Raw genomic sequence first — 71332 nt, forward strand, 5'->3', positions numbered from 1 at the left:
CCTTGGACATTAGACAAGTTCTGTAAATAGCATCCCAGAGCACCCCAGTGCGGCACTTGAACGATGACGGCAGCTCCCGAAATAAACCCTGATTGTGTACGAGGGACACGCCAACCATGACAGGGAGAAAGATAATCCATCCACCCCCCTTTCCACAGTCTGCCAAGGGTTAGGGGCTTGGGGCAGAAGGCCGAGATCGTTGACGGTGATGGATGGACGGATCAATCAGTCATTCAGTCGTATTTATTGAGCACTTACTACGATGGAGCACTGCACTAAGCTTTTGTGAGAGTACAACAAAATTAGCAGACATGCTCCCTGCCCATAATGAGCTTACTATCTCGAGGGGGAATGGATGATTCATTCATTCATTCTATTTATTGAGTGCTAACTGTGTGCAGAGCACTGTATTAAGCACTTGGGAGAGTACAATGCAACAATAAACAGACACATTCCCTGCCCACAATGAGCTTACAGTCTAGAGTGGGGGAGGCAGACATTAATATAAATAAATTACAGATATATACTAAGTGCTCTGGGGCTGGGACAGGGGATGAACAAAGGGAGTAAGGGTGACGCAGAAGGGAGTGGGAGAAGAGGAAAGAGGGGTTTAGTTAGGGAAGGCCTCTTGGAAGAGATATGCCTTCAATAGGCTTCAAAGGGGGGAAGAGTAATTCTCTAATGGATTTGAGGAGAGACTGCGTTCCAGGCCGGAGGCAGAAGTGGGTGGCGAGATAGATGAAATCAAGGCACAGTGAAAAGATTAGCATTAGAGGAGTGAAGCGTGTGGGCTGGGTTGTAGTAGGAGAGTAGTGAGGTGAGGTAGGAGAGGGCAAGGTGATCCAGTGCTTTAAAGCCAATGGTGAGGAGTTTTTTGTTTGAGGAGGAGATAGATGGACAACCACTGAAGTTTGTTGAGGTATAAGGAAACATGTCCTGAACATTTTTGTAGAAAAATGATCCGGGCAACAGAATGAAGTATGGACTGGAGTGGGGAGAGACAGGAGGCTGGGAGGTCAGCAAGAAGGCTGATGCAGTAATCCAGGAGGAAGAGGATGAGTGGATGGATGGATGCCCCTTGGCTACTGGCCCGTACAGAAGGGACTCGAGGAGGACCTGGACGTTCTGCAGCCCCTTGGGCCTGGGAGTCAGAAGGTCATGAGTTCTAATCCTGGCTCCACCACTTGTCTGCTATGTGACCTTGGGCAAGTCACTTCACTTCTCTGTGCCTCAGTTACCTCTTCTGTAAAATGGAGGTTGAGACTGTAAGCCCACATGGGAGAGGGACTGTGTCCAACCCTATTTGCCTGTATCCACCTCAATGTAAAGTACTGTGGTGTTAAGCACCACAATTATTATTATTTGTAGATTTTCCATTCCCAGTTTCCGTGGCTCAGTGAAAAGAGCCTGGGCTTCGGAGTCAGAGGTCATGAGTTTGACTCCCGGCTCTGCCACTTGTCAGCTGTGTGACTGTGGGCAAGTCACTTAACTTCTCTGTCCCTCAGTTACCTCATCTGTAAAATGGGGATTAACTGTGAGCCTCACGTGGGACAACCTGATTACCCTGTATCTCCCCCAGCGCTTAGAACAGTGCTCTGCACATAGTAAGCGTTTAACAAATACCAACATTATTATATTTGCAGTTGGCTGGACCCCACGTTCACAGCAGACCCTCCCCCAGCCCCTGCTGAGCGCTGGCTATTGGGTGAGCCACAGCTATGGCCAAGGGCCAGTGCTTGGCACAGAGTAGGTGCTCAGTGAGTACTGATGAGAAGAATGTTCGAATGAGCAGTGCATTTCCAATAGGTTCACTCAGACACCTAAGATGCTGTCAATAGACATGTCCTACTGCCCCTTCAGTCACCAAGAGATCAAACCAGGCTGCCTGCCTAAGGTCAACTTCAAGGGTTGGGAAGGGGAGAGGGGGAAGGATTATTATTATTATTCATAATAATAATAACTATAATGTTTGTTAAGTACTTTGTGCCAAGCAATGTACTAAGCGGCATGACCTAGTGGAAAGAGCATGGGTCTGGGAGTCAGGGGACCTGGGTTCTAATCCCAGATCTGCCACTTGTCTGCTATGTGACCTGCCGGTTTCACCTTTACAATATCGCCAAGATCCGCCCTTTCCTCTCCACCCAAACGGCTACCTTACTGCTACGGGCTCTCGTTATATCCCGGCTAGACTACTGTGTCAGCCTTCTCTCCGATCTCCCTTCCTCCTCTCTCGCCCCGCTCCGGTCTATTCTTCACTCCGCTGCCCGGCTCATCTTCCCGCAGAAACGATCTGGGCCTGTCACTCCCCTTCTTAAACAACTCCAGTGGTTGCCTATCAACCTCCGCTTCAAACAAAAACTCCTCACTCTAGGCTTCAAGGCTCTCCATCACCTTGCCCCTTCCTTCCTCTCCTCCCTTCTCTCTTTCTACCGCCCACCCCGCACGCTCCGCTCCTCCGCCGCCCACCTCCTCGCCGTCCCTCGGTCTCGCCTATCCCGCCGTCGACCCCTGGGCCACGTCCTCCCTTGGTCCCGGAACGCCCTCCCTCCTCACCTCCGCCAAACTGATTCTCTTCCCCTCTTCAAAACCCTACTTAAAACTCACCTAATAATAATAATAATAATAATGTTGGTATTTGTTAAGCGCTTACTATGTGCCGAGCACTGTTCTAAGCGCTGGGGTAGACACAGGGGAATCAGGTTGTCCCACGTGGGGCTCACAGTCTTAATCCCCATTTTACAGATGAGGGGACTGAGGCACAGAGAAGTTAAGTGACTTGCCCACAGTCACACAGCCGACAAGTGGCAGAGCTGGGATTCGAACTCATGAGCCCTGACTCCAAAGCCCATGCTCTTTCCACTGAGCCACGCTGCTTCTCCACGCTGCTTCACCTCCTCCAAGAGGCCTTCCCAGACTGAGCTCCTCTTCTCCCTCTACTCCCTCTACCGCCCCCCTTCACCTCTCCGCAGCTTAACCCTCTTTTCCCCCCATCTCCCTCTGCTCCTCCCCCTCTCCCTTCCCATCCCCTCAGCACTGTACTCGTCCGCTCAACCGTATATATTTCCATTACCCTATTTATTTTGTTACTGAAATGTACATCGCCTCGAATCTATTTAGTTGCCATTGTTTTTATGAGATGTTCTTCCCCTTGACTCTATTTATTGCCATCGTTCTTGTCTGTCCGTCTCCCCCGATTAGACCGTAAGCCCGTCAAACGGCAGGGACCGTCTCTATCTGTTGCCGACTTGTTCATTCCAAGCGCTTAGTACAGTGCTCTGCACATAGTAAGCGCTCAATAAATACTATTGAATGAATGAATGAACAAGTCACAACTTCTCTGTGCCTCAGTTACCTCATCTATAAAATTGGGTTTAAGACTGTGAGCCCCACATGGAACATGGTCTATGTCCAACCTGATTATCTTATATCTAACCTAGTGCTTAGTTCAGTGCCTGGCACATAGCAAGCGCTTAACAAATACCATTAAAAAAAAGTGCTGGTGTAGGATGTGAGATAGTCAAACCAGACACAGATCCTGTCCCACGTGGGACTCATAGTCTAAGGGGGAGGGAGAACAGGAATTGAATTCCCATTTTACAGATGAAGGAAATTGAGGCCCAGAAAAGTGAAGTGACTTCTCCAGCAGGCAAGTGGCAGAACCAGAATTAGAATCCAGGTCCTCTGACTCCAAGGTCAGTGTTCATTCCACTAAGCCACAAGTCTCTCATCAGCAGGGTGTGAACAAGATTTGTTTTCTCAGTAATGGTTTTGGATGGCTCTGAGCCACTCCCTCCCCCTCATCCATGTCTCAGACCCACCAACAAACAGTGTGAAACAGTTGGCAAGGGTAGGGTGAGGTCTCTGGGTCACTGAACAGAAAATCTCTGCAAGACTCTTCCAGAGTGGACACTGCTGAGGTCCTCACCCTGTTCGTAAGCCATAGTTTTTGTTGGGGACTTTATAGTATTTGTTAAAGGCTTTCTATGTGCCAGGCACTAATGTCAGCACTGGGGTAGACGTAAAGTAATCAGGTAGGACACAGTCCATGTCCCACACCATGAGGGGAGAGTGGGGAGGGTCACAGTCTTAATCCCCATTTTACAGATGAGGTAACTGAGGCACAGAGAAGCGAAGTCACACAGCAGCCAAGTGGCAGAGTCGGGATTAGAATCCAGACCCTCTGAGTCCCAGGACTATGCTCTTTCCACTAAACCACACTGTTTCCCTCTTGTGCCCTCATAATGGTTGTGCACATTTGAGTTGGAGGTCCTTGCTTCTCTCCAAAACCCCTGAAAATGAGCATTTAAATAAACTAGACCTATGACGTGCATAGAGGCAAAGAGGCAAACAGTAGAACGGGTTGAAACAAATAGGGTGTGAAGGTTTTGAGAAGGTAAAATACAAGGGAAGAAGTGAGGCTGTCTCAGGTAAGTAAGATAAAGCATCCATGAAAACAAAAACAGTTTTAGGGCAGGCAACCAGCACTATTACAGACAATGAACTGCAAAGAAACTCCACATCCTCTCCTTTCTCTGTTCTGGGTTGGATTTTTCTTGGGACCCTGGATTGGTGAGGGGACTGGAAAGACGGTGAGGGGAAGAATAGTGGGGATGTTGGCTTTGGGCAGACTGTTGGCAGTGAGCCATACAGTGGGAGGCAGTGTGGCCCAGTAGATCAGGAATCAGAAGACCGGGTTCTAGGCTGTGTCCAATCTATATATAATGTCTCTACCCTGCCACCTCATATGTCTGGCACACAGTAAGCGCTTAGCTTAGCTAATACTACTGTTATTATTATTATTACCCCAGCTCTGTCAATGGCCAACCTGATGTGGGTCCTTAGGTAAGTCCTTCACCCTCTCTGTGCCTTTTTCTTTGTCCACAGAACAGGGATGAGACCTGCTCTCCCTATGTCTTAGATTATGATCCCAGTGTGGGGCAGGAACTCTGATCAAATTACCATGAATCTAGCAAGGTGCTTTTGTCAGACAGTGCTAATAATTAAAAAAAACTTCTCTGAGACTGAGGAGAAAAGGGCAAGACTGGTGGTGAGAGAATTAAGAGATGTTGGCAGAAGGGATGCATCTTTCAAGAGCAGTACTCTCAATCAATCAATCAATCAATATTTATTGAGTTCTTTCCCCATTCCTACCCCCTACTAGCCTTCCTTGGTCTCTCCTGCCTCCCACACCCTGTGGTATTTCCCTCCTCTCTATGAGGCCTTGTTTAGCTAACATCTGCTGCTTCTCCATCAGCCCTGGGCATGAGCCTGGGTAATCTAACCTGCTTGCTAGGTAACGGAGATAACAAGCTGTCTCCTATTAAACATTTACAGAGGCGTTGGAAAGCAAGCAGCTGTGGAAGGGCCTTTCCAGCATATTTTGAGGGTGAGGGAGGACATACTGGTATCAGCTGGGGGTATTAAAAATGAGTGAAAATAGTCAAACAGAGGAAGGAAGCTAGGGGCTTGAGCTGTATTTCTTTAAGTTAGCAAGGGGTCTTGTTAGGCCTAGAATGGATGGTTGAGCTTATCCTGGTAGTCTAGTTTTCTCATCCAGAAAGTGGGGAAAATGACAGGCAATCAGGAAGTGAGAGAGAGCCCACTGGCTAAAGGCAGAGGGATTGGAGTGATTTAACTCAGAACAAAGAAGGTTTATTTTACTTCCCTTTTGACTGGGTTAGAGGATAAGCATTAAGGTCTGGGGAGGGGACATTAAGTGCCTGGACCAGGATCACCCCATGCATTAGTGATGAAGTCAGGTGTTGGGTTTTAGAAGCTGATGATCCCTCTGCTAATCTGTCCTGAAGCTCAGTCAATCCATGGGATTTATTGAGTGCCTAGTAAGTGCAGAGCACTATACTGAGTGCTAGGGAGAGGGTAATACAATAGCATTAGCAGACACTTTCTCTGCCTATAACAAGTTTACAGTTTAGAAGGGGGAATCTCTGGGATGGTTCTTCCTTATTCTACTTGGCTAAGTCTCCGTCCTTAGAAACTAGATGGATAGGGAGTTTTGAGTTCTGGAATCTTTAAAAAGGATGTTTTGGCTTTGGGAAGCTCACATTAGAGTTTCTCAGCAGTTGATTCATCCTCTGTTACCCTTATCAGCTTGTAGAGAGTCAACAAGGAAGCTTCAAATATAGGGAACCCTCACTGCCTGAGCCCCTTGAGGGGACAGGTCCATATATAACTTCCCAAACTTAGTACAGTGCTCTGACAACGGTAAGCACTTAAAAATACTACTACTGATCTGATGTCGCTCCCTCATTCTCAAATGTAGAGTCTGGGCTTTGGAAAGGCAGCATGAGGGATTTAGGTAAGAGCTCAGGTATTATTTCTCAATAATGAAGCATTCATTGCATGGTTGATCAAGGAAGAATGTGACACCTCCCTCTGGGGAACTTTGAAGACTGAAGAGCCCCTCATCTGCTTGAGGTAAGAGTAGAGGCTGGGAGATAGACTCGATGACCCCTTCTTGGTCCTTCCAGGCCACCAGTCTGACTCACTCCTTCTTATGATACAATCTCTGCTGTTGGGCAGGAGGCAGTTCAGGCCCTATTTGGGAATATGGGGGGGGTCGTTGGGGTGGGAGACTTTTCATGGTATTTAAGGGCTTAATATGCATCAGACACTGTACTAAGCAGCGGGGTAGATACAAGATAATGAATTCAGAGACAGTCCACATCCCACATGGGGCTCACAGTCTTAATCCCCATTTTACAGATGAGGTAACTGAGTCACAGAGAATTTAAGTGACTTGCCCAAGGTCACACAGCAGACAGAGGAGGGATTAGAACTCAGGTCCTTCTGATTCTCAGGCCTAAACTCTGTTTGCTAGCCACATTGTTCTGTAGTATCTCTCAGCTTTCACCACAAGAAGCAGCAGATCGCTGAGCTTCCCTCTGGGCTCTGGTTCTCAAACAGAAAGCAGGCAGGAGTTGGTTTTTGTTTCACTCCTAACTTTAAATTGAAGAGGTCGTTAGGGCGAGTGGAAAAGGGCATGGGAATCAGAATTCACACTGACTGGAACTGCGGGTTGAGACCTTTACAAACCGGCTCCATATCAGTGTTAATCTCCACTTGCCCATTTCGTAAGGGTAGGGATTTTCCCGGATTTGCTGGTCAAAACTCCCCTCCTCCCCTGGATGCGGTCTGGTTGGTTCATCAAGGCTCCTCCCTAGGAGCGCAGACATTTCAGTGGTTGCTGTAGCATGAAATCAGATGTATGATTTTTCAGGAGGGGGTTGGGTCCCAACGGTATGGAGTTACACCACAGGAAGCTGCATTTTCTGCATAGGATATTGTCAGATCTCACCCTTTGGTGAGATTGTATAAACCACCCCTCGTTACACCGCAGAAACTGCATTTTGGGTGTCGGATCTCAGCTCTCACCTTCTGTCGAGGTTGTATAAACTCCCTTCCCACCCCATAAACTGCTGTATGTCCACAAGTAACCTAAGTGGATGTTGCACGTTCTAGACTTGACATTTTGGAACTTTTTGGTGTATCGTTTATGGAAGACTGTGGACTTCTCTCTTCTCTGTAGCAATTCCCCTTTGAAGTTCTATTATTTCTCTGCTCCTGGAAGAAGTGACACACACCCAGTCGATGCTGCACGAATGTCAAGTCACACCAGGAAAAAGGAATCAAGGCTCCTTAAAGGATCCTCCACTAGACTGTAAACTCGTAGGCAGGGAACATGTCGGCTATCACAGTTGTATTGTACTTTCCCAAACACTTTAGTACTCTGCACATAGTAAAGTGCTCACTAAGTACCACAGATTAAGTGGAGAGAGTTATTTTAAGGAGCCCACCCTCTTTCCCCCAACCCTACCACTACCAAAGCTATCCAGAGCCACTCAGCTCCCGTCTCCAGGACACACACATATCATGGAGGAATCTTACTTCCTGGGCTAACTTCAGTCTGGAAGGTGACCATCCCAGGAGTTATTTTCATTTTTTGTTTGGAAGTACAGAAAGTGGTTTTTACTTAGAATGCAGTGGGGGGGGGGGGGGGGGACTGGGTTGGTTCACTGCTTCTAGACTGCAGAGCCCTGGCCTGTGAAGACTAGAACTGGGAGGAAGAGAGGGCATGAAGGAGAGAGGGAGGGGACAGAGCCCAGACTATGTTTTTATTGCACCCTGATTGATTCATCCTGGGTGTATTTGCTCTGAACCTATAGGGGAGTCCAAGTCTAGGCTAGGCTCTACGAGACTAACAGTTGATTTACAGGCTGGCCAGCCACCCTAACCAATCTGGCTCTAGGCAACCTTACCCACCCTGGGTGTGACCCTCTCAGATCATTGTTCAAAACTTGCAGGTTTGGGGTAGAGAGCTTTAGGCATCTGTGCTGTGGGTTATGATGAAAGACCCAAAATGTCCGGGTGGGAAGCTTCTTTGTTTAAAAAAATTTAACAAAGATAATAAATATGATGAATAGCTGTTTTGTGTCTGTGTTGTCTGTCTGTGTCTCTGTCTTTCTCTCCTCCCCCCACCACTAAGAACAGAAGAGGAAATGGGTTGAACCCTCAGCTGGAGGCATTTAAGTTTAGCATTAGGGAGAACTTCCTGACCTCTCCGGGGTCTTGCGCCCAGTTGTGAAACTCTTCCTGGAGAAAAGAACACATGATTGTCTTTCTCCAGTGGTTAAGAGATGGCCCCTGCCTGGAGGCAGGGGCATGAATCAAGTGGATCTGCCAGCCTAAGGAGTCCAATATGTTGTCGCAAATACCTAGGTCGGGTGTAGCAATTATTTCCTGGAGAAGGAAGGGAGAGTGGGGGGAGAGGAAAGTAAATGAAATTGAAATCCCTGACTTTGGATTGGCTGGGTCTAGGCATTCCGGTCCCCTCCCCCTGGCTTCTAAGGAGGCAGCCACCTCATGTCCCCCTCCCCTGTCATAGCAACACCTCCCACCCACCACCCAGCAGAGGGGAACCTTAGGGCCCCCCCCCTCCCACAGACACACACATTCTATTTTGGGACCCATTTATTTCCTGGCCTCTGCCCTGGCAGCCTGCCAAACACCACAACAACAGAGCTCAGCTCATCGGGGGGCGGGGATGTTCCCAGCGTCCTTCTCTTCGTCATGGGCTGCTACTTACTGAGTGCCTTCCGGTGGCCTAGCCCCAAGCTGAATTCGAGCTATCTCGTTCTGGCCTGAGCCCACCCTACTCGGCTTGGTTGGGGGGTGACTTTCCCGGGGCAGCTCATTTTAGGAGGAAGGGTGAGGATCAGGAGAGAGTTGCCCCGGGGTGGTGGAGTGTCTTCATTTACATTCTGAGGTCCGGGAGGGGGCAGGGGCATGTGTAACTCCAGAAACCTGGATTCTCGCTCCACTTCCTCTGGGGGTTTGGGAGCAGATCACTTCTTTGGCCCCCTCGCCCCTCTTCCTTCCCCTCCCTTCTCAGCGGGCCACAGGTCCTGCCTTTCAATCCTCTCCTCTAGCTTTACTATCCCAACCCTTATAGATGAGTCCTATGGGGCAGGTAGCCATTTTCTCCTCCAATGCTACCAGTTTACCATATGTTGTCATTATTATTATTAACTGTATTTGAGTGCTTACTGTGTGCAAAGCACTGTACCTAACTCTAAGAGAGTACAATATAACATCAAACACATTCCCTGCCCAAAAAGGAGCTCACATTCTAGGCCCCGGTGCAAATTAAGTCTGCTTGGTCTCCCCACCCACATCTACCCCAGCTCTCCTTGTCTTAATTACTTCCCCATGTGAGTTTCCTTTTTACAGGGGAAAGGGGGAGGGGGAGAAGGGGGGATGGGAGGGTTTGGAAAACAGGGCGCAGATCATGTACACTATTGGTCCTCCTGTAAACCTAGATTAAATTGCGGTTGCAATATATGGGACGAGAGGACTTGACTCATCTGGGATATGTACTTTCCCTTTAATCACACATACACACAAAGCACACTCATATATGAACAAGCTTATTCACTAACCTAATGAGATGGAGCCTATGTTTACAAAATATGAGGCATCCATGCTCAGTCCAGTTCCTCAGCACTTAGTACAGTGCCTGGTACATAGTAAGCGCTTAACAAATACCCTTCTTATTATTGTTTGCCCGAGTAAACACATATTCAAACCGATACAAAGTACACAACATGTGGGCTTGATTGAATTTGGAACAGTTGTCTCACACCAGAATGAGAAGAGTTAATAGCGCAGGCTGTTTTGTGTGTGTCCGGTGGCCAGCCCAGCTCCTACGTCACATGTTTTTGAGCCGGGCTGGCCAACCTTCTTCTCCTGGGGAGCAGGGGCTGCTGACGTGGGCAGGCCCGGCCACGTCAGAGGCTACACTACAGGGGAAATGCATTCCTTTTTTGGGAGTAGACCGAGCAGCCGGTTGTGGGCGGCAAGTTGGGAGGAGAGTCAGGCCAGCTGGTGTCTGTCAGTAACCAAGCACCAAGCTTTCAAACAAAGCCCTGTGTGAGGGCGAAATTAAAGTGAAAAATGCTATGCTCTGCTATCCTCGTTTCTCCTTTTGGGATAGATTTTAAAATCAGGGGAATTCCCAGCTTCTAACTGCCCAGGGCAGGGGGAATTTGTTCCCCCAGTATTTTCCCCCTCGTTCCTGGAGAAAATGAAAGCATCTCTCAGAATTGGCTGGTTTTGCTCCTTGCCTCTTCCATTCCTTTGGTTCAAGGTCTTGGCTAGAGTAGGACGTGGTGTGAGGCTTAGTGTTTATCTAAGGCCATAAATTTCCCTTGGCCTAGCCAAGGGAGGAACATTCCTACTGCATTTATGAAATGTCACCCAGAGAGGACAGAGGAGTTCTCCAAAGAATCCTCTTACTTTTACCTTCTCCCTCTACCCTGGAAGGCATTTATCCAGGTTAACAGTGAATTTATCAACCAATAGTATTTACTGAGTGTCTACAGTGTGCCAAGCACTGTACTAAGTGCTTTGAAATCAGAGTGCAATAGGATTAGTAGACGTGATCCCTACCCTCAAGGAGTTTACAATATAACTATGTAAAGAAGTTTGTAATCTATAATGGTGGACATCTCTCTCCCTTGCACTTGGCCAAGTCAGTTTGGGGGTGGGGAGAGTGGGCAGGTTGTTTGATCTGAACTCCTGTGCTATCCAACTCTTACCAAAACAATCAGTTCTACTTCAATTCACTACTCCGGCTGACCAACCCCTTCCCCGCCCCAACCTCAGAATACTTTGCAGTGGGTCTGGCTGAGCTAACATTGGCAGTCAAGCCTTCCTGGTTGAGGTTTTGCACCTGGTGCTGAGAGCGGAAGACACCCGATTTCTTCTGACTCTGTGCCAGGTAGTAAAGTTGCTTTGGGGTATTCCAAACCACTCCTCAGTAGACCTCATAGAGCCCTCAGCCAGGCCATGAAGGATTTTGAGGATGATTCTTTAGTGGCCGTGACTGTGCCTGGATTACTCCCACAATTACTGTAGCTAATTGTCCTTTTTGCACTTGGAAAGAGTCTGTCTTGCCTCCCCAGGCCAGGGTAGAAGGGCCAGCCCTGGGAGGGGATTGTTTGAGGATGATTTAACTTCCAAATTGTGAGGCCTGATCAGCACACAGTCTCTTGTTTGCTACTTCAAGAGCAAAAGGGCCTGAGATGCACTCTCCCTTTGCTAGGCCCAAATGAAGAATCCTAGAACTAAAAGGGGCTTCCAGAGGTCATCTAGTCCAGTCCCCCGCCTCGAGTCACGTTAAGTTAAAGTATCCTACATAAGCAGGCATCTACACTGTTTGTAAAGCTCTCTAGAGGTAGAGATTCCCATCCATCTCTCTAAACCTTTTAATGGTGAAGGAATTTTTCTTTGGGCCTAATCACAATTTACTCCGCTATAATTTCAGCCCATTTCCTCATAGGGATGTGGAGAACAAATGATCAGTATTCCCCTCATAGTAACTGTTTTTAAGGCATTTATTAAGAAGAATAACAATGAAATTAATATCAAATAATGAGTAACTTTGGTTAGGCACTCTCTGGACTCAAACCGGCAGTCCAGTGAGGACCCAACCCAACATCCATTCTTTCTTCATCACTGCCAGAGAAGCAGAGAGACCCAGGCTGTTTGGGGAAGTTGCCCAAGCTTCATCCATTACCCTGAGATGAACTTCTCATTTTTCTTTCTCAAGGTTGCCTCCCATGTCCTCTGGCCTCCCCTTCCCACTCTCCCAGCTGGAATGTAGACCATCTAGGTCCCTTATCTAGCCCCAGCCACTGACTCTGGAGGAGGCCCACACCCACTCCAGCAATAAGAATCCTCCTTCCCTGTTAGGAGTCTCTGGTCTGGGGTCTCTTCTCTCCAATAGGCTCCCCTTACCTCTTTTCTCTAGAGTTTTGTTTTAGCCTGGCCCTCTCCTATGGCTTCGGTATCAGAAGATGGAACTCCCTACTCTGAGGATGGGGAAGAGAAGCTGAGCCATTTGGGGTGCCGTTGGCTTGGTAGCCCTTCACCTTTTCCTAGAATCCTAGGGAAGCAGTGTGGCCTAGCGGAAAGAGCATGATGGACCTGGGACTCAGAGGACCTGAGTTCTAAACTTGCCTCCACCACTTGTTTGCTGTGTGTGGCCTTGGGTAAGTCACTATCCTTCTTTGTGCCTGTTACCTCATCTGTAAAATGGAGGTGAAGACTGTGTTCAATCCGATTAGCTTGCATCTACCCCAGCACTTAATACCATTCCTGGCACATAGTAAGCACTTAACAAATACTATAACAGTAAAAAAATCCCGGAGTCCAAGATCGATTTGAGGAATTTCCTGGGAAGAACAGATTATTTTTCAGGCAGTGAGGGGCCTCTCTTGGTCCTCTCTGTAGTCTGAGACTCTTCTTGGGAAATCCTTCAGGAGGAGAAGGGGTTCACCTGTCCAGAATTCAGGCAGGGTCTTCTCTCCTCCCTGTCTGACCTCAGTTCAGCTCCCTCAACTTTCAGCTAGTCCTGGTTTGTTACCAGATGTACCTGACGTGCCTAGGGGTGGCAGGATAGGTAAGCAAGGAGGAGAAAGAGGTGGTTTAAGCTGAGAACTTTCTGGAGAAGAAGTGAGCAGGGGAGTGGTGTGAGGGGCCAGGGAGAGGAGTAGTGAGCAAGGAGCGAGCGTGTCTTCCAATTTTTATATTGTACTTTCCCAATTGCTTAGTACAGTGCTCTACACACAGTAAGCACTCAACTACAGTTTATTTATATTAATGTCTGTCTCCCCCTTTAGACTGCAAGCTCGTCTTCTCGTTATGAGAAGCTGTATGGCATAGTGCGAGATGTTCTTCCCCTTGACTCTATTTATTGCCATGGTTCTTGTCTGTCCGTCTCCCCCGATTAGACGGTAAGCCCGTCAAACGGCAGGGACTGTATCTGTTGCCGACTTGTTCATTCCAAGCGCTTAGTACAGTGCTCTGCACATAGTAAGCGCTCATTAAATACTATTGAATGAATGAATGAATGAATAGTGGGTAGAGATCGGGCCTGGGAGTCAGAAGGCCATGGGTTCTAATTCCGGCTCTGCCAATTGTCTGCTGTGTGACCTTGGGCAAGTCACTGCACTGGGCCTCAGTTACCTCATCTGTAAAATGGGGATTGAGACTGTGAGCCCCATTTGGGGCAGGGACTGTGTTCAAACCGATTTGATTGTATCCACTCCAGAGCTTAGTACAGTGCTTGGCACAAAGTAGGCATCTAACAAATACCATAATAACAATGACAGAGAACATACCCACTAATTCTCTTGTATGGTACTCTCCAAAGCGCTTAGTAATAATAATAATAATGTTGGTATTTGTTAAGCGCTTACTATGTGCAGAGCACTGTTCTAATCGCTGGGGTAGATACAGGGTAATCAGGTTGTCCCATGTGAGGGTCACAGTTAATCCCCAAGCAGTACAGTGTGCTGCATATAGTAAGTGCTCAGTAACAATGATTGATTGATTGGAAAGAGGAGGAAGAGGGAAGAATGTGCTACTAGCCTCATGGTGAGGTGGAGGAACAGGGGAATCCTGAGATTAAACGTGTTCCTTTCTTGGAGCCTCGGGTTGGATTCCCAGGCCGTCCTTTCAGCTCATAGTTTTCTTCCAGACCGCTCGTATCTTGTATCGGGGTATTCCTGTGGGTGGGAGGAGGGGCTGGTCCTATCTCAGGGCCAACAGGAGGTGGGCGAGGCCCAAGACCAGACTCTAAAAAAAATCAGACTGGATGAGGCTGATACATCTGGAGGCAGCAGCAGTCAATCAACATCCCAAACTCATCTACCACAGCGTGTGGAGTCAATTCCCTGGGAGAGAGAGCTACTGAGTATGGTTCTACTGAGTGGATGACATCCTTCCCCACTCTACCCATTACAAAGATTGTGAGCCCCATGAGGGACAGGGACTGTGTACAACTTGATTTATATCTACCCCAGCATATAGGTCAGTGCTTGACACACAGTAGGCGCTTAAATACCATAAAAAACTACCAGTCCTGGACACCATGTCTGTCCTCAGGGATTTTTAATAATAATTGTGGTAACTGTTAAGTGCTTACTATGTGCCAAGTGCTTTACTAGGCCCTGGGGTAGGTACAAGATAATCAGCTCCCATGTGGATATAATTCTAAGTGGGAAGGAAAACAGGTATTGAATCCCCATTTTTGCAGATGAGGAAACTGAGGCAGAGAGCAGTTAAGTGACACAGCAGGCATGAGGTAGGAATGGAAACAGCATGGTTTGGTGGATAAAGCACGGGCCTGGGAGTCAGAAGGTCATGGGTTCTAATTCCGGCTCCGCCACTAGTCTGCTCTGTAGTCTTGGCAAGTCACTTCATTCCTCTGACCCTCAAGTAACCTCATCTGTAAAATGGAGATTAAGACTGTGAGCGCCACGTGGGGCAAACTCATTACCTTGTGTCTACCCCAGTGCTTAGAACAGTGCTTGGCACACAGTAAGCACTTAACAAATACCATAGTTATTATTATCAATAGAACCCACTTCCTCTTTCCACTAGGCCATAATGCTTTCAGAGCCCCTGTTCTGGAAATCTAAAGGGATTGTGTCCAGTGATCTGTTTCCACTTCAAAATACCAAGGGGGTGGATGGAAAACTTGCAGAGAAAACCCTTAATTGAATACCCAAACCAAATATAAAACTCCCTCCAGAAGGAAGCAATATCAGTGCAGCGTGTTGTGTTGCAATATGTATCATGAATGATGAGTGGGTCTGGAATGCCTCTGACTGAACTCCTGGACTGACTGTGAATCCATTCAGCTGGAGAAGGAGGTAACAGTTCAGTGAATGCTGAGAGCGATAACTATACAGAGACTGGCTGTTACATCCTCTCCCACCTGGAACCGTCCCAGGACCAGTCCCCTGAATTTCAGGTTGGCACCCCTATTCTGGGATCATCCTAGACAGAGGGGAGCCATGCTGAGATCACACTACACACAGCAGAGAGTTAGACCCTTCCTTTGGACTGTAAGTTCGTCTCTAGACTGAAGCTCGTTACGAGCGGGGAACGTGTCTGCTAACTCTGTTGAATTGTACTCTCCCAAGTGTTTAGTACAGTGCTCTGCACCTAGTAAGAGCTCAATAATGCCACTGATGGATTGACAGTTCTTATGTCTTTCCTGGGAGCAGACTGTGGCCTCTTGCTGTGAACCAGGCAGATAGGCAGACGGGCCTAATACTGAGCAAGAAGAATGTTAGCTGGCATGTCACTGTGTGTCTGGAGTGTTTCCTTCACCAAGCCCCCTCCCAATAATGGTGGTGCCCCTCTGCTCTATCTCAGAACTTTTAGGCAGGGAGGGAACAATCTTTGGCCCAACGAAGAGTAGGAGAACTCAGAAATCAATTAAAAGTGAGTTCACACACTCCGATTTGGTAGTATTCCTTTTTTAAGCAGGCGTGAAAACCCACTTAGCAGGGAAAACTAACAGGACCAGAGTCTTGGAAAGAGCAGGAATGAACCCTTTGACTTCATTTGGCTACCCTCTCTCATTCCCCTTTCCCTGTACTCTCTTCTCCTCTTCTCTGGGCCTCCATTAGATCAGGGAGTGGTTCTCTTTCCCAAGTACCTCAATCAATCAATCAATCAGTGGTATTTGCTGAGTGATTACTATGTGTAGGTTACTGTACTAAGCCTTTGGGAGAGTACAATATCACAGAATTAGCGGACATGTACCCTACGAGCTTACAGTCTAGAGGGGGAGACAGACATTATTATGAATGCATAAGTAATTTATAAAAGAGGGTGTAATCGGGAACACCTCTTGGAGGTGTTGTGATCTTAATAATGCTTTGAAGGTGGAGAGATTGGTGGTCTGGTGTATATGGAGGGGGAGGGAGTTCCAGGCTAGGGGGAGGATGTGGGAAAGGGGTCTCTGGTGAGATAGAAGAGATCAGGACACAGTGAGTAAGGTGGGGTTAGGGGAGGAGAGTATGCGGGATGGGTGGAAGTAGGAGATTAGTGAGGTGAGGTACGATGGTGCAAGTTGATTGAGTGCTCTAAAGCTCCTGGTAAGGAGTTTGTCTCCCGACCCCCATATCTCTCTCCAGATTAGCCCACCACCCTGCCAGAGAGGCCCTGGTACTTTCAGCCCTTCCCTGTCTAGCTAGGTTGCCATGGCATCGAGTGGGCATGAGCTGGCGTCATCCACATCTATTTTTGTACTGGGGCACATCACCTGGAAACAGCGGGCAGTGGTTGAGGCGGTGACATTTTCCTAGGAGGTAGGGAATGGTCTGCAGCAAAACACAGGGAGAATTTGTTTCTTGTAGTCCCCTACACCCATTCCACCTTCTCCCAAGTTTTTACCCAAACCACCTCTCCTACCTGGCACAGCTTCCCTGCTCCTTTTTGCCATCCTCCCTCCTATTCTACCAGAGATCAAGGCCTTCTCCTAATCAATCAATCAGTGGTATTTACTTAGCCTTTACTGTGTGCAGAACACTCACTGAGCACTTGGGAGAGTACAATATAACCAAGTTGTTAGACATATTCCCTGCCTGTAAGAAGCTTACAGTTTAGAGTAAGTTGTCTTTCCCAATTAAACCCACTCATCTGGCCACCACAGTCTGTGACCCATTCCTCTTCAACTTATTCCTCTAGCCTGAAAACTTGTTATGGGCAGGGGACATGTCTGCTAATTCTGCTGTATTGTAAGAACCTACTATCCTGAAGCAACCCATGAGCGCAAGCCCCTGGAGCTGATGTGGAGAAGGGAAATGCCAAGTCTGCTCTTTGATCATCTCTGTTGCCTGTTGACTTAGCCTCATGTGACTATTCCTGAGTTGCCACACTGTAGTATGGGGTAGCGTCTGGAATGTCGTAAAGCCAGATTTCCTGGCCTTTAGGAGCTGAGCTTGGGCTCCCCAAATCATGGTCTCCATGGATTGGAAGAGACCCTGAAAAATTTATTCATTCAATAGTATTTCATTCAATAGTATTTATTGAGCGCTTACTATGTGCAGAGCCCTGTACTAAGCGCTTGGAATGGACAAATCGGTAACAGAGACAGTCCTGCCCTTTGACGGGCTTAGTCTAATCGGGGGAGACGGACAGACAAGAAGAATAGCAATAAATAGAATCAAGGGGATTCTCATTGAACAATAGAATCTCATCTAAGCATCTCATTAAAACAATAGCAAATATATAGAATCAAAGTGGGAGAGTTGGAAATGGGAAAGGTTGGGGGTAATCAAAGGACTTGGAAGGGATGGGGGAATTGGAGAATTGGGAAGGGGTGGGGGCAACAGGAGGACTGGGAAGGAGTCGGGGAGGGAACAGGAGGACTGGAAAGGAGTGGGGGGAACTGGAGGACTGGGAAAGGATGGGGGGAATATCCACCCCCTGCCACCATCTTCTAGATTGTAAGCTCGTTATGGGCAGGGAATGTGTCTGCTAATACTCCTCAGTGCTTAGGACAGTGCTCTGCACATAGTAAGAGCTCTGTCAATACCACTGATTGATTGACTCTGAACCCATAAGAATCTACAGATCATACTGTGCTGTATTCTACGGATTGAAGCTTCCAGAGAGACAGTGATTTCCACATCCCTCAGGCTCTCCCCACTGAATGAGTAATAATAATAATGGTATTTGTTAAGCACTTACTATGTGCCAAGCACCGTACTAAGCACTGGGGTGGTTACAAGTAAATCGGGTTGGACACGGTCCCTGTCCTATGTGGGGCTCAAAATCCCAATCCCCATTTTACAGATGAAGTAACTGAGGGCCAGAGAAGTGAAGTGACTTGGCCAAGGTCACACAGCAGACACATGGCAGAGCTGGGATTAGAACACATGATCTGCTGACTCCCAGGCCCTGCTCTATCCACTACACCACGCTGCTTCTCTTAAATGTTGAAGGGCAACATCTTCCAGTCTCTCCTGTTCCTGTATCTCACATCCTCCTTGGGGGCGTGAGAGGGAGTCCTAGGGGGTGGGTTCCAAAGTAGAGGTACTTCAAAGCTCCTCTTGACAAAGCCAGTGAACTGAGGGGAACTGGGAAATGGCAAACACATCTGAGGATGCTGACTGGAAATCATGAATGCACTCAACTGGCATCTTTCCATCGCTGCCTGGAAAGGAAATTCAGGTTTTTGGTGTTTCCCTGATGTTAGGCCTCTGCCAGACAGGATATCACCATAGAGCAGGAGGAACAGGGTCACCTCAAGCATGACTTTCAAATAGAAAGACCAAATAGCATACGCACAGCAAATACACTCCAATACATATTCATATGTACACAGAGTTCTCCTTAAGTCTGAAGATGATACTGCTGACAATGAGGCTATCATATTTACTGAGCGCTTACCGTGTGCGGAGCTTGCTACTAAGTGCTTGGGAGAGCATAATAGAACAGTTGGTAGACAGGGTCCCTGCCCATAGGGAGCTTACAGTCTAGAGGGGGAAATGGACATTAAAATAAATTATAGATATGTACAAAGTACCGTGGGGCTGAGGGTGGGGTGAGTAAAGGGTACAGATACAAGTTCAAGGGAGATGGAGTAGGGGAAGTGAGGGTTTAGTTAAGGAAGGTCTCTTGGGGGAGATGTGACTTTAATAAGGCTTTGAAGGTGGGGATAGTGGATGAGGATGAGAGAATTTCTGGTACACTATTCTGTGAAAGTACAGTAGTTACACCTCTTTTGGCTTCCTGCCACTGAGGTGAGTAATAATTGGACACTAGTTAAGAAGAGAAAGGTATGTTCTATGGCTAGTAGGACTTGTATTGGTACTTTGCAGTGGTGCTAGTTTGCAATGAGCCATTTATACTCTAGCCCAGTTGCCCTGTGGCCTCTCACCCCTCATCTCCCTCCAAGGTGCAAATTCTCTGATAGAGACAGTGTGAACATAGACAATTTCTCACTTTAGTCAGGAAATATGGGCCCACTAGTCTGAGTCAACCGAGTGGCCTAAAATTCCCCTCCTCCTTTCCTAGACTAAGCAAGTACATTTCCATAGACGTGAAAATTTAAAAAGGTGGGAGTAGGGGACTTGTCTTGTTTGCTGCCCTTTAGCTGCCTAGCGCTGAGTCAAAATATACGCTTTGATGAGGAATGTGGGAACAATTGCTACCATAGATACGAAATATTTTCATTGTTGGTTAGTGTCTCTTTGTAACTGTTCTGAATCTATTCTTGGTCCATCCCCAGAGGTGGCTGCGTGATGCTAGCTGGAAAGGGCATTAGAAGGGGCAAAACCTCAAATGTCATGGGACTCAGAGAACTCTGTCTTGCTTTCTCTTGCGCCAGGGAAACCAATCCCAGCATGGATCAATCCTGGGGATGTGGAAATGGTTGGTCCATCAGTCAATCAATCGCATTTATTGAGTGCTTACTAGGTGGAGAGCACTGTACTCTAGTGCTAAGGAGAAACAAATTAACAGAGGTGATAGACACGTTCCTTGCCCATAGTGAACTTACTGTTATATTTTTATTACCTATTTATTCTGTTAATGAGGTGTACATCCCCTTGATTCGATTTAATGCGATTAGGTTGTCTCATTTATGTCCATCTGTCTCCCCCGATTAGACTGTAAGCTTGTCAATGGACAGGGATTGTCTCTATCTGTTGCCGAACTCTACATTCCAAGCGCTTAGTACAGTGCTCTGCACATAGTAATAAATACTACTGAATGAATAGACAGGGAACAAGAAGTGACTATAAATTAGTAAATTATAGATATGTACAAAAGTGGTGTGGGGCTGAGGTGCGAATAGAATGTGCAAAGCCAAATGCCAGGGTGACACAGATGGGAATGGGAAAAGAGGAAAGGAGGGCCTAGTTGGGGAAGACCTCTTGGAGGAGACGTGCCTTCAGTAAGGCTTGAAGGGGGGATATGTCTGTCAATTATGAAGAGGAAGGGAGGGTTCACTGGGTGCAGAGCTCTGTACCAAGAGCTTGGGAGAGTACACTGCATTAGAGAGGGTAGACATGATCCCTGTCCTCAAGGAGTTTACAGTCTGGAGAAGACCTGTCTGGAATGAGGATATCCCCAGGGTTCGGTAATGTGAGGATACGTCCCAGTTTGGGAAGAATGGTCATGATCTGGAGGTTTTACCCCATTATCCAAAGGTGGGCTCCATTTTAGTTTGAGAAGAAGAGACCGAAGAACCAAGGGGGAAGTTTCTATTTCTATCACTGAAGGAGGGAAGGAATGTTCCTCTTTCAGTAGCAGCAGTAGCAGTTGCCGCTGCCCGCACACCTGAACTATCTGCGGAGTTTCTGGCGTAGTCAAATTTTGGGGTTTCCGACAAAGCCGTGTGTTTCCAAATGTCCTCAGCCTGAGAGCTGGGAGTCAGTTTTAGAGTAGTTGTAGCTAGCTGCCATCCTGGATCAGGTATTGGTGGGGGCACCTGGCAGCGGTTGAATTACGGGGACAAGGTTGGAAGCAGCATGGCTCAGTGGAAAGAGCACAGGACCGAGAGCCAAAAGACCTGAGTTCTGATCCTGACTCTGCCACTTGCCTGCTGTGTAACCTTGGTCAAGTCACTTAGCTTCTCTGGACCTCAGTTTCCTTAGGTGTAAAATGGGGATTGAATACTAGTTCTTCCTTCCCCTTTGATTGGGAATCTCATGTGGGATAGGGAAGGACTGTATCTAGTCTGATTCTATGGTATCTACCCCAGCGCTTAGCAAAGTGATTGGCACATAGTAAGTGCCTAACAAGTATTATTATTATTATTATTACTATTATTATTATAAGGATATTATAAGTTGGTACCAGCAGCAACAGAGCTGGATATACCTCCCTCTCCATCTTTATCCTCCTCCTTCCCCTCTTTCTTTTCCTTTTATTCTCTCTCTCTCCTCTCTCCCTCTGTCCGTGTCCCCTCTTAGGTCTCACACTAGGCCACCTAAGGTGACCAAGTTTCGGGTCACATTAGTTCTGGGGACTCAGACTGAACCAAATGTGAGATTTATCCATTACAGTCCCTAAACTATAAACTTGTTGTGGGCAAGGGATGTGTCTATTGTTGTACTGAACTTTCCCAAGTGCTTAGTACAGAGCTCTGCACATTGTAAGTGCTCAATAAATAAAATTGAATAAATTAATAGGATGGGAGCACTTTTCCAAGCACTTAGAGCAGAGCTCTGCACAGTGTAAGTGCTCACTAAATACCATCAAATGAATGAATAGATGGGAGCAGGGCGTAGTGGATAGAGCCCGGGCCTGGGAGTCAGAAGGTTATGAGTTCTAATCCCAGCTCTGTCACTTGTCTGCTGTGTGACCTTGGATAAGTCACTTCATTTCTCGGGGCCTCAATTCCATCATCTGTAAAATGGGGATTGAGACCATGATCTCCACATGGAATAGGGACTGTGTCCAACCTGTTTTGCTCGTATCCACCCCAGGGCTTAGATGTCTCCACCTGGATGTCGGCCCGCCACCTAAAACTCAACACGAGCAAGACTGAGCTCCTCATCTTCCCTCCCAAACCCGGTCCTCTCCCAGACTTCCCTATCACCGTGGATGGCACGACCATCCTTCCCGTCTCTCGGGCCCGCGATCTCGGTGTCATCCTTGACTCGTCCCTCTCGTTCACCCCACACATCCTATCCGTTACCGAGACCTGCCGGTTTCACCTCTACAATATCGCCAAGATCTGCCCTTTCCTCTCCACCCAAACGGCTACCTTACTGTTACGGGCTCTCGTTATATCCCGGCTAGACTACTGTGTCGGCCTTCTCTCTGACCTCCCTTCCTCCTCTCTCGCCCCGCTCCGGTCTATTCTTCACTCCGCTGCCCGGCTCATCTTCCCGCAGAAACGATCTGGGCATGTCACTCCCCTTCTTAAACAACTCCAGTGGTTGCCTATCGACCTCCGCTCCAAACAAAAACTCCTCACTCTAGGCTTCGAGGCTCTCCGTCACCTTGCCCCTTCCTACCTCTCCTCCCTTCTCTCTTTCTACCGCCCACCCCGCACGCTCCGCTCCTCCGCCGCCCACCTCCTCACCGTCCCTCGGTCTCGCCTATCCCGCCGTCGACCCCTGGTCACATCCTCCCGCGGTCCCGGAACGCCCTCCCTCCTCACCTCTGCCAAACTGATTCTCTTTCCCTCTTCAAAACCCTACTTAAAAATCACCTCCTCCAAGAGGCGTTCCCAGACTGAGCTCCTCTTCCCCCTCTACTCCCTCTGCCATCCCCCCTTTACCTCTCCGCAGCTAAAGCCTCATTTTCCCCTTTTCCCTCTGCTCCTCCACCTCTCCCTTCCCATCCCCACAGCACTGTACTCGTCCGCTCGACTGTATATATTTTCGTTACCCTATTTATTTTGTTAATGAATTGTACATCGCCTCGATTCTATTTAGTTGCCATTGTTTTTACGAGATGTTCTTCCCCTCGACTCTATTTATTGCCATTGTTCTTGTCTGTCTGTCTCCCTCGATTAGACTGTAAGCCCGTCAAACGGCAGAGACTGTAATAATAATAATAATGTTGGTATTTGTTAAGCGCTTACTATGTGCCGAGCACTGTTCTAAGCGCTGGGGTAGACACAGGGGAATCAGGTTGTCCCACGTGGGGCTCACAGTTTTCATCCCCATTTTTACAGATGAGGGAACTGAGGCACAGAGAAGTTAAGTGACTTGCCCACAGTCACACAGCCGACAAGTGGCAGAGCTGGGATTCGAACTCATGAGCCCTGACTCCAAAACCCGTGCTCTTTCCACTGAGCCACGCTGCTTCTCCAGACTATCTCTATCTGTTGCCGACTTGTTCATCCCAAGCGCTTAGTACAGTGCTCTGCACATAGTAAGCACTCAATAAATACTATTAAATACTATTGAAAAAAAATACAGTGCCTGGTGGTGCTTAACAAATGCCATAATCATTATAATCATTATTATTATTATGGGAGCAAGCTCCAAAGCCTCCTTCCTTTGCCCATTTTCTTCTCTGTCGCCTCCACCTCCTTTTGCAATTCCCGCCCCCCCTTATTTTGGGGGGATACGTACCCTTCTTCCCTTCCTGTATGACGTAGGCGCTAGAGAAGCAACGTGGCTCAGTGGGAAGAGCCCAGGCTTGGGGGTCAGAGGTCATGGATTCTAATCCCTGCTCCGCTGCTTGTCTACTGTGTGACTTTGGGCAAGTCACTTCACTTCTCTGTGCCTCAGTTCCCTCATCTGTAAAATGGGGATTAAGACTGTGAGCCCCACGTGGGACAACCTGATTACCTTGTCTCTCTCCCAGTGCTTAGGACAATGCTTGGCACATAGTCACCGCTGTTTAGACTGCGAGCCCGTCATTGGGCAGAGATTGTCTCTGTTGCCGAATTGTACATTCCTTCATTCATTCATGCAATAGTATTTATTGAGTGCTTACTATGTGCAAGAGCACTGTACTAAGCACTTGGAATGTACAATTCGGCAACAGATAGAGACCATCCCTGCCCAATGACGGGCTCACAGTCTAAACGGGGGAGACAGCAAAGCAAAACAGAAGTAGAACAGTGCTTTGCACATAGTAAGCACTTAACAAATACCATTAAAAAAAAGACATCATCAAGATAAATAGAATCAAGGAGAGATACACCTTATTTACAAAATAAAGAAGGTAATAAATATATACAAATGAGCACAGTGCTGGGGGAGGGGGAAGAGCAGAGGGTGGGGGGGAGCGGAAGGGAAAGGAGGGGCTCAGTCTGGGAAGGCCTTCTGGAGGAGGTGAGCTCTCAATAGGGCTTCCAAGCGCTTAGTACAGTGCTCGGCACAAAGTAAGCGCTCAATAAGTACTACTACTACTACTACTAATAATGTTGGTATTTGTTAAGTGCTTACTATGTGCTGAGCACTGTTCTTAGCTCTGGGGTAGATACAGTGTAATCAGGTTGTCCCACGGGAAGCTCACGGTCTTCATCCCCATTTTACAGATGAGGTCACTGAGGCATCAAAAAGTGAAGTGACGTCCAAAGTTACACAGCTGACAGGGGGCGGAGCCAGGATTAGAACCCACGACCTCTGACTAGAGCTCACCTCCTCCAAGAGGCCTTCCCAGACTGAACTTCCCCTTCTCCCTCTGCTCCCTCTGCTGCCTCGCTGCCCCCCCCCTTCACCACCCCTCAGCTAAGCCCCTTTTCCCCCCTTTCCCTCTGCTCCTCCCCCTCTCCCTTCCCCTCTCCTCAGCACTATGCACATTTGCTCATTTGTATATATTTTTATTACCCTATTTATTTTGTTAATGAGGTGTACATCCCCTTGATTCTATTTATTGCTAATGTTTTTGTCTGTCTGTCTCCCCCAATTAGACTGTGAGCCCGTCAATGGGCAGGGACTGTCTCTATCTGTTGCCGAATTGTCCATTCCAAGCGCTTAGTCCAGTGCTCTGCATATAGTAAGCGCTCAATAAATACTATTGAATGAATGAAAGCCCAGGCTCTTCCCCCACTGAGCCACGCTGCTTCTCGCTGAATGAATAGAGAAGCAGCGTGGCTCAGTGGAAAGAGCCCGGGCTTGGGAGTCAGAGGTCGTGGGTTCTAATTCCGACTCTGCCACTTGTGACTCTGGGCCAGTCACTTCCCTGGGCCTCAGTTCCCTCATCTGGAAAATGGGGATGAAGACCATGAGCCCCACGTGGGACAGCCTAATGACCTTGTATCCCCCCAGCGCTTAGAACAGTGCTCCGTATATAGTAAGCGCTTAACAAGCACCACCATTATTATCATTACCATTATCCATCCCCCTCCTCCCCTCTGTCCGCCATCCCTCCTAGGCTCTGGGCTTGGGAGTCGGAGGTCATGGGTTTGAATCCCGGCTCTGCCACCCATCAGCTGTGTGACTGTGGGCAAGTCACTTCACTTCTTGGGGCCTCAGTTCCCTCATCTGTCAAATGGGGATGAAGGCCGGGAAGCCTCCCGTGGGACGCCCTGATAACGCCGGATCTCCCCCAGCGCTTAGAACAGTGCTCGTCACATAGAAAGGGCTTAACAAATACCAACATTATTATTATTCTTCATTTCTCTGGGCCTCAGTTCCCTCATTTGTCAAATGGGGATGAAGACTGTGAGCCTCATATGGGACAACCTGATGACCCTGTATCTCCCCCAGCGCTTAGAACAGTGCTAGGCACGTAATAACTCTCAGCCCGTCATTTATAATGTTGGTATTTGTTAAGCGCTTACTATGTGCTGAGCACTGTTCTAAGTGCTGGGGTAGACACAGGGGAATCAGGTTGTCCCACGTGGGGCTCACAGTCTTAATCCCCATTTTACAGATGAGGGCACTGAGGCACAGAGTAGTTCAGTGACTTGCCCACAGTCACACAGCTGACAAGTGGCAGAGCCGACATTCGAACCCATGACCTCTGACAGGGACCGTCTCTATCTGTTGCCCAATTGTCAATTCCGAGCGCTTAGCACAGTGCTCTGCACACAGTAAGGGCTCACTAAATATGAGTGAAAGAGCCCGGGCTTTGGAGTCAGAGGTCATGGGTTCGAATCCCACCTCTGCCACTTGTCAGCTGTGTGACCGTGAGCAAGTCACTTCACTTCTCTGTGCCTCAGTTCCCTCATCTGTAAAATGGGGATGAAGACTGTGAGCCCCATGTGGGACAACCTGGTTCCCTTATGTCTACCCCTGCGCTTAGAACAGTGCTCTGCACGTAGTAAGCGCTTAACAAATACCAACATTATCTCCCCCGATTAGACTGTAAACCCGTCAAAGGGCAGGGACGGTCTCTATCTGTTGCCGACTTGTCCATTCCAAGCGCTTAGTCCAGTGCCCTGCCCATAGTAAGCGCTCAATAAATAGGACTGAATGAATTATTAATGAAGCGTAAGCGCTTAAGAAACAGCAACGGCCCCCGGCGGGGGGGGGGGGGGGGGGGGGGGTTCGGAGAAGTGGCGTCACCCGGGCGGGTGACGTCACCGTCTCATTTGCATGCCGGGCCCCGCCCCCTCCCCGCGCGCGGTTATTAAAGGGGCCCGGCCGGAGCGGCCCGACGGAGTAGAATCGAGGTGGCGGTGGGAGCCTCGGCAAGGGGGGAGCCTCGGAAAAGGGAGCCTCGGCAGCCGGGCCAGGACGCTCCTTCGCCGTCGACCATGAGCCAGCCCCGCAGGACCGGCAAGAGGCCCGACGTCCTCCCCGAGATCGCCGCCGCCGTGGGCTTCCTCACCAGCCTCCTCCGGACCCGGGGCTGCGTGAGCGAGCAGAGGTTGCAGGTCTTCAGCGCCGCCCTCCAGGAGGCCCTCTGGGGTGAGCACGCCGGCGTTGGGCGGCGGGGGGGGGGGGGGGCGTCGGGGCGTCTCTATCTCTCTGTGCCGAATCCGAGCGCTTCGGCCGCACAGCGCTCACGATGGGCCGAGCACAAGGTCTGCAGGCTGGCCCACGTGGTCTTCATCCCCATTTTGCAGATGAGGGAACTGAGGCCCAGTGAAGGGACTGACCCAAAGTCACCCAGCGGATGAGGCAGAGCCGGGATTAGAACCCACCACCTCTGACTCCCAAGCCCGGGCTCTTTCCACTGAGCCACGCTGATGGTGGACCGAAGCTGCCCTCCACCGCCCCCGGACTCCAGGCCCTCCAGTGCCCGTCGCAGCGGAACGTATTTTCCTCGGTGGTTTCCCCCCGTTGGAGTCTCCTCGACACCTAGTCGAGTGCCCTGCCCAGAGGAAACGCTCAGTCTAATCCCACCTCCGCCACTTGTCTGCTGTGTGACCTCGGGCTAGGCACTTCACTTCTCTGTGCCTCAGATCCCTCATCTGTAAAATGGGGATTAAGACCGGGAGCCCCACATGGGACCGCCTGATTACCTTGTCTCTACCCCAGCGTTTAGCACATAGCGCTTAACTTGATTAGGGCGCCGAGCTTGGTGGAAAGAGCCCGGGTTTGGGAGCCAGAGGTCGTGGGTTCCAATCCCGGGCTCTGCCGCCGGTCAGCTAAGTGATCTTGGGCAAGTCACTTTGCTTCTCTGGGCCACAGTTCCCTCATCTGTAAAATGGGGATGAAGACTAGGTGGGACAACCTGATTATCTTGTATCTACCCCAGCGCCTAGAACAGGGCTTGGCACAGAGTAAGCGCTTAACAAATGCCAACATTATTATTATTAGGGCGCGACCCGAGTGTAGTTGAGGGGCTGTTCTGCAGATCCGGAGTGGCCTCTCTTCTTTCTCTTCCCTCCCCATAGGACACTTCTTTACAGTTTGTTGGACACCCCCGGCTTTTGCGAGCCTCGGTGGTAGGGAAAAGTTGTCAACTGAGGACTGATTAGATCTCAAATGCCATTATTATTATTATTATTATTATTATTATTATTATTATTATTATCTGGGGTTGTTTGAACCTCCCGGAGACCCTCCCCTATCCTCACTACCGTGGGAATCAATGAACCGCCCTCCAATCTTAAACCCAGTGTCAGAGGACGTGAGAATGGAGCTCCAGGCCGGTTCTGCTCTCTTTGCATTTTGGCCCAGCACCAACTTGTCGATTGGGGGTCCGGGAGGGAGCCAAGAGAGAAATGTGGGTCTGTTCAGGGGCAAGAGATTCGGCTGCTCTTTGTAAAAGTGACGGGGGGCTGGGGGAGAGCCGAGGGAAGGGCCCGTCTGTCGTGTGCTGGGGGGTCACTGAACAGCTCCTTCCCTCCCTTGCCTTCTGTGGGACTTCCTCCTCGTTCCCAAAAAACATGGATGGAGCTCTCGTTCAAATTGGGGGTCCCCGAGAGCCTCTCAGGGCCGATCAACAAGTGCCGTTTATGGAGAGCTTTTGGAGTTCCGAGCACTGTACCGAATGCTTGGGAAAGTACAATACAATAGAGTTGGTAGATGCAAACAGTCTACAGGGGGAGGCAGCCATTAAGATAAATCTTAGGGGAAATAGAGTAAAAGTAGAGTATTAGAAGTAGAGTATAAGGAAATGCACATAAATGCTGAGGGGCAGTTTGGGGGAGAAAGCTTGTATTATTATTAATCGTTTTGAGCGTTTACTGCGGGCAAAGCACTGCCCTCAGCTCTTGGGAGAGTACAATATAATATCACATTCCCTGCCCACAACGAGCTCAAAGTCCAGAGTGGTTCCTCGTGTTGCTTGTATCCACCCAGCGCTTAGAATAGTGCCTGGCACATCGTAAGCGCTTAACAAATACCATAATTATTATCATTATTCCCCGCCCTACCGTGAGGTCCAGTCGACGGCCTGACTGGCCCTGAAGAGAGGGTTCGGCCTTCCAGTCCGCTGCTAAGCTGCGGGAGCCCCGCCGGCCCCCCGGATCGCCCGGGCCAAGCCCGGGCATGCTGAGACAATTAGGCTTTTCTCCAGTGGACGGCGGAGCCTGCTGCCACTAACAGGCGCTTGGCAGTTCCCTCAATCCCAGGGTTGGCAGTTCTGTGCTGGAAAAAAAAATTCCCTGGACTGTGGAAACTTTCCTCCCCAGGGGCGCTTGACTTAACCAGACCTTCTCTCCCCCTCCCTTTGTTTTCCCTCACAGAGCACTATAAACATCACTGGTTTCCCGAAAAGCCCTTTAAGGGCTCCGGCTACCGCTGCATCCGCATTAACCACAAGATGGACCCGATTATCAGCAAAGTAGCCAGCCAGATCGGACTCCGCCTGCCTCAGCTCTACCAGCTGCTGCCCAGCGAGCTGACCCTCTGGGTGGACCCTTACGAGGTGTCGTACCGCATTGGCGAAGACGGATCCATCTGCGTCCTGTACGAAGCCACCCCCGTCCCCTCGTCGTATGGGCTCCTCACCTGCAAGAACCAGATGCTCCTGGGCCGGACCAGCCCCTCGAAAAACTATGTAATGGCCGTTTCCAGTTAGACCTCCTTGGTTCCCCCCACCTCCCCCTTACACTCTACTGTATTCACTCAGCCGAGTCAACGGGCAACCACATACCTCAACTTGGGGAGATGTATTTTTCAATGAAGAGCTATTTATATATATATATTATTTTTTTTAAAAAAAAAGGAAGGAAAAATCATCCAAAAGAAACTTTTTAAAAAATTCGTTAATGGGAGCTACTTATGAGTGGCAATCCCCGGTGCCTTTGGAGAAAGCTGTTGCAATGCTTGAATGCTAGTCTCAAAGCCTGGGCCTGCCTTTTAGAGGAGGTCCCGGTGTAGGAGGCTGGCAAGGAGTGGGGGGATGGGATGGGAGGGTGGGGGAAGACCAGCTGACACCTGGAGTGATGGCTGGTTTATTCTGAAAGATCATCTGTGTGAGCCACTGTGAATTAGGGATTGGAGAGTCCTGCCTGTGTGTGGGCTGGAGAGGGGAGAAGCATAAGCCAGACCTCATCTCGGTCTTGACCTTCTTTCCCTCAGGAGCTCATTCAAATCCAAACTTTTAATACAGATTTGCCTCTTTCCTATTTCCTGATGGGTTCTTGGACAGAGAGGAAGTACCTTTTCTTCCCAACGCTGTGGCCAGGGCAGCGGGTTTTGAATTCTTCAAGGGTTTCCCTGACAATTCCTTAGGCTTTGACATCCTAGACATGAATTCTAAAGTTTTCTGGGGCGGGCAGGTGAGTCTGGATTGGTATTGGGAAATCTCCACAAAGTCTCCATTTAGCAAAATTCTCCCTCTGCCTTTCTCTGTACTGACAGTGTTCTTTCTTCGCTGTCTCTTTTGGAACCACCCAAGTCCTGATGCTGCCATTAAACTCTTTTAGAGGTGATTCCAAAAGACAGGGAACTTTTATCATGTCTTCAGCCTTCCTTTTCAAAAAGGCAAAGCTCCTTTTCTTCCTCTCCCTTCCACCCCCTTCTCTCCACTCCTTTCCACTTTTCTTATTCTGTCCCGGGACTCCCAGTCCCATTGTTCTAGGACAAAAGTTCTCAAATCACTGTGCAATATATTTCCTCCCAAGTTTGGGATCCTTAGGGGTGGTGATCTCTGAATCTCTTGACTTTTTGGTTGATTGAGTTTTCGTACTCTCTCTCCTGCCATTCCGTTGGAGAACCAGCCCGATGGAGCTTTGTCAAATCCTTGGAGCCTGTGGCATCCACCTTGTGCCATTTTTCAAGGCCAACCTGTGGGAATTAGCTTCTCCCCTACATTCAGTTCACCGCCATGGGCAATCTGAAAAGGAGCAAGTTATTCCAATCCGTTAGTAAAATTGTGCAATAGTGTGGGAGGGAACAGGAAAAATTCAAAAGTTTCTGCACTTCTCTCCCTCTGGCCCCAAAAGGAATAACAGGATTTTTTGAGAAGGTTGTCAGAGCCAGAGTTAGCCTTGGCCTAGGATGAGCTAACCCGGCTGAGGCGTCTGGTCTGCTTTTATCTTTTTGCCCATTCTGTTTCATTCCTGGGTGAGAGGTTGGCATCACTTGGGCAGATCTCTAAATTAGTCCTATCCTCTGTTGCTCAGCTAATACGGTGCTACTCACCAAACACACCTGCCCACCATTTCCATTCCTGTCTCCTCTCCCCACTATAGTACCAACTCTTGTCCTGCCTGCCTCAAGTTCAGAGCCTAGTGTGAAATCTGCCACTTGCCAAACTGGGAATGTGAATCTAAGTCCTGGTCTGCAAGTGGACCTAGCCTGATTGAGCAGGAGAACTGCAATTTAACTCTCCCTCTTTTTTTTTTAATTTTTCCTTCATGTTCACTTTTAAAAAAGAATTTAGAGCTGGACTGTTGAGCAGGACCCGCTCTTCTAGCAAGTGAAAAATAGTAGGATGTTTGTAAGCTATTTTGGGGGAGGGAAAGGGTAACTAATTGTATAATAGTGTTTCTATATGGAAGAATGTACAGCTCTATTGATTAAATGTACACTTTGGTTTTGTTAAATAAAAATGTAGCAATTGAAAAGAAGTTCTTGTGGTATCAAAGAATAGAGAAGGGCAGACTTCCTAACCTCACCAACCCTCCCTCACCGACGGGGAAAGGGGGTGGGTGACAGCCATGCCGATTACCACAGAATTAACTCAGATTGAGGGGTGTTACCAAAGTTCCCCTCCCCACAATCCTGTTTCCAAAGCACTCCCTCTTGATTTTCCTCCTTGGTGTTAATAACCCCAGTCCCCAGGGGAAGCTCCCAAATATCAGCAAGCCCAAGGTCTCTGCCAACAGCATTGGAGGTTGTTAGTAACTCTGGGGTAATAGTTAAGCACTCAAAAGGTGCTAAGACCTGTACTAAATGCTGGGGTAGATACAAGATAATCGGGTTGGACACAAATCCCTGTCCCACAGGGCAGGGGAGAACAGGCATTTACTCCCCCTTTTACAGATGAAGAAACTGAGGTACACATAAGTGACTAATTTAAGGTCACACAGCAGGCGAGTGGCTCCAGCTGCAGTTGGTGTCCAGGTCCTCTGACTGCTAGGCCATGCTCCTTCTCACTGTTTCCTGGCGGGAGTGAAAAGCATCTCATTGCATCAACCCAACTTGTTCCTCCTCCTGTAGTTGTGTCTTTGCACAACCTGTATGGCGTTGGCTAAGACTGGGTGGGTAATAACGGTATTTGTTAAGTGCTTACTCTGTGCCAGGCACTGTCCTAAGATACAAAGCCTGGTGTTTTGGCTGGTATGGCTAAATTCTTTCCATGACGAAGTAGTTGCCAGGGTGTTTTGCCACCCCATAAATAAAGGGCTTCACTTCCAACTGATTCATTTTGCTCTTGATCTTGTCTCAATGCTGAGGATGGAATTGGACCCCTTGGGCTCCTTTCTTGATTCTAAGTCTTGATTCTGGAGATCAGGGTTGCATTATAGTAACTTCTGAACTTGTTCTGAATGACAGCCTTGGCTACTCTAGTCTTGGACCCTGAAGAGTCATTGGCAAACGAGGGACTCCCTTTCTAGGCTCATCTACTAATCTTCATCTAAGTGAGTTAAATCCTCCTGCCTCCACTCCACCTCTAATCCAAATTGGTTTAACTATTTGGAGGCTTTATTGGAGTGTTTATCATAAATGGGGAAGTACAGTTCAGAGGCAGAATAGAAAAACAATCCAGGGATGTTGCCCCGGTGGATTTACGTAGCTCCTATTGAATAACCAGCTAAAGAAGTGGCTGATGAGACCCATCCTCAGAACAATTTCACTACCATCCTTTGGTTTCTGTTTCTTTTTCACATAGTAATGAAACATTCATGGGGCAGCTGGTCTCCATAATTCATTTTGGCACCCCCCACCCCAAAAGTCCTTTCTTGGCCAAGGGTAACCAAAGACACCTGTTCTCCCAGCTTAGTGCATGCATTAGCTGGCGTATTGGGTCTGAAACTAGGTTTTAAATGGGATTGGCTTTGAGTAAAAAGATACTGTGTTCCCTCCCCAACCCCCATGTCCCAAAAATTATTTCAGGACTACCAAACTTTCTTTTTTTCCAAATATGAGGCAAGAGTGGGAAGTCCTCAGTTTTGCCCCTTCTTTCTCTTATAAAGGGCTGAGCCCTTTGGGACCAGGAGAGGATTTCTCCTTCCTGAAAGATCTTTTAAAACAGGATCATTGAAAAAAGGCAGTTGTCAAGTTTTGGTGTTTCCATATTGTGGGTGCAGCAGGCAAGACCAGATGACCTAAACGCTTAGTAAAATGCTCTGCACACAGTAAGGTTTCAATAAATACCATCGATGAGGACCACTTGATGGGGTGAAACCCTCCATTTCCCACTGTGCCCTATTTTGCACACCTGATCACTTACTGAGGTAAGTGAGGTAAGAATAAATGAGAGAGGAGTCAAGGACAGGAAGGATGGTGGAGCCATCTCCAGTGATGGGAAAGGCAGGGGGAGGACAGGCTGAGGTAAGAATAAATGGAACTGGGTCTTAAAGTGGGTGGAAACTCTGCCCAGAACTCTTTTTACTTTGTTCAGTTCCAGGCCTTTGGCAGCTGTGGACTAAAAAGGAGAAAGAAGGAATATCCCTTTCCAGATGGAATGTGGAGGAGAAAGATCAGGACTTGAATAGAGGAAGCTAGGCAATCTGCTACAAGTCAAACCCACCTGTGCTGGGCAGCAGCGGCATGGGAGAGAGTCAAGGGTGGAGACTCAAGTTGCCTGCATGGAGGGAGGCAATGGTAAACCATTTCCAAGAAGACTATGGATCCTCTACCAGAACGATTGCAGATGGAGGAGGGGCGTTCTGGGAGAGACGTGTCCGTAGCGTCGCTATGGATCGGAGACGACTAGACAGCGTAAGACAAGGCGAGGGAAGGGCTTGGTTCCAACTCTGTGTTTTGGAGAAGAGAGCTGGCTGCTTCCCTCAGCTATCCAACTCAGGGAACAGCCCTTATTTTGGGGTTGCCCAGTCTCCTGTTTAATCAGTAGTTTTCAGAGAATTATGTGCCTTCCAGACAGTGAAGTATGGGCCACTGTGAGCTTCAGATTAAAAAAAACCCAGTTCAACCTCCTGATAGGAAGCGTTTGGGTGGTGAGCTCTTGATGCTTGGACAAAAATGTCACAGAGGGAGGAGGAATTTTAACTCTGTTCTCAGCTGGGATTAGATCATCTCTTTGCTCCCCTTTCCCCAGTCCCAAACCGACTGAGGCGCTGCATGGGTTGGTACCCTAAGTGAAATCATCCAAGGGCAGTGGCTGAGGTGGGGAGAGGGGCAGGGTTAGAATTCGGTCTTGTCATTTGATATCTGCCCCACCCCCCATCCCACAGCACTTGCGTACATATCTTAAAATTACTTATAAATTCCTTATTTATTCATATTAATGTCCATCTCCCCCTCTAACCTGTAAACTCATTATGGGCAGGGAATACGCCTGCTAATTCTGCCGTATTGTATTTTCCCAAACCTTTAATACAGTGCCCTGCAATAGTAAGCACTCAATAAATACCACTGATTGATAGTCGTGAGGGCCACAGATCCTGTTGAAGTACTGCTGGGATCTGAGTATTTTAGTTCCTTGGTGCTCCTTCCCCACCGTAGAGCTGCTCTCCAAAACCCTGGGGCCTTATGGAGAGTTCTTGGTACCAATTTTAATTTGCTAGAACTAATTGAATTGGAATAGTCTGTAGAAATTTAGTAAATTCAAGAGCAAGAAACTCTTGTATTTCCCATCATTTTCAGGGTAAAGGCTAAAGAAGCAGCGTGGCTCAGTGGAAAGAGCCCCGGCTTGGGAATCAGAGGTCGTGAGTTCTAATCCCGCCTCCGCCACAGTGGAAAGAGCCCCGGCTTGGGAGTCAGAAGTCGTGGGTTCTAATCCCAGCTCCATCACCTGTTAGCTGTGTGACTTTGGGCAAGTCACCTGATTTCTCGCTGCCTCAGTTCTCTCATCTGTAAAATGGCGATTAAGACCGTGAGCCTCTTAACAAGCACCAACATTATTATTAGTAGTGATAGTAGCATTTATGGCATGCCCTCCTGCTATGGTGCTCTGTATTTGGTGCTTGGGAAATACAGAATAATGAAGGAGCTTGCATGGCTAACGGAGGAGACGAAACATAAAACTATTCCCCCTCTAGAGATAGCTCCTTGTGGTCAGGGAACGTGCCCTCCAACTCTACTATCTTGGAGTCTCCCAAGTGCAGTAATAATAATAATAATAATGATGGTATTTGTTAAGCGCTTACTATGTGCAAAGCACTATTCTAAGCCCTGGAGGGGATACAAGGTGATCAGGTTGTCCCACGTGGGGCTCCCAGGCTTAATCCCCATTTTCCAGATGAGGCAACCGAGGCTCAGAGGAGTGAAGTGACTTGCCCAAAGTCACACAGCTGACAAGTGGCAGAGCAGGGATTAGAACCCATGACCTCTGACTCCCAAGCCCATGCTCTTTCCACTGAACCACACAGTGCTACGACCACGGCCGCTGCTGCCACCACTAATAATAATAATAAATAATATCTGTTAGGCGTTCACTGTGTATCACGCACTGTTCTAAGCACTAGGGTAGATACTTTTCTTTCCCTCTGCTCCCCATCCCTTCCCTCCCCCCCACCCTCTGCTCTTCCCCCTTCCCCTCAGCACTGTGCTCATTTGTATATATTATTTATTACCCTATTTATTTTGTAAATGAGGTGTGTATCTCCCTTGATTCTATTTATCTTGATGATGCCTTGTTTTTGTTTTGTTCTGTTTTGTTTTGCTGTCTGTGTCCCCTGTTTAGACTGTGAGCCTGTCATTGGGCAGGGATGGTCTCTATGTGTTGCCGAATTGTGCATTCCAAGTGCTTAATATAGTGCTCTGCACATAGTAAGCGCTCAATAAATACTATTGAATGAATGAATACATGGTGATGGGGTTGGCCCACCCAGGGCTCACAGTCTTATTCCCAGTTTTATGGATGAGGTAACTGAGGCACAGAGCAGTTAAGTGACTTGCCCAAAGTCACGCAGCCGGCAAGTGGCGGAGCAGGCATTAGAACCCACGACCTCTGACTCCCAAACCCGTGTTCTTTCCACTAATGCCATGAATACGGCCACTACTGAGGAGCAGCCTGGCATGGTGGATAGAGCATGGGCCTGGGAGTCAGGAGGTCGTGGGTTCTGATCCCGGCTCGGTCCTATGTCTGCTGTGTGACCTTGGACAAGTCACTTAACTTCACTGGGCCTCAGTTACCTCATTTGTAAAATGAAGATTGAGACTGTGAGCCCCTTGTGGGACAGGGACTGTGTCCAACCCCATTTATTTGTGTCCACCCCAGGGTTTAGTACAGTGCCTGGCACATAGTAAGTGCTTAACAAATGCCACAATTATTATTATTATTACTGTGGCTACTGTCTCTGGTGCTCTGCACACAGTAAGCACTCAATAAATATGATTGAACTGAGTGAATGCCATCACTATCACTGCTACTGCAGCAAAACAGTCATCATTCCAGTATAGCCATTTGGGGACTTTTTCTTTCACCGGACCTGAACTCCAGCTCTGCCATCACCTTTTCTCTACTATCTCCGAGAAATTGCTGATCTATTTCTGGATCCCACATGAAGTTTGCTGTCTCTGAAAGTTGCCATTCAGTAACCCCTAGTCTATATGTTTTCACCTACTTTGGCAGCTCTGAGGTTCTGGATGTAGGATATCGACTCCTGCTTACCCACACCATTCCGGGGAGTCAGGAATCGTGGCTACTGCTCTTACCTCTGCTGGTTATTTCCACTTGTCCCTCTCTGTTCCACCTGGAGCCAAACAATGGCTAGAAAGTTCACTGAGATTCAGGTGAAAAACCACCTACCTGGAGAGATGTTCGCCGAGACCATTGTCTAACCTCTAAATATTCCCAGAGCTGTTCATGAAAGAAAATTCCACAGGATCCTGCCAGTTTAAAGAGGTATTATGGTCAAGGAAGTCCTTCTTTAGGTCTAGCTTCAGTCTCTTTTGTTGCATTTTAAGGTGTCCTTGCTGGACACCTGTCCCCTTCAGCTGTCCCAGTGATGGGGACAGGGGGGAGGGGCAGGTATGACCTAATGTTTCCATCTGTTTTGCCTTGCTTATGATAAACCCACACCTGTGATTTGGTCTACGTGCTCCTCTGCACAGAGTAGGTGGGGAACCAGGTTTTCCAATAGCTGTCTTGCTCTCTCCTTTTCCCTGTCATCCATCCATCCAGGGGGTCTCTGTAGCCATTTAGGCTTGTAAGGCCTTTCGTGTCACTTCCACACCACCAGCAAAAGTCCAGTGCGTGGAAATGTGGTGGAAACCTGGGGAGGGCTTGTCTCTGGGCTTCCTGTTCGCTTCCCAGCTGGCAGCCCCTCTTTTGCATAGCTGCCAATAGCACCACAGGGCCCTGATGTTAGATCAGTTGCAAGGCCCCTGGGTAAAGGTCTTATGCAAATAACTCTAACATCCTTTTCCCCTTCTCTAATCTAAGTCTGGGTTTTAACCGGGTCGGTTTTTTTTTTCTTTTTCTGAAATAGTTCTTTAAGTCCCCCAGTGGCCTGGGTTGAATTTTCCATAAACAAGGGCGTGGGCCACAGCTCAACCCTTGTCCTGTAAACCTGCCCAGCAGCCCTGGGCCCATCAGATAAAAGGCGAGTGGGTGGAGCAGTTTGGAGGGGGGCACTGGCAGTTTTCTAAACCCAGGTGTGGGGAGAGAGGGGGTGGAGAGGACCCCAGGGGCATGGGTAGGTGGGAGATGGAGGCTGCAGCGGAGGGGATCCTGGAGAGAGAAGGGAAGGAGAGTAGTTCGGACTGGGCTGGCTCATAAGATAGGGTGGCATGTGCCCAAGGGATGTCTGATGGAAGATGGGCTTGGTGCGGTCTTTGTGGGGTCTCTCTCTCTCTCTCTCTGTTGTCCTTTCCTAAGACCTAATCACGTTCCCCCTGGACAATCTTAGGCCTCATCCCTTCCCAGGTGGAAAGAGGCAGTGTTAGCCAGGGTGGGTGCTCCAGAAGACCTTTCTGGCCTTGCTCATGTCCTCCCTCTGCTGAAACAGGGCTAGAGTGCTTTGACAAGCCTTTGGGTTGGCTTTCCGTGGCCACCCTCTTGCCCTGGCCTGCCAATGATAACCTTCCTGAGTATCAGTCTGGCTAGGAGATGCCTAATAATAATAACTGTGGTATTTGTTAAGCATTTACCATGAGCCAGGCACTATACTAAGCGCTGGGGTGGTTACAAGCAAATCAGGTTGGACACAATCCCTGTCCCTCATGGGGTTCACAGTCTCATTCCCCATTTTGCAGATGAGGTAACAGACACAGAGAAGTGAAGTGATTTGCCCAAGGTCACACAGACAAGTGGCAGGGTCTGGTTTCGAACTCCATGCTGCATGTGCAGCCTCAGGCACATAGCCTAATGTCGTGGGAGCCATTTGGGGAAGAACCCAGATTTGGCATGATCATAGAACATTTCCACAGCAAGACCCCTGAACACCCCCATTACCCCCGGAGCCTTTTTGCTTCCCTTCTAGTCAGTGCAAAGTCTGGCGCAGTGTCTGAGCCACAGAACTTGGTGGCAGAGGATGGTTCGTTGCCGAAAACACAAGATCGGACATAAATGTATTCAGTGCCAGATCAGAGCAGGGCAGAGGATGGGCCAGCTGGAAATCAGATTGCTTAAAAACTGGTGAACTGGTCACGCACCCCTGGGATGGACTTAGGTATTCAACTATATCCCAGGGAGGAGAGGGAGGCTTCTGCCTCCTCCACATCCCTGAAAGAAGCAGCATAGTCTGATGGAAAGAGCACAGGCCTGGGAGTCAGAGAACCTGGGTTCTAATCCCAACTCTGTCACTTTCCTGCTGTGTGACCTTGGGTAAGTCACTTCACTTCTCTGAGTCTCAGTTTCCTCATCTGTAAAATGGAGACTGAATTCGGGGACCAGGGACTTCCCACAGCAGTGAGACAACAATGCTCACTCTGTGAGCAATTCTGGATTTCAATCCCAGCTCAGCCATTTTGCCTGCTTTGTAATCTTGGGCTTCTCTTGACTTGTCTCCTATGGGCCTCAGTTTCCTTACCTGTAAAATGGGGATTAAATACCAGTTCTCCCTCCCTCTTAAACTGCGAACCCCTTATGGGACAGGGTCTGGATCTGATCTAATTGCAATGTATTTACTCCAGCAGTCAGCACAGTGCTTGGCACATAGTAACAAAAAGCCCAGTTATTATTAGGAGGTGAACCCTGCCCGCTGAGCAGCTGCAGAACAGATTTGGCCCGATCAAGTCCTCTAGACTAGCATGATTCCCTATATCTCTATTTACTTATTTACATTAAGGTTGTCTTCCCCCTAGACTGTAAGCTCACTCTGGGCAGGGACCGTGACTGCTAGCTCTGTTGTATTGTACTCTTCCAAGCTCTTAGTACAGTACTTTGCACATTGTAAGAACACAGAGAAGTGCCTCAGTTACCTTCCCTAGAAACCTTCCCTAATGAGAATACCAGTCCCTTGGCAGACTTCTGGGGATGAGACAGGCTTCACTGGTGTAAATAGGGGGCAGAAATCTGCTCAAGGAGATGTTCCCTTTAGCCAAACATTTCCCAAGAGAATTCTCTCCCAAGTACTTGCTACAGTGTTAGGTGCAAAGTAAACCCTCAGTAAATACCCATGATTGATTGATTGATTGATTAATTAAAGAAACCAGGGGCTGCCAGTCCTCATCCTGGCTCTGAGAAGAAGGGCTAGGGTCTGAGACTCCAACGACTTCATTTTTTGCAACATGGAGGGACCTGGCTGAGGTTTCAGTTGTTTGCTGTCAGCAGCGGGTGCAGGGAGAAGTGCAATTAAGAGGTTGGAAACACATACAGGGCACACACACGGGCACACATACACAAACACCCCTCACCCCCGCCCCCGCCTTTCTTTTCTCCTTGCCTCCTCAGCCAGCGCCTAACCCTCCAGGTGTTTCCTGAGCAGTCTTTGTGTTCGAATGGGTCGCAAGGGGTGGAGGATGTCTATTTTGACTCCCCACTTCCCGACCAATGGCAGCGAAGCATAGATGAGCCCTTACCTTCCCCCAGATCCTGTATCTTGGGAGACCAGACCATGGCCTGAGCACAGCCGGCTTCCCCCTGCACCCCTGCCCTACAATCCCAAGGAGTAGTTTTAGGGAGTGTGACTGAATAGAACTATTTTACAGAGTCTGGAGGTCTGGGATAAGCAAGGCTCTTCCCTTGGGCAGCTAGGTCAGATATGTCTCCTGTTTCTCACCAGGGAAAGAAATATGCAAAGAGCCCTCTTGAGACCCCACAAGGACATTAAAAGACCTAAGGATTTTCCTGTACTCTTTCGCCTGAGATGAAATTCAAAGACTTGGGAGTATTTTTCTGTCCTCTTTCGCCCGAGATGCAAAAGAGACCTCCTCGGCCAGTTCCTCACCAATAAGTCACATCTCTCAAATTTCAGTCTACTATGTGTTAGTGGTGCTGAATAAATAACAGACTGAGCTCTTTGTTTTCCTCTAACTAGGATTTCAGTCTATTTTACTTGTCACCTCTTTGACCCTGATATTCTCTTTAAGGTTAGGAGAGGATGGAAGCTATGACTCCCAAGTTCCTGGAGGTACAGCGAGACGGCAAAACATTTTTGTGAGGCTGCCTTGTCAGTGATAGAGCCAAGACCCTAACTGTCACTTGCCAACACAGCTTTCAGTGAAATGCTGCAGAAAGCCTTGGAGCAGGCCAGGGCTAAGGGTCGAGTTGGCTTACTGAGGGAACCAGGAAGGCTCCAGGCCTCCACCTTCTGTTGTTTTTATTTTTAAATGGTATTTGTTAAGCACTTAATCAATCATATTTACTCAGTGCTTATGGTATGCAGGACATTCATTCAATCATCTTTATTGAGCGCTTACCGTGTACAGAGCATTGTACTAAGTGTTTGGGATAGTAATAATAATAATAATGTTGGTATTTGTTAAGTGCTTACTATGTGCAGAGCACTGTTCTAAGCACTGGGGTAGATTCAGGGTAATCAGGTCTCACGTGAGGCTCACAATTAATCCCCATTTTACAGATGAGGTAACAGGCACAGAGAAGTTAAGTGACTTGCCCAAAGTCACACAGCTGACAAGTGGCAGAGCCGGGATTCGAACGCATGACCTCTAACTCCCAAGCCCGGGCTCGTTCCACTGAGCCATGCTGCTTCTAGAGTGCAACAATAAACAGTTACATTCCCTGCCCACAGTGGGTTTACAGTCTGGAGTGGGGGAGACAGACATCAATACAAATAATACTAAGCACATGGAAGAGTACAATATAATAGAGTTGGTTGACATGTTCCTTGCCCACAACAGGCTTATAGTCTAGAGGAGGAGACAGACATTAATGTGAATAAATTATGGATAGGGACATAAACACTGTGGGCTGAGGGAGGGGTGAATAAAGGGTGCAAATCCAAGTTCAAGGGTGACACAGAAGGGAGTTGGAGAAGGGGAGATGACGGTTTAGTCAGGGAAGGTCTCTTGGAGGAGATGTGCCTTCAATAAGGCTTTAAAGGTGGGGTTTGTCTGTCGGATATGAAGAGGGAGGGTGTTCCAGGCCAGAGGCAGGTGAGAAAAACAAGATCAAGGTATTCCTTTTCACTTCCTTACACTTTCTTACTATGTGTCAAGCCCCATTCTAAGGGCTGGAAAAGATACAAGTTAGTTAGGCTGGCTACAGTCTGTCCCACTTGAGACTCACAATCTAAGTAGGAGGGAGAACAGGTATTGAACCCTCATTGTGCAGTTGAAGAAACTGAGGCACAGAGAAATTCAGTGACTTGCTCAAGGTCACACAGCAAGCAAGTGGCTCTAGACTCTAAGTTCATTGTGGGCAGGGACATTGTCTGTATAATGATATATTGTACTCTCCTAAGTGCTTAGTACAGTGCTCTGCACACAGTAAATGCTCAATAAATACCCTTGATTAATTGATTGAAGTGGAATACAGTTGATTAATTGATTGAAGTGGCAGAGCTGCGTTTAGAAGGCAGGTCTTCTGGCTCCCAGGCCCGTTTTTTATCCATTAGCCCACGCTGCTTTGCATTTCTGTTCTCCAGAAATCATGACTTTCCCTTGGTCTCTGCTGGTCTCTGGATCACATACAGACACACTTGGCTCTCCCCATCTCACCTTCCACCCACATACAGTCCTCTAACCCAGTCATAGTTCTCTTTACTAAGAGCAACCCGGATAGTCCAGCCTGATAGAGGAGGATGAGCAACAGTTAAAAAACTCTTCCAAGCACATCAACGGCCCTCTTGCAGGAGGCGGTCAACAGTTTTCCACATCTTTGAAAGGTAAAACCAGAAAGGGTGGGCTTACATAGCTACAGAAGGAATCAAGGTAAGGCACACAAAGAACTTCCTGTTGAAGAGGTTGCTTGTCTCTAGAATGGGAGGCTGAGGAAGAAGGTAGAATCTCCAACCCTGCAGATCTTTAAAAGCAGGAGAGATTTTCATCTGGCATAGCATGGTATAGCTAAAATCCAGCTTGCTTGGGGAGGGGGCAAGGACAAGATGATACTAACCCCCCCACTGTACTTATGTAAATGTTCTTATACTCTACTACTTCCCTTATCCCTAACCTACTTTAATGTCTGTCTGCCCCTTTTGACTGAAAGCTCCCTGTGGGCATGGATCGGATCTACTGACTATTTTACTCTCCTTAGTGCTTAGTACACTGATCTGCACACAGTGTCATCATCATCACCATTATCAATGGTATTTATTGAGCACTTACTGTATGCAGAGTACTATACTGAGCACTTGGGAGAGTCCAGCATAACAGTTGGAAGACACATTCCCTGCACTCAACATGCTTACAGTAAGAACTCAAATTATCATTAATTGATTGATTAAGATGACCTCTCAAGGTCCCTTCTAGCCTGAAGAATCGACATTTTTCTCTTCCTCTATTCCTCTCCTTCCTCTCTCATTTTCCCTTTTGACTCAATCCAGTTGGCAAATCACAGTTTAGGGTGACTAAGCCCAATGAGTTGCTTCTCTAAGAAGGGGAGATGGACTGTTTATTTCCTTTCTCACCACTTCTCAGGACCAAGCAAGAAAGGGGCCCTGCAGACCCTGGCACATGCTTTTCAACTTCACCCTCACCCCTGGCACCTCCTAAAGAGGATCTTAGGATTGCCTTTTTTTTTCCACCAGGTATCCTGGAAAAAAGAAAAAAATAGAGAAGCAGCATGGCCTAATGGATAGAGCACAGGTGCGGGAATCAGAAGAACCGGCTTCTAATTCCGACTCCGTCACTTGTCAGAACCTGGTTCTAATCCCGACTCCATCAATTGTCTGCTATGTGACCTTGGGCAAGTCATTTCACTCCTCTGTGCCTCAGTTACCTCATCTGTAAAATGAGTTTTAAGACTGTGAGCTCCATGTGGGATAGGACTGTGTTCAACCTGATGATCTTGTATTTACCTCAGTGCTTAGAGCATTGCCTGGCACATAGTAAGCACTTAACAAATACCATTTCAAAAAAAAAGAATTGTACCTGTACTTCTTACATGTCAGCTGGGTGAAAGGCTTAAAGATGAGATGGGATGAGAATGAGTCTATTTTGCAGACTGAGATTGGAGGTTAGTGGCAAGATGTATGGAAATAGGAGTCACAACTCTGCTTCTATTTCTGCTGGGATAAGTCACTTGCCATTTGGATCTTCATTCCGCTGCCCGAATAATGGAATCATCTTGCCCTCCTCACCTGGAAGACTGTTGTCAGAGGAAACCAGATTATACCTGTGAAAGGGGAAATTAATTTTGTGTATCTGTGCCAATTTATACGCCAGGAGGCCAGGTTGTCTGGGCATCATTGAATGCAACTGGCTATGCTACAATCAGAGCTGGAAGGCTCAGAGCTTCTAGAATCTCCGGAAGCCCAACTCCTTCTCCTCAATCCCTTTCTCCCCTCCCATCAAAACCAGACCAGGAGGCCATGGGGTTTCTCCAAGATCCCAGGCAACAAGGTCCAATTTACAGCTTCACATAGATTCATGAGATTTTAGTTGGGTTTTTTTTACAGTAATAGAGCCTTTTTTGTGCCCATTTATTGGAGGCTTTTTCACTCTTTACTCGAAGGTGTTCCCCCAAGAAATCATTTAGAATTTGGTATGATTCCCTCTACTATTCACCCAACCATACTCCTTCTTGGCTTCAAACTTTGCTAAAAAGCCATCTTCTCTTTTCAGTTCTCTACAGATATGCTCATGATTTCTGACTGGTTGTGTTCTTCTAAAAGACTGTAATCCCTGCTGTGGGCAGAGATTGTGTCTGTCAACTCTATTATATTGTATTTTCACAAGTTCTTAATGGTGCTCTGACTTGGGTTCTAATTACAGATCCATTACTTAGTTGCTGTGGGACTTAGATGAGTCATTTAACTTTTCTGTCCCTCAGTTTCCTCATCTGTGAAATGGGGATTCAATACTCGTTCTCCCTCCTACTTAGACTGAGAGCCCCATGTGCAGGGACTGTGTTCTACCTGTTTAACGTTATCTACCTCAGCTCTTAGAACAGTGCTTGACACAAAGCAAGTGCTTAACAAACATTATTATTGTTAATATCCATAATTTATTTCAATTTCTGTCCCTCCATCTCAACTATAAGCTGGTGGGCAGGATACATGTCTACCAACTTTGTTGTACTGATCAGTGCTTTGTATAGTGCTTGGCACACAGTAAGCACTCAATAAATACCACTGATTGATTGCATACAGTAAATGCTTAATAAATACCATTGTTTGATTAATTGATTCTAGTAGCAATAGTATTTATTGAGCAGTCCCTGAGTACAATGTTGTGTACTGAGAGCTAAAGACTGTAAACCCATTGTTGGGTAGGGATTGTCTCTATCTGTTGCCGAATTGTACTTTCCAAGCACTTAGGACAGTGCTCTGCCCACAATAAGCGCTCAGTAAATTCGACTGAATGAATGAAAGAACAATAGAACAACAGAATGAAAAGACACATTCCCTACACACATGCCTTGCACACAGTAAACACTCGATGAATATGTTGGAATGATTGAACATTCTAAAGGGGGAGAGACATGCTAAAAGCAGAATAACTAATTGAATGTAGCACTGACTGTATCCATTATATGTTCTGTCATTTGCATTTTAGGTTTATGAAGTGTGTGGGTGAATATGGATCTGTCCTACCAAGAGTTTGTAACTTCTCCTGCAGCCAGCTGATTTACCCAGAGCTTGTTTTGGGGCTTCTCACTCCTCAAATATGTCAGGCCACAATCTGCCCTCCCTGCCCCCTATATTCAAAGCCCTACTGAAAGTCCTCGTCTTCCCCCACTTGCCTTTCCTGATTAGTTCCCAGCATCTCATTTCATATAAATCCACGAGACCTCTCTGCACATACCAAGTGCTCAGTATATACCATTGAATGATTGATTTATAGTACCTATATACTTACAGCCATTCTCAGCGCTTGTGTACGGGGCTTATTCAATTGAACATTCCATTATTTATTTTGATTACGCTGGAAATACTTTATGACTTTCTCTCCCGTTAAAGTGCAAGCGTCTTATAGGCAGAAAATGGGTCTCTTGCTTGTTTTGTGCCTTCTAAGCACTTAGTTTGATGTACTGCAGTCAGTGAGCTCTCAAAAAATTCTACTATTACTACCACTATTTTTAATAACCGTGGCATTTGTTAAGGACCATTTTACATGCCAGAGCCTATACTAAATAGCAGCATGGATACAGTATGATCAGATCAGACATGTCTGATCAGATCAGCCAGGTAACATGTCTGCCAACTCTGTTGTGTTGTGCTCTCCCAAGCACTTATTACAGTGCCCTGCACATAGTAAATGCCCAATAAATATGACTGTTGGATCGATAGATCCTGTCCTATGTGAGGGACAGTCTAAGAAGGAGGCAGACCAGGTAATTAATTCCCATTTTGCAGATGAGGAAACAGAGGCACAGAGAAGTTAAGTGACTTGCCAAGGACACACAGCAGGGATGAACCAAGATTAAAATTCGGGTCTCCTGAATTCCCTTCTAAGGCTCTGTAAGCTAAGCAACTGATTGACCGAGTTTCTGTTCCCAAATCTACTATGTGATTTTTTCAGGTGATGATAGTTTTCCCTTCTATAAAATCAGAAAGGTTTTTTCTCTCTCTCTCTCTCTCACACTCACACACACAGAGTTATGATGGTGGAAGGAACCTGATAAGTGATGCTAAAACAATTAAGATGATTAGCTATTAATTGAGATTATTCTCTCAACTTTGAACTTTTATCTGCCTGCACCAACATTTTGAGCCAAATTCTCATTCATTCGATCGTATTTAGTGAGCGTTTACTGTGCGCAGAGCACTGTACTAAGTGCTTGGGAGAGTACTATATGACAATAATATGACAATAAACAGACGCATTCCTCACCCACTTTGGGATGAGCTTGTTATGGTCCCAATCTTACGTATTTTTGCAAACTAGAATGAGGAGAGTGGAAACTCTGCTGAGACTGATCTGATTCTCCAGTAACTAGCCTAGAGTTTGACAAAGGGCTTGGCATCAAGCTTGTTCTTAATAAATAGCAGAACTAATGAAGATGGTTGTCCGGGATGATACTTGGCAACACAGCTGGCTTTAGAGCTTTCCCCTTTTGGGGCCCCTCCGGGCTGGCCCCGGGCTAGGCACGAGTGAGGAGTGCAGGGCAGGGGTTTCTGAAAGGCAGGCATATGGACTGCAACAAAGACTCTCTCTCTCTAAACAATCTTTTGTTTCCCAGCTAAATGCCCTGGAAGGCCCCTCTGTCTCCCCCCCCCCGACCTCTCCCTTGCCTCCCTCTGCCCCACTCTGCCTCCCCTTTGCCCCACTCTGTCTTCCCCCTGCTCCACCTTTGCCCCGCTTTGCCTCCCCTCTGCCTTCATTTTGCCATATTCTGTCCCACTCTGCCTCTCCTCTGCCCAATCTCTGCCTCCCCTCTGCTCCACTCCTTCGCCATTCTGCCCACTCTATCTCTCCTCTGCCCTATTCTGCCTCCCCTCTGCCGCACAGTCCCTCTGCCTCACTCTTCTCTTATGCCCTACTCTGTCTCCCCTCTACCCCAATCTGTCTCCCTTCTGCCCCATTCTGTCTCCCCTCTGCCCCACTCTTTCTCCTCTCCGACCCACTGTCTCCTCTCTGCCCCCCTCTGCCTCTCCTCTGCTCCCCTCTGCCCAACTTTCCCTCCCCCCTGCCCCACTCTGCCTCCCCTTTGCCCAATTCTCTCTCCTTTCTGCCCAACTCTGCCTGCCCCACACCCCCACGCGTTTTGCCTCCTTCTGTCTCCCTCTGCATGCCCCAGCCAGAGCTGCTTGGTTCAGGGGAGACTGGCTGGGGGTGGGGGAGGCCAGAAGAAGAGTTCTCATTTATGACCAGGAGATGGATGAAGAGGGTGCTTGTTCTGGGCAACGCACAACTGGTGTGGGGCAACTGTTGCCATCTGTCTAGTGGGCCATCAGGAGGGAGCAGTTCTGCTGACTTCACGCACCAGTGAGCCTGCACCTTTTGTCTGGCGAAGGAAGAGGGAGTGGGGACTGGGTGAGGGAAGCCGTTCCTTTGTGTGTTCATTTCCCCGAGAACGGAGCTGTACGTACTGGACTCACCAGGAGCATTTGTTGGAGGGATCTGCCCCAGTTCAGCTCTGAATAGCCTTAATGATTGTACTCTCCCCCTCCCTCTCCCCTCCCACCACGATCTTCAACCCTAACAACCCTTTAGGGATGGAGGGAGTGGTCTCAGTCTCTCTCCCGCAGAGCTGAATAACAGGAAAAACAGCTCCCCCCCCTCCCCCTTCAGTCTCCTTCCTGGCTAGCTCAGGGGCCAGGGGTGATGGATAGGCCCTCTCCTGACCCTTACCACCCCCCAATCCCCACCCCCACTCTCTAAGACACTGTTTAGGGCTCCACTCTCCTCCCCTTCCCCCCACCCCCACCCCCTTCTCATTTTGCTTTGTGTTTACAGGGTAGGTGGGTGACCAGTGGAAGGAAGGGGAGACAAGCACAGCGGCAGGGAGGTGGAGAAAGGGTCCATTAGTGGCCCTAGCAGCTGAGCTGGAAGAAGGCGAATGTGAATAGAGATTGGGCTGTTGGCCGCTTTCCAAAATGCTCTGGGCCTGGTGAATTATTCTCTGGGCTAGAGGGAGGGGGGTGGAGAGAGTTTGGGGCATTTATTTTAGAGAACTCATTCCTCCTCCCCCTCCTCATGTGTTCCCCCGCCACCCCACCTCTCCACCCTGCCAAACCCACCCCGGGCCCCAGGCTGGGAAAGACACAAGGGCCAGTGCAACCCGGGACAACCAGGCAGATGGTGTGCTACAGACTACTCTTTTAGCTGGGTATGGGGGCACCCAGTGTGGGATCGGAAAGCTGAAGGGGTGAGAAGACTGAGGAATGATTAGGGAGGGGGAAGGGGAGCAGATGTGATTCTTCACTGTGCCAGCTGAAGTACATGTGCCCCAGCTAATGTTTATTCTCCCCGCCTCGCCCCCACAAATCCCAAAATAGGGCCGGACTTGAGGCTGACATCACTCTCAGATCCTTTGCCCCAGATGTGGCCTCGACTTGGAATGAGCACTCCCATCTTTCCAGGGAATTGGAAGGAAGAACAGAAAGTGATGGGAATCCAGAGAGCATAGGCTTCAATATTTTCCTTCCTGCTGTTCATTGTCCTCTGGCAAAAATATGGAGGCAGTTGGGAGGAAAAACAAACAGAAGTTGCAGCTGGGAGAGTCTCAGGGCAGAAGGGCTATCTGAATCTAGAACAGGGCAGGTCTGGCCAGGTTAAGATGCCCAGGGTCCTGACCGGGCATGTCGAGGCATGTAATTTGAGCAGTTAAAATTCACTCTGTAAAATCCCATCACTTCCAGGAAGCTTTTGCTGAGTAACTCCTCAATTCCTTATGCTATTCACCTCTCTTCTAAGTCATCTATGCATCTGAGCCTATACTCCTTAAAAATTTGATACTCGTCCCATCCCCAGCCCCTTAGCATTTATGTACATAGCCTATACTCTGTTGCTTCCCCTATTTGTAATTCATTTTAATGCCTGTCTCCTCCACTAGATTTGTAAGCTCACTGAGGGCAGGGATCTAATCTACCAATTGTAACGTACTCTCCCAAGTGCTTAGGACAGTGGTCTTCACACAGTGAGGACTCAATAAATACTATCGATTGATTGATTGATCGATTGAATCACCAACTGCCCTTACAGAGCCTATAGCTGTTAGAGGAAAGGGTTTACAGGAAAGGAGTAGGATTGGAATTAAAGCCAACTGCTTCTGATAGGAGGAAAGTGAGGATCAGATAATAATAGTAAGAATTTTAGAATTTGTCAAGAGTTTGCTAGGCACCAAGCGTTGTACTAAGCACTGGGGTAGATATAAGATAATCAGATCAAACACGGTCCCTGATCCACAGGGGGATCACAGTCCAAGGGGGAGGAAGAACAAGCACTGCCCATTTTACGATTGAGAAAACTGAAGCACCAAGAAGTGAAGTGCCTTGCCCAAGGTCCCAAGGTCACCCAGAAGGCAAGTGGTGCAGCGGGGATTTTTTATTTAAATATTTTAATGGTATTTGTTAAGTGCTTACTATGTTCCAGGCACTCTACTAAGCAATAAGGAAGATACAAGATAATTAGAATGGATATAGTCCATGTCCCACTTGGGGATCATAGTATTAATCCCTATTTTACAGATGAGGTGACTGAGGTACAGAGAAGTGGAATGACTTGCCAAAGTTCACACAGCAGACAAGTCGTGGAGCCGCAATTAGAACCCAAGTCCTCTGACTCCCAGTCTCACACTCTAGGCCCCGCTGCTTCTTCAAGCTGATCATTTGGAGTCCCAGTGGAGACGTGATTCTTCTCCCTCTGGAATGTCCTGGGAAGCCCCTAATTGGAAATCTACTTTTAATTCCTCTTCTTTCCCAGGTCCACAGACCTAACAGGGGAGCAAGCCCAACCTGAGTTGTAGCCCACCACCCCCCAACCAAGACTTGTCTTTTCTAATGCCTGACTCCCTCCTGTACCCTAGCAGCCCCACTGTGGCTGAGTCCAGCTGGAAACTGACTTGTGGGGAAGAGGAGATTGCTTCCAGAGCACGATTGAAGTTGATCCTTCCTTCCTCTTTCCAGATCGCTCTTCCAGCCTTCTATGCAGTGAGATCTGTGAGTTGAGGACTCTGATCTTGGAAAAACAAGGAAGGTCTGCTCTCTTAGGGAAAGGCTGATTCCATGCTCTTTATTTCCCCCAAACAAGAGGCTCTGAGGCTCCCCTCCCCCCAGCCCTGCAAACTGTGCCTAGATGCTGAAAGCTGCTGTATAGTCTCCCTGGGTGCCCTCACACAAACACACACACAAACTCATGTCGCCAGCCCAGGCTCCCTGTGTCCCCCCGCCCGCCCCACCCCGACGCCCCCCACGCCAGCTGGCAGCCGGGTGACCATTGTGGGAAGGACAATATGGGCGGGCAGCCCCAGGACCTAGATGCAAGAATGGCTTTTTAGGGGAGGGGTTGGAGCTAGAGATCTGTCATCCGTTAAGACCTGAATTGATTCAAATCCAGCCCGGGCTCCTTTGCCCCTGAAGCCTTGGCCCAGGCCCCAGAATTCTCCCTGCTTTCCTGGACACCTGAGCCTAACAAATAGACATGCTCAAGTTGAAACCCAGGCCTCCTGGGTGCCTAGCCTCACCTCCAACTTCTTAGTGGAGAGGAAGAAAAAGAGTTAGTAGTCCATCCTGTATGGACTAATGGATGGATAGCACCTCAGACCCATGGTTTTGAAACTGGGGCCAGGAGAGGTTTTGTTGGTGCAGAGCAGACCAAACTCCCTCAGAAACCCTTATTATTTTCCAGGCTTTTTCTCCACCTCATACATTTCATGTACCTATTTGTAAGGCCCCAATCCACCTTAAATCTCTGCAAGAGAAGAGCCCTGCCCCTACTCCCCTAATTTTATCTCAGGCTTTTACTCTCCTGTTTGCTTTCCTCAGATCTTCTGGATGCCAGGGCCAATATTTTTAATCAAAATATTATATTCATTATAATTTCAAATGAGGGTATGTTCTGGGCAACCAGCAAGAGGACTAAATTTGTCCACATTACATGTGAGTGAGCCTGTGAAGTGAGCAGACCATGTTACCGGGGTAGAAGGGAAGGGTAAGAGGGTTAAAATGGGATATTAATCAAACAAGCAATCAATCAACAGTATTTAGTGAGGGCATCCTGTGTGCAGAACACTGTACTAAGTGCTTAGGGGATGTAATAGAGTAGGTAAATGTTTCTGCCCTCAAGGAGTTTATAATTAATAAGTTCTCTCATTGCCTGAGATCCCTCAAAGAGGCCTTAGTTTCTTTGGCTTGAGATTACTGAGGATTTTTGAGGAAATGGGATTGGAGGTGAGTGGGGGGTGGTGAGGGGGACTTGAATAGCTAAACCAGAGTGCTCAGGGCTTTTCGCTTTCATGGGGAATTAGGATAAAGTTGTAGGTAGAATAGCCTGGTCATAAGGGTGCAGGAGCTCACTAGAGGGAATCTTTTAATTGTGGTATCTGGTAAGTGCTTACTATGTGCCAAGCATTGCACTGTGCTGTGGGGTGGATACAAGATAATCAGCTTGGACAGTGTGCCTGTCCCACACAGAGCGTGCAGTCTAAGGGGGAAGGTGAACAGATATTTAATCCACATTTTATAGGGGAAGAAAGTGAGGCACAGGACATATAAGTGATGTGTCCAAGGACACAGAGCAGGCAAGTTGTGGAACCAGGATAATAATAATAATTATGGATTTGTTAAGCACTTACTATGTGCTGAGCATTCATTCATTCATTCAATCATATTTAGTGAGCGTCTACTGTATGCAGAACACTGTTCTAAACACTAGGATAGATACAAGGTAATCAGGTTGCCCCATGTGGAGCTCACAGTCTTAATCCCCATTTTACAGATGAGGTCACTGAGGCCCAGAGAAATTGAGTGGCTTGCCCAAGGTCACACAACAGACAATCCTTTGACTCCCAAGTCCATGCTCTCTCTACTAGGCCATGCTCTTCCACAAGTCTAAACACTGGGGAGAGGTCCCCAATTTTTTGGGCGGTTTTGGAGCAGACCACATGTCATGGGGGGACCGGAGAGGTGATATCTACAGCCTGCTTTCCGCCCAAGGGGCCTTCAGTTGCCCGAAGGGATGTCCAAGGCCTGGTTCTCTCCCCCAGGGATGGAGGCCTGACTTCGGACAAGCGGTGTCGCTCAGTGGAAAGAGCACTGGCTTGGGAGTCAGAGATCACGGGTTTTAATAATAATGCTATTTGTTGAGCGCTTACTTTGTGCAAAGCACTGTTTTAAGCGCTGGGGGGATACAAGGTGATCACACTGTCCCTCGTGGGGCTCACAGTTTTCATCCCCATTTTACAGATGAGGTAACTGAGGCCCAGAGAAGTGAAGTGACTTGACCAAAGTCACCCAGCTGACAAGCAGCAGAGTCAGGATTAGAATCCATGACCTCTGACTCCCAAGCCCGGGCTCTTTCCACTGAGCCATGCTGCTTCCCGGCTCTGCCACTTGGCAGCTGTGTGACTTTGGGCAAGTCACTTCACTTCTCTGGGTCTCAGTTACCTCGCTCTGTAAAATGGGGGTGAAGACTGTGACCCCCATGTGGGACAACCTCATTACCTTGTATCCCCCCCAGCGCTTAAAACCGTGCTTGTGTGGCCCAGTGTCCCACAGCTGACAAGTGGCAGAGCAGGGATTGGAACCTATGACCTCTGACTCCCAAGCCCATGCTCTTTCCACTGGGCCACACTGCTTCTCTACTAGTAAGCCCTTAACAAATACCAACATTATTATTAACAGATTCAATTCTTATTATTATTATTTCAGGCTCGACTCCCGGCGGGCCTTGGGCAGGTCCTCCCCCCACCGCCCGCCCTTTCCCATCGCCCGGCGGGCCGACCCAAATCTGCCCTCGTCCCCTAGCAACAGCGGCCGGCCGGCCTCGGGGCCTCGCCAGCTCCCCTTGACGACAGGCCTCTGATTGGGCCTCACGGAGAGCCCGCCGACCAATGGGAGCCTCGGAGCGGTGGGGCGGAGGCTGCGGGATGGAGGCGGGGCTGAATAAAACGGAGGCCGCCGCTCTGAGGCGGGGGCGGGTGGGAATTGGGGGAGCGGGGGGGTGGGGGGTTTGTGAGGGGGCGAGGCTGGGGAGGAGGAGCGGGGGCAGCTGGCCAGCCTGGGAACTGCCTGGCGGGTGTCTTAAATTACCCTGTTGTTGCCGAGCTACTTTCCTCGGCCCTCACCTGCCTGAGAGGCTTCTGGAGGGAGCCAGGCCTGACGTGCTGGCTGAGGGCCCCCTGATGAACCTCCCTTGGCGACATTCATTCATTCAATAGTATTTATTGAGCGCTTACTATGTGCAGAGCGCTGGACTAAGCGCTTGGAATGGACAGATCGGTAACAGAGACAGTCCTTGCGGGGGGAGACAGACAAGAACAATAGCAATAAATAGAATCGAGGGGATGAACATCTCATTAAAACAGTAGCAAATAAATAGAATCAAGGGGATGGACAGCTCATTAACAAAATAAATAGGGTAATGAAAATATATACAGTTGAGCGGACCAGCACAGTGCGGAGGGGAAGGGAGAGGGGGGAGGAGCAGAGGGAAAGGGAGGAAAAGAGGGCTTAGCTGAGGAGAGGTGAAGTGGGGGTAGAGGGGGAGCAGAGGGAAAAGGGGAGCTCAGTCTGGGAAGGCCTCTTGGAGGAGGTGAGCTTTAAGTGGGGTTTTGAAGAGGGGAAGAGAATTAGTTCTTGGTTGGCCAGTGCCATGCTCAGTTGCTTCCAGTTTCTTAATCACAACCGATCCCCACTTCTCCCGAGGTGCCTTCCTCCCTCTGGCCTCCTCATTCCCCTCCGATCGTCCCACCAAAGGCCCAAGTCAAACACTTTCCTGTTCCAGTCTGAGGTGGAACTGGGGAGAGCAGAAGATTCCATGTCTGCTCAGCCATTTTAATAATTTAATAATAATTTTGGTATTTGTTAAGCGCTTAGTATGTGCAGAGCACTGTTCTAAGCGCTGGGGTAGATACAGGGTTATCAGGTTGTCCCACGTAAGGCTCACAGTCTTCATCCCCATTTTCCAGATGAGGGAACTGAGGCACAGAGAAGTTAAGTGACTTGCCCACAGTCCCACAGCTGACAGGTGGCAGAGCCGGGTTTCGAACCCATGACGTCTGGTTCCCAAGCCCATGCTCTTTCCACTGAGACACGCTGCTTCATTTTGAGGTTAGGGATGTGGCTTAGTAATAATAATAATAATGTTGGTATTTGTTAAGCGCTTACTATGTGCCGAGCACTGTTCTAAGTGCTGGGGTAGACACTGGGGAATCAGGTTGTCCCACGTGGGGCTCACAGTCTTAATCCCCATTTTACAGATGAGGGAACTGAGGCACCGAGAAGTGAAGTGACTTGCCCAAAGTCACACAGCTGACAAATGGCCGAGCAGGGATTTGAACCCATGACCTCTGACTCCAAAGCCCGTGCTCTTTCCACTGAGCCATGCTGGCTTACTCTGCCAGGCTTAGGAAAGAAGATGTGGGGTGGCCCAAAGTCCTCTGGTGGCCCCTGAGTGGCTGGGGTGGCACTTTGGAACCCAGGGCAAACTTCTTGGGTGATTTAAGTACCTGTTCGGGACAGGTGGTGTCCTGGGGCCCCTTTCAATGCTAGGATAGGGTTGAGAGGCCTGGGCTCAAGTCCTGGCTTGTTGCTGTATAACATAGATCAATTTGCTTTTCTGGGTCTTGATTCCCAATGGAAATAAAAGAAAATTACCCCTACCCCACTCCCAGCCTCTAGAATAGGGTGAGAAAGATAATGGCCTGATTATTCCCTTTATTAGAGAAGCAGTGTGGCTCAGTTGAAAGAGCACGGGCTTGGGAGTTAGAGGTCATGGGTTTGAATCCCAGCTCTGCCACTTGTCAGCTCTGTGACTGTGGGCAAGTCACTGAACTACTCTATGCCTCAGTTACCTCATCTGTACAATGGGGATTAAGACTGTGAGCCCCACATGAGACAATCTGATTACCCTGTATCTACCCCAGAGCTTAGAACAGTGCTCTGCACATAGTAAGCAACATTATTATTATTATTATGAGTCTCCCTGTGCCTCCAATCTTGCATCTGGTTGGACACAGTTTTATACTGAATAATTACTGTAGACCCTGACAGCTGGCTTTTCTCTCTAGTGTCTGCCATAGGCAGTACCCTATCTGGGCAGGGCACAGCCTGGGGAAATCCAGCAGCACCATGGACTTTAGTTAGCCATCATTGATTGGGGTATAATATCTGAAGGTGCTTTGGAAGTGGAGGTACCATGGAAGTAGAGAAATAGCAAGGCCTAGCAGAAAGATCACAGGCCTGGGAGTCAGAGGACCTGGGTTCTAATCCCTGCTCTGCCACTAGTCTGATGCGTGACCTTGGGTGAGTCACTTAACTTCTCTTTGTCTCCGTTACCTCATCTGTAAAAAGGGCATTAAGACCGTGAACCCCATGTGGAACAGGGACTGTGTCCAACTTAATTATCTTGTATCTACCCCAGTGCTCAGTACAGTGCCTGGCACATAATATGCACTTAACCAATGCCTTAAAAAATACACTATTTGGGGATTTTACTCCTTATGGCAGAATACTCTATTTCCCTTTCAGGGCGCTCTCTCTAAGTACCTCTTGTCTCATGCACCCCCTCCCCATCTTGCTCTGAATTGTGATGAAGGGGCTTTGGGCTTCCCCTTGCAAATTGAAGCCATTTCATTTAACTGGAACATTGGCTTGTGGAAGGTAGGAACCATCTTTGACTGTTTGGTAAAAAGGGCCAGTAGCAGAGTATGAGGCAATGAGGCATCTTTGACTGTTTGGTAAAAAGGAGCAGTAGCAGAGTATGAGGCAAAACTCAACACAAGCCCACTCCCAAACACAAATAGGTCCTGCTTGTACCATGGCCACAGGTTCTACTGTTCCTGCTTCTCTGATAACCTCTCACAGTGTGGCTATTTTCTATAACACATCAGAGTGACCATACCAGAAATCTCCAGAAAGTTGGTTTTTTTTAATGGTATTTGTTAACTGCTTACTATGTGCCAGGCACCATTCTAAGCACTGAGGTAGATACAAGTTTATCAGTTTGGACACAGTCCCTATCCTGCATGGGGCTCACAGTCTAGAAGGGAGTAGGATTTAATCCCCATTTTCCATATGAGGAAACTGAGGCACAGAGAAGTTAAGTGAACTGCCCAAGGTCACAGAGCAGACAAGTGGCAGAGCTGGAATTAGAACCCAGGTTCTCTAAGTCCCAGGCCCATGATCTTTCAGTTGCTAAACTAGCTTACATAGACAGTTTAGCTTGTGGTGACTGGAGGGGGAAGGAGAGGAAGCTAGGCAGCCTTTTCATTTTCTGCATCCTGCTGCGGTACCACCTCTGAGAGATCTCTTTACCAATAGAACATCGACCTGAATCTCTGGGAAGGTCTTCTTTTGGTCCTTGAATCAGGAATGATCTGAGATTGAGTAGGAACCCTAATCAGTGGTATTCGCTGAGTGCTTACTTGGCATAGAAGCAGCGTGGCTCAGTGGAAAGAGCATGGGCTTTGGAGTCGGGGATCATGAGTTCGAATCCCAGCTCTGCCACTTGTCGGCTGTGTGACTGTGGGCAAGTCACTTCACTTCTCTGTGCCTCAGTTCCCTCATCTGTAAAATGGGGATTAAGACTGTGAGCCCCACGTGGGACAACCTGATTCCCCTATGTCTACCCCAGCGCTTAGAACAGTGCTCGGCACATAGTAAGCGCTTAACAAATACCAACATAGAGCTCTGTACTAAGCACTTGAGAGCATAAAATTCAGGTAATAGACATAATCCTGGCCCTCAAGGAGTTTACAGTCAAATGGGGGAGAAAGACATTAATATAAATATCAGGTGAGGGAAAGCAACCAAATATATAAAGATAGATACATAAGTGTGTTTGTGGATGAGTAGTACCTAAGTGCTTAGGAATGAAGCGTCCTCCGGCTGAGAAGCTGGCTCTACTCTGAAATACCACTACAACACTCCCTATTTCTGGCTCCTTGGGACAAAATCAAAAAAGAAACCTTCCCCTGATAAGTACCTTGCTCAAACTCCCTGAAGACTACATTTATTCATTCATTCAGTCGTATTTATTGAGCACTTCCTGTGTGCAGAGCACTGTACTAAGCGCTTGGAAAATACGATTCAGCAACAAATAGAGACAATCCCTACCCACAACAGGCTCAGCATCTAGAAGCAGGGAGACAGTCCGGAGGTTCCCCTCGGACTCACATCTCTTCTTGGCTGGGGGCCTGAATGTGGAGAGTGTTGAGGAGGGAAAGAAAGGTTGGATTGAATCTCTGTTTCTGAAGTTACCATGGTTCTACCTCCCCACCCTTCTCCTCGGGGCTTGAGGGCCCTGACCCCATTTAGTGTTGACTTTTCCTTATCTGGGGCAAGCCAATCCTGACTCCTGCATGTAGGCAGCAGAGCAGGTGGGTGGAAACTGCCTTGTTATCTCTGATTATGGCCTGTCTCCCTGGTGCAGCTCTGCCTAGGGTCAGTTTTGGTCCTTGTTTTTTCTGTGTCCCAGTTTCCGTTGTTTCTGAACCCGAGGCCGCTGACAGGGCGTTCAGTTGGTGTGGGGGTGTATCATCCAATCTCTCCCAGCGCCAGTCTGGGGCATGACCTACTTTCCTCGCAGGATCATTACTCTTGATGGCCTCATGAAAGCACAGTGTGTTTGCTCAGTGGGACAACTGTGTGCCCTTGTAGGTGGTGAATTGGGCTAACCCCACTGAGGTTGGGGTTGGAGCAGGCAGGCTTTGCAGCTGCTTCTCTTTGGGAGAGTCAGGGTGACTGGAACTGGCCCCTGAAAAACTGTTACCTGAGGAGGGCTGGTCTAACCTTCTGGTTGGGCATTGCTCAACTTGGGAGGAAGTGAAGAGAGGGGAGGAAGGAGCCATTTTTCTTCTAAGCAGGGCATTTGGCTGTGGAACCACCATCCCACAAGGACATCTCTAAGAAGAAATATGCTCAGAATAGCTTTAAATTTAGAAGAAGAAAAAATGGTGAAGACCTGCTTCTCACCGAAGGCTGATAGAGTTCAATGATGGCCACAGTTCCACAGTGTGAGAAGTTGAAAGCTGGGAAAATAAATACCTTGTGTTTCAGCCAATGTGAGGCTCTGGTTCTGTAACTGGGACGGGTTCTTGCTGCTTCCCAGGCCATCCCACCCCCTTACCTAACCTCCCCAGCGCCTACTGACATGTGGGTCCACCTCAGGTGGCCCAGGCTCGATAGAATGGTAGAAAAGCAATTTAGGTGTTGGCCCTCCTGGGGAATGGCCTGGCGTGGAAAAGATAGAAGCTGATAGAAGCATGAGCTCTGGCAGGAGAGTAGGGGTGTCTGAAGATCCGGGGAGCAAGGAGAGAGAGCTTCAGAGCAGGGTGAGCTGAAAAGGATTGCGCTATGGTAGAAAATTTAGGTAGTAAAGATCTTGGGCTTTGGGTTGTATATCTTTCCAAGTGACTCAGAAACACCCTACAGACATGATTTCCCTCATCTTTAGAGGCTGGGCAAGGGGTGAGGGAGAAATTTCCCCCATTTTACCAAGGACAGGATCTTGCCAGAAGCTGTAAATTGAGTCAGGAAGAAAAACAGATGCCCCAGCTTTATAACATCATCATCACTATTATTACCACTATAATAATAGCAACAACAATAATAATAGTGGCGCTTCTTGAGTGCTTACTTTGTGCAGAACATTTCACTAAATGCTGGGTTAGAAACAAGCTAATAAGGTCAGGTGCAATTCTTGTCCCACATGGGCTGCACAATCTAAGAGGGAGGGAGTCAAGTATATAATCCCCATTGTACGGTGGAGGAAACTGGCTCCCAGAGAAATTAAGTGACATACCCAAGGTCACCCAGCAGGCAAGTAGCAGAGCTGGGATTAGATTCTACATCTCCCATCTCTCAGTGCTCTTTCCTTTAGCCTACACTGCTTCCAGGTGCCCACCGCCTACGAGGTCCCTGACTTCACAATTACTTGTGGCTCTATTCATTCCTACGTGGACGTGGTTCTTCGGTTGAAAGATCCAAGACTTGGTTTTTCCTTTCTCATTTACTCTTCCTATATGACTTCATATTCTCTAGGGTGATCTCCATCTTGTCCTACCTGTTCTCTGGGCCCCAGATGAACTTTTAAGATTCCTTCCAGCTCTAAGAGTCTGATTCAAATGGATGCCAATGGAGACATGAGGTTGACCAGGGTAGGAAATAATAATAATGTTGGTATTCGTTAAGCACTTACTATGTGCAGAGCACTGTTCTAAGCGCTGGGGTAGATACAGGGTAATCACGTTGTCCCACGTGAGGCTCAGAGTCTTCATCCCCATTTTACAGATGAGGTAACTGAGGCACAGAGAAGTGAAGTGACTTGCCCATAACTGAGGAACAGAGAAGTGAAGTGACTTGCCCACAGTCACCCAGCTGACAAGTGGCGGAGTCAGGATTCGAACCCATGACCTCTGACTTGAAAGTCCAGGCTCTTTCCACTGAGCCACGTTGCTTCTCCGAAATGAGTCAGGGGTCACTGAAGCTGGAGGGGCTCCGAGTGAATCCCCATTTTCTGCTTGACAAGAACCAAGTACAATGGTCTGCACAGAGTAAGCACTCAATAAATACGATTGAATGAATGAATGAACGAACGAACGAACGAACGAACGAACGAATGAATGAATGAATGAATGAATCTTTTGGCGCATTCTTTGACAACGGATGTACAAGGCTGCCCTCTAGTGGTCGATATTTGTCATGACCATAAAGTACTATTGTAATTTCTCCCACAAAGCAGGAATAATAATAATAACGTTGGTCTTTGTTAAGCGCTTAATATGTGCGGAGCACTGTTCTAAGCGCTGGGGTAGATACAGGGTTATCAGGTTGTCCCATGTGAGGCTCACAGTCTTAATCCCCATTTGACAGATGAGGTAACTGACACACCGAGAAGTGAAGTGACTTGCCCACAGTCACCCAGCTGACAAGTGGCGGAGTCAGGATTCGAACCCATGCGCTCTGACTGCCAAGCCCGGGCTCTGTCCACTGATCCACGCTGCTTCTGGAATTGGGGGGAGTGTGTTGGGCGGGGCATAATTCCTCTTCCTTTATTTAGCCCTTGCAACCCTGAAAGGGTTATGAGAAGAACAGTCTGAACTGACAAATAAGAGAGAAGGCTAGAAAAAATTATGCTCCTTTGGCTAGGTTTTTGGCCTTTCTTGCCACAGGTTTCTCTCTTCTCCAGGTCTCTCTTGTGTTCTGTGAAATCCCAAGACGACTCTTGGGATTTCTTAGTGAAGCAGCGTGGCTCAGTGGAAAGAGCATGGGCCTTGGAGTCAGAGGTCATGAGTTCGAATCCTAGCTCTGCCACTTGTCAGCTGTGTGACTGTGAGCAAGTCACTTAACTTCTCTGTGCCTCAGTTACCTCATCTGTAAAATGGGGATTAAGACTGTGAGCCCCACGTGGGACAACCTGATTCCCCTGTGTCTACCCCAGCGCTTAGAACAGTGCTCTGCACATAGTAAGCACTTAACAAATACCAACATTATTATTATGACTCTATGGGATGTGAGGTGTCACATTCAATTAATCAGTCAATGGTACTTATTGCACACTTACTATTTCTAATAATAATAATAATTATGGTACTAGACTGTGAGTTCATTGTGGGCAGGGCAAGTCACTACTTATTGTTATTTTGAACTTTCCCAAGAGCTTAGTACAGTGCTCTGCACACAGTAAGTTTTTAATAAATACAATTGAATGAATGAATAATAAAGTGCTTATATTGTGCCAAGCACTGTTCTAAGCTCTAAGGTAGATACAAGTTAATCAGGTTGGACACAGTCCCTGTCCCACAGGTGCTCATAATCTTAATCCCCATTTTACTGATGATATAATTGAGGCTCAGAGAAGTTAAGTGACTTGCCTAAGGTCACACAGCAGACATATGGCAGAGTCTGGATTTGAACCTAGGTCCTTCTGATGCTCGGCCCCCATGCTCTATCCATTAAGCCGCACTGCTTCAATGTACTGAGAGAAGCAGCGTGGCTCAGTGGAAAGAGCCTGGGCTTGGGAGTCAGAGGTCATGGGTTCGAATCCTGGCTCTGCCACTTGTCAGCTGTGTGACTGTGGGCAAGTCACTTAACTTCTCGGTTGCCTCAGTTACCTCATCTGTAAAATGGGGATTAACTGTGAGCCTCATGTGGGCCAACCTAATTGCCCTGTATCTACCCCAGCACTTAGAACAGTGCTCTGCACATAGTGCTTAACAAATACCAACATTATTATTATTATTATTACTAAGCACTTGGGAGAGTACAAATACCACAGAGTCGATAGATATGTTCCCTGCCTACTAGGAGTTTACAATCTAGAGAATTGGCCCCTCCTAAATAGATTTTCTCTTCGGTCTCTTTTTGTGATTTTGATGTTTTGAGAGAACACATTATTATATCATTTATTAAGCACTTATTAAAATGGGAATTTCATTTTATTCTTAATGGGTCTTCTGGGAAGAGTGCAGGCTGGGAAAATGGGTCATTTCTGAAGGCTGTTAACCCTTTTGGTGTTAACAAGTAAGGACGTGAGCAGACAGAGCAGTCGGAAGTCTTTCCGAAACAGATGGAATGAAACCTCTAATGAGGAATCCTCTAGTCTGTAAGCCTCTTGGGGGATAGGGAATGTGTCTACCAACTTGGTTATATTGTACTCTCCCAAGCACACAGCACAGTGTCTACACAGAGTAAGCACTGATTGATTAATTAATTGCGGAGACTCTGCCAGGAGCTGCTGTTGGATGGAAAGAGGGGTGAGAACTGGTGGGGGTGGGTGGGTGCCCCTCTCAAAGAGGCAGGGGGATGGAAGTGGGAATTTGGAGCCGAGTTCCCTGGGGGGGAGCTCTGATGAGGAGTGGATGTGACATAGCGAAGGTGCGGAAATACTGTGTGACTGGGCTTCTGCAAAATGTTTCACTCAATATCACTTTATTTTGCTATGTGGGCATCTAGCATAATATGGTAACATACTATGGAATTGGGTGGGGGGAACGCAAACTTCTCAGAGTGGTCTGATGTTTTTCATCCCCTTGATTCTATTTATTGCTATTGTTTTTGTCTGTCTGTCTCCACTGATTAGACTGTAAGCCCGTCAGAGGGCAGGGACTGTCTCTATCTGTTACCAATTTGTACATCCCAAGCGCTTAGTACAGTGCTCTGCACATAGTAAGCGCTCAATAAATACTATTGAATGAATGAATGAATAAACCTAACCTGATCTATAAGGTCTGGAAGCAGTAAATTCAGACTGACCCAGCCAGCTGGGGCTTTGCATACTTTTGAGGAAGATGCTGAAATTGGAGGCAAATGGTACAGGGAAGACCTGTGCGTGGGCATTGCTCAGCTTCTAATGGAGGATGGGCACCGATCGAGGTCTTGAGTCCTGGATCGGGCAGATCTGATCCCCTAAATGTAGTGGTTCAGAAAGTTGGGGGGTGGGGAGTGGGGTGTCTCATCTCTTTAGACTGTGAGCCCGTCATTGGCAGGGATTGTCTCTATCTGTTGCCGAATTGTACATTCCAAGCACTTAGTACAGTGCTCTGCACATAGTAAGTGCTCAATAAATACTACTGAATGAATGAATGCTGCCCCCATGGCCACCACAACCTTTCATCTGTCACCTCGTAGGCCTTGCACCCTCCACTCCCCCCACAGTCCACACAGAACCCATTTGTCTTGGATCCCAAACTCTGGTTGTCAGCTGTGTGACTGTGGGCAAGTCACTTAATTTCTCTGGGCCTCAGTTACCTCATCTGTATCTACCCCATAGTAAGCACATAGTAAGTGCTTAACAAATACCAACATTATTATTATTATTAAAAGACCCCATAACTGATTTTAGTTGGATTAAGTTGCAGAAAAGTGCATTATCCAGACTTCCCATCTCATCTATTAGAAAACGATCTCCTAAAATGGGGGATTACACACAAAAAAAGCCCCCATAAACTGGGTTTACCCAGTTTAATCCATCCGGCCTCATGATTCCCTTAGTATTAGAGATGAAATTGATGGTGGTTTTTTTCCAGACCAATTAGTCCTCCTGGGAGCAGTTCTGCATGTGGCACTAGGGGCCAGGAGTCGCTCAAGTTCCATTGGGAATTGGGAAGAGGCTGGAATGGTCAAGTTTCCTGATGGGAATCCAATTTGGACAAATCTGTCCAAATGCCCTCTTGCCAAAGTAAGAGACCAGTTCCAGGTAGCCTTCCCTTCGGGGAAGGGTTTTTAACCGTCCTTATACCCTGTGGAAATCATTTCCAATCCCGGCTCTGCCACTTGTCAGCTGACTGTGGGCAAGTCACTTAACTTCTCTGTGCCTCAGTTACCTCATCTGTAAAATGGGGATGAAGACTGTGAGCCCCACGTGGGACAACCTGATTCCCCTGTGTCTACCCCAGCACTTAGAACAGTGCTCTGCACATAGTAAGCGCTTAACAAATACCAACATTATTATTATTATTATTTCTGTCTGAGCCATTAGAGAATGTCTGGTAAATGGGGTTGGAAGGTGCTCCATTTCTCCCTGGTATTAAGGTGATCCTGTCCTGGGGTAGCAGCAGCATGGCCTAGTGGCAAGAGCATGGGCTTGGGAGTCAGAGGTCGTGGGTTCTAATCTCGGCTCTGCCCCTTGTCTGCTGCAGGACCTCGGGCAAGTCACTTGACTACTCTGCGCTTCATCTGTAAAATGGCGGTTGAGACTGTGAGCCTCACGTGGGACAACCTGATGACCCTGTATCTACCCTGGCGCTTAAAACCGTGCTCTGCACATAGTAAGCGCTTAACAAATACCATCTTTATTATAATTATTATTATATTAAGGGCTTACTATTCTAAGCACTGGAGTAGATACGAGAGAAGCAGAGATGCAGGTATGGCCTAGTGGATAGAGCATGGACCTGGGAGTTAGAAGGACCTGGGTTCTAATCCTGCTCTGCCACTTGTCTGCTGTGTGACCTTGGGCAAATTACTTAATTTCTCTGTGCCTCAGTTACCTTATCTGTTAATTAGGGATTAAGACTGTGAACCTCATGTGGGGCATGGACCTTGTTCATCCTGATTAGCACTTAACAAATACCATTAAGAAAAGTTAATCAGGTCAGGCAAGGTCCCTGTTCCACCCGGGGCTTACAGTCTAAGAAGGAGGGCGATCCAGCATTGAATCTTCATTTGACGGCAGAGGAGAGGGTATGGGTTGCCAAGGGAAGAAAGAAGTCTGAGGGATAATGGGGAGAAAAGGGAGACAAATGGGAAAGCAAGGTAAAACCCTGAGTTACACCTCATCTAGTATGACTCAGTGGAAAGAGCCCGGGCTTGGGAGCCAGAGGTCATGGGTTCGAATCCTGGCTCTGCCACTTGTCCGCTGTGTGATTGTGGGCAAGTCACTTCACTTCTCTGGGCCTCATTTACCCCATCCATAAAATGGGGATTAAGACTGGGAGCCTCATGTGGGACAACCTGATGACCCTGTATCTACCCCAGTGCTTAGAACAGTGCTCTGCACATAGTAAGCACTTAACAAATACCAACATTATTATTATTACTATTATCTAGCAGAAATAGAATTCCAAAACCCAGTGCTCAGCCAGGGGTAGCTATATTAAGGCACACAGCTGCAGCCAACATCTGAGGGAAGCTCACCCCTCACAGTTTTGCCAGCTTTTGCCACTAGAGCCCTTTTGTTTAATAAAGTGGAGATTGCCTGGTTAGCATCCTCTGTTCTTCATCTCCTCTGATAGAGGAATTCGAGGGAAAAGGAGTTTATAGTAGAAGATGGAAGGTAGACATGAAGAAGGCGGTGAAGGTTGACACTCTGGATAGTTAAGGTAAAATCTGAAGTTTCCTTTCCCAGAGATGTTTCAAGACAGATCAGGTCTGGGCCTGTATGGTATCTGTTGGGTGCAAGCCCTGCCCAGATAAATGATCTCTGGAGGGACCTTCCAGTCTAAAGGGCCAGGAAGTCCAGGGTGCACTGCCCCTCCACCCCCCAAACCCACCAACTCAAAGACCAGTGAGATATCAATCACAAGCTTTAGAAGAAGCCCATAACCATCTCTGTCCAGCCCAGCAGATGCAATTGTAATAAAAAGGTTTTATTGGTGAATATAGCTACCACTCAATGCTTTGCCAAAAGTACAGGATCTTGTATAGAGACAGGTGGCTTACATGCAGACAGTTTCTGAGAAGCACTGGTTGGGGAGGAGGGTAGGAGAGACATCACCCTCCCCCCTGCCCCTCGTGTGCTGCTTCTTTGGCTTTTGCGGAATTCAGGGCCCAGAGCCAATTCAGAGATCCCACTTCCCCTCCCAGAGAAGCAGCTTGGAAGCATAAGCGATGTTCTGGTGTCGGTTAGGGAAACAACTAGACGTTGGTCCTGTGGTTCCTTAGCAGCTTGGCAGCAGGGTCTGGCCTAAAGCCCCAATCAATCGATTGATCAATCAATCCAGAACAGTAGTTCTGCCATGACTGGGCTCTACAATGGAGGGCAGTTGGATTCTTTTTGAGGCCAGCAGCCCCTAGGTCACCATTCCCTCATCTGGCCCCCAAGTCAGAAAATTTGAAAATTCCTCAGTTTTGGCCATACAGGACCCCATCTGCCTGGCAAATGGACCACAACCCATGGGGCTCCTCCCATCAGCTCAAGGACATTTCAACTACGGAGGAGAAGGATATTTTCTCCAGGGAAATGAATGGAGCTGAGCATGACCGTAGCAGGAGAGTTTGATGGAAAAGATGAACTTCCAAACAATGAAGTGAGACCCTAGGAATAAATGAAGAAGGAAGGATCGTGTCAGCCATTACTTCAGATTGACCTTCTCCCTTTGGAAACCCCACAGAGGAGTCCCGAGGCGGGACAAGTCTATAGAAGATAGTGTGGCACTCCTGAAGGGAATTGTTTGCTTGGGTGCAACAAGTTCAGTCTAACTTGCATTCTGCTGTCCTCACCCAAAGAGAAGACCCCGACTTCATTTCACAGTGCTGACTTCCAGGCTGTCTCCTTTGCTTGTGGTCTTAATGTTTGCCAAGCCATCTGAGTCAAAGGAGGCTGGCTAGGGCGAGGCACAGAACACCTGCCATTTTGAGTTTTGGACAGCGTCAGGCTACTCTTGACCCTGATACTTATTCTGCCCAGGATTTCTGGAAAAGTCCTTTGATGTCCAGTGACTGGAGGAAGCTCCCAGTGGGAGAGAGACATCAGGGGGAGGGGCTTTTGAGGATTGTGCCATTTTCTGTGGTGTCAGGGAGTGGGAGAGCACAGAGCTGGGGAAGAAATGGAGCTCATCAGTTGGCCGTCATTTCTTTCCTCACTCTCAGAAAAGGGGGGGCTACAATATGGGCTCTTGGGCAAGTGCTTGGATTTCCCCTGGAGTAGCCCAACACTGATGGCGGGGGTCCTTGGTGATGCTGCCCAGGTTCAGAAATTTAGCCAAGTGCAAGGGTTGGATCTGAAGGACATGGAGTCCTGGGAGAAACTTTGGAATATGGTGGGTGGAATGAGAGGGCAGGAAGTGAGGTTGAGGGACCCAACCATCTCCTGGGCTCAGTCTATTCAGGTTAGATTTCCCTGGGGTTGGATCTTTGAGGGATGGGAAACTAGACTAGGTGAGCAGCCAGGAAGGAATTTGACTGGTGGGAAATTCACTGCCCTGGTCTTAATTCTTGGGGAGTGGCTATTGTGTAAAAGCTAAGGACGGCCCAGAGGGGATCTGTGGCTTCTTTGCTGTCCTTCCAGAAACTGCTTCTTTTTGCCTCTTGGACCTCATGCCTGTGAGAACTGGGTGGGTGGAGAGGGGCAGGAGAGGGGGGAAAAACAAACCAATCCATCAGAGTTGTGGATGGCTTGGATGACACACTGATACGCTGCTTTCTCATTTTAGCCTTCTGATACCAGAAGATAATTTACCTCCCTGAGGGTGCTGTCAGGGGGAAACTATTTCTCTTACTCCTTTGAAAGACCCTCTGCTCAGAGTGAAAGAAGTGTAAATGAGCTTAAACTGCAGCAGGGAAGATTAAAGTTAAACCCAAAGAGCTACCCATCCCAAGAACTTCCCGGTTAAAATAAAACTTGAGGAAGGACTGTCCTTTGAGGTGGTCCTCAGAAGCTCATGTGGAGCAGTTGGGGGAGTAGTTGAGAAGGGAGGAACTGTGTAAAGTGGAGGGTCAGGTAGACTAGGAGGTGTATTCTGATGGAGCACAGTTGGGAGTTCGGAAGTACTGTGCAAGCCTCCCAGTCAGGTTGGGGAGGGAACATCAAAGGCTTCACATTACCCAGGAATCTTAGGGAAGTTGTGAAATATAGTTGGCTGTCGCAAGGGACCATTGGCAGAAAAATATCTGGGAAGATTGGTAAGAGTGGAAAGATTTGTCAGGTCATAGAGAGTAGCTCGGAGGGAGATGTGGAGTGGAGGCTTTTGGGAGCTGATGAGAGCCTGTGTGAGATCACTGTTGGGAAGGGCTTCAGGGAGAGGTAAAAAGCAGAACATGGTGACAGACTATTCTGCCCCTCTGCCCCGTACCTCTCCAGAGAAGGGCAGGCTACCGGCGAGTCTCCAGGCCTGAATTCTCCCGGGGGTAGCTTGTTTCTCTTGACCGATCCCTAGGTCTTGGGGTTACACAACTGGATTGTCCAGCTGGGGGAGAAACATGCAGCCAATAGGAAGAGAGATTGTGGGGAGGGGCTTGGGAATCCAATGGGGCATAATCCTGCAAAAGCCAAAACCATATCAAGCTAGAGGGGTTAGGACTGGGGAGACCTTCCCCACACCGAACACTGGGGCTTTCAAGCCCAGGTCATCCAGCGGGGGTTCCCCCTACCCCCACCCAGGTCCCTGAGGCAGAGGCGGCCCAGGGTTTGGGGCAGACTCAGATCTCAATGACACTGGCGAGGCGCAGGCAGAGGGGCGCGTCAACTGGCAGGGCGTTGCGCTTGATTTCGTTGCCATCCAGTCGCAGCACCTGAAGCTTGGAGAAATTCATGACATCCACCACGGTGCAGAAACTGCTGATGGAGAACTCTGTAGGAGAAAGAAAGAGAGAGAGAAGAAGCCAAGCTCCCAAGTTAGGGATTTGAGGCAAAGAGCAGAATTCCTCTAGACTGTGAGCTCATTGTGGGCGGGGAATGTGGCCGTTTGTTGTTTATTGTACTCTTCCAACTGCTTACTACTGTGCTTTCCACACAGTAAGCGCTCAATAAATATGATTGAATGAATGAGTGAATGAATTTCAAGTTGGGAGAAACTCAGGTTCTGGCCTCCAACCTGTATAATTTAGCATAATTTCACTGGTGTGGGGGTTGGGGACCGGATCTCTTGAAGACTCAGTTCTCCAATTAAATTCACTTCTATTATTCTATTCCAATCCAGGTAGGAGCCATTTAGATGGGAGAGGATATATTAAAGGACTTCACAGAAATAAATTGGACCCCTTGCAGCAGGGGCAACAGATCTCCAGAGAAAGTTACTATGCAACCCCTCTGCCACTTATTCCAGTGTCCAACCAATCTCTTAGCCAGGAAGTTTTTCCTTTTGTCTAACTTGAGCCTCTCCTGCTGCAGTTTATTTATTCTTCTGTCTTGATTTGTCCTCTGTGAAGCTTGAGAAGAGTTACTCTTCAGGCTTTATATGAAAATCCTTTCTCCTCTTAAGATTATTTCTCAGTCCCCTTCTACCCATAGGTGAATTTCACCATTGGCGGGGGTCTTCTTCAAATATTTCAAGTAGAGAAGCAGCATGGCTTAGTAGAAAGAGCACGGGCTTGGGAGTCAGAGGATGTGGGTTCTAATTCCGGCTCTGCCACTTGCCTGCTGTGTCTCTGTGCCTCAGTTACCTCATCTGTAAAATGAGGATTAAAAGTATGAACCCCACGTGGGACAACCAGATTACTCTGTATCCACCTTAACGCTTAGAACAGTGCTTGACACTTAGTAAGTGCTTAACAAATACCATCATTATTATTATTGTAACTCAGGGCAACTGTATACTTAGGGGTTATATTTAGCTGGTCTTTCTCCTGTCTGATTCCAATATGGTGCCAGACACTTCTGAGACCATTAAAAAAAAATTCAGCCCTGAGTCTCCCTCCACTGAAGTCCCTGCCACCGAGTCCCGTGGCTCAAACACGGTGGCAGAGGTCATATAGACCAGGGAGGGCAACGCCAAAGCCCTGGAGCTAGTGGGGCATTCAGGGCTCCTCCAGAAAACCATGGAATTTTTTTGCAAAATGGTGGCTATGACACTGTTATGTTTCGCCCTGTGCCTTGCATAATGTGTGTGATGTTGGGTGTGTGTCCATGTCTGGTATTGGGGGCCCACCAGGGGTCCCCCTACAAGGAGCAGTGCAGAGCACTGGATTGTGGGGGGAATAGTTAAGGTTCAGGGGGTGTAGGGGAAAGGACCCAGGTCATTCTTGGGATAAAGCTCACGATTGGGCTCTTTTGGGGAGACCACTCAAGGGAGGGCTTCGTTTCCAAACAGCGGGACGCAGTTCCTTCCCCTACCCTTCCTCTATCCTATCTATCTAATCCCAGCTCCTCCACTTGTCTGCTGTGTGGCCTTGGAAAGTCACTTGACTTCTCTGGGCCCCAATTCCCTCATCTGTAAAATGGAGATTAAGACTGTGAGCCCTCCTGTGGGTCAGGAACTATGTCCAACCCAATTTGTTTGTATCCACCCCAGCGCTTAGTACAGTGCCTGGCACATAGGGTTTAATAAAAACCGTCACTATTATTAATATTATTATTATTAATATGGGTCGCTAGGGGGCGGGAGAGTTCCAGTTCACAGCAACTGCATGAGGTGGGGTAAGTGGTAAAGTCTAGCTGGGGAGTGGGAACCGGGGCAGATTCAGAACAGAAATCCACTTTGCCTTCTTCCCCTTGCCCTTCCCTGCCAGTTAGGGATAGTGGCAGGAAACTGGAGCACGGTGAATGTGACTGGGCCCAGAGATGTGTTTTTTTGAAGCATAACAGTTTAGAGGCAAAAATAAGGGGGAAAGAATCAATTTTGCCTTTTGTTAACTTGGGTTCTGCTGGCGGAAAGAACGGAGAGACTCAGGCCATAATAAAGCAAAAGAGACAAAGACCTGGAAGACAAGGGAATCCACAGCCTGGCAGGGACCCCAAGAGCTCACCTTTTTCTTTCCCCTGCTTGGCAAGGTTCCGTCTAAACTGGCCCATGAGAATGGCTGTCTATTCTTGTTTTGAAAGAATGGGAAGCAGTGTGGTCTAGTGGAAAGAGTTAGAGGCCTGGGAATCAGAGATCGTGGGTTCTAATCCCAGCTCCATCACTTGTCAGCTGTGTGACTTTGGGCAAGTCATTTAAATTCTCTGTGCCTCAGTTACCTCATCTGTAAAATGAGGATTAAGACTGTGAGCCCCTCGTAGGACAACCTGATTACCTTGTGCCTACCCCAGCACTTAGAACAGTGCTTGGCACATAGTAAGTGATTAACAAATACCATCATTTTTTTTTCCCTCATCTGAAGAATGGGATTCAATACCTGTTCTCCCTCCTATGTAGACTGTGTGCCCCATCTGGGACCTGATCATCTTGTATCTATCCCAGTGCTTAGTACATTGCTTGGCATGTAGTAAGTGCTTAAGAAATACTATTATTATTAATGATAGTAATATTTAAAACCCAACTGCTTTTAGTGAGAGTATTCTTTCGGACACCTAGCTTAATAATAATAATAATAATAATGCTATTTGTTAAGCACTTACTATGTGCCAGTCACTGTACTAAGCACGAGGGTGGATACAAGCAAATCAGGGCTCACAGTTTTAATCCCTGTTTTACAGATGAAGTAACTGAGGCACAGAGAAGTTAAGTGACTTATTCAAGGTCACACAGCAGTCAAGTGGCAGAGCTGGGATTAAAATCCAGCCATTCCCCTTCATCTGGCCCTTATCAGGCCTAGGAAACATTTGTTTCTTATAAGTGACAGCATATGCCCTTCCCCTGGATCATTTAATGACTCTATCTGCACTGAAATTGTAGCTGCTAGTGATCTGTTCTTGTTCCACAAAGAAAAAGAATAAAGCTTCAAACTCTTCATGTCTTCTTAGAAACCATGAAGGGTTTGAAAAGGTCGTCAACACAGTTTATGTTGAAAAGCTGCTCAAAGTCCTCACACCCTAAAAGGGTAGGAGGGAGAGCTGAGAAAGCCGCCATTGATGTTCTGATCCAAGCATCGGCTCTGGCTGCCGTTCCAAGCAAAAGGAGCCACATCGGCAGTTTCCTTCCCTTAAAGCAGACTGCTACCTTGGGGCCTGTTTGATCCGCTCAGGGAGTCCTTTGGTCAGTGAGGATGATGGAAAGTGTTGGTCGCTGAGCCAATTAGGAGGCTTCAATCAGATAGTGGAAGCTTCCTCCTTCACAAACAGCTCCTTGCGGTTGTGAGAGGGTGGCTACTTCTTCCGAGAGAGATGGAGGACCCAAAAAGGCAGCACTGAAA

General features: G+C 48.0%; 2 protein-coding genes across 2 annotated transcripts in view; one reads left to right on the plus strand and one right to left on the minus strand.

Moving 5' to 3' along the window:
* Positions 1–6113: 6113 nt before the first annotated feature.
* BTG2 (BTG anti-proliferation factor 2) lies at positions 6114–31210 on the plus strand. Its single transcript, XM_029069266.2, has 3 exons — positions 6114–6435; positions 26377–26651; positions 28880–31210. Exons 2-3 carry the CDS (start codon positions 26498–26500, stop codon positions 29212–29214), a joined length of 489 nt encoding a protein of 162 aa, XP_028925099.1. The 5' UTR covers positions 6114–6435; positions 26377–26497; the 3' UTR covers positions 29215–31210.
* A 33740-nt stretch (positions 31211–64950) lies between these two features.
* FMOD (fibromodulin) overlaps positions 64951–71332 on the minus strand; it is a 16821-nt gene continuing 10439 nt past the window's right edge. Inside the window, exon 3 of the mRNA XM_029068294.1 lies at positions 64951–67893. Coding sequence (XP_028924127.1) covers positions 67742–67893 — 152 coding nt within the window. The 3' untranslated portion in view covers positions 64951–67741. The remainder of the gene's footprint in view (positions 67894–71332) is intronic.

This window comes from Ornithorhynchus anatinus, chromosome 7 (genome assembly GCF_004115215.2).
Source record: "Ornithorhynchus anatinus isolate Pmale09 chromosome 7, mOrnAna1.pri.v4, whole genome shotgun sequence".
Lineage (NCBI taxonomy): Eukaryota > Metazoa > Chordata > Mammalia > Monotremata > Ornithorhynchidae > Ornithorhynchus > Ornithorhynchus anatinus.

Excerpts from the sequence above, each read along its gene's own strand:
- BTG2 (XM_029069266.2), top strand. The coding sequence starts at position 26,498 with ATGAGCCAGCCCCGCAGGACCGGCAAGAGGCCCGACGTCCTCCCCGAG. Across the intron at positions 26,652-28,879 it reads CCTCCAGGAGGCCCTCTGGG|AGCACTATAAACATCACTGG; the intron begins GTGAGCACGCCG and ends TTTCCCTCACAG.